Source organism: Aedes albopictus, chromosome 3 (genome assembly GCF_035046485.1).
Source record: "Aedes albopictus strain Foshan chromosome 3, AalbF5, whole genome shotgun sequence".
Taxonomy (NCBI): Eukaryota; Metazoa; Arthropoda; class Insecta; order Diptera; family Culicidae; genus Aedes; species Aedes albopictus.
In genome coordinates, this window is record NC_085138.1 from 56,032,864 (window position 1) to 56,104,952 (window position 72,089).

Here is a 72,089-nt window from a genome sequence, read left to right on the forward strand (position 1 = left end):
TTTTCGGAACACATTTTTTGCTCTCTTCAAAAACTTAAACAGTTTTTCTAACTTTTTATTCCTCTATGTTCTGCATCTCAGCTGTAGCTTGATGATAAATATTATTAAATTGCTTAAAATTTGATCGTAAGATACTGAGAGCGAAAAGTTCGTCGCAAAATGGGGCTGACAAAATCGGGTCCTATTATTATGTGGTAGTTAATCAAAACGGAGCAGAGTATAGATTAACATCTTGATTAATCTTGTCTGACACATCATGACGAGTGTATTAAATTCCATATTGAACCCAATATAGGGTAATTTTTAATAAACACAAACAAACTTTTGTGATTTTTAAGATACTATTTAAGCATGTTATTTAAGATAATCTTGTAAAATTGAAAACGGTTATTATAGCTGCTATGTCAGAACTCTCTTTTACCAATTTATGGCTTCGCAGGCATGGATGGAAATATGTACTTCTCTCTCACTCTCCAATGTCGTGTACTACCACATGATTCACATTTTCAGCTCCCTAACGCAATTACCTAAACTTATCCATAACAATCCATCCAAACTGTTCAAGTAATTTATAACAACATCACCACAAATTATCCCGTCCCAACCTAACCTAACTACGCCTCGGAAGCCGACAAAGTGGATCAGGAAATGTCACCGGAAATTCGCAACATACCTGCGCTGCACTTACACTCTGTCACACCTTGGTCCATTGTTGTCATGCAGGAAACGAATTGCAGACATAGTTTTTAAGTACTTTCCTGACATATGACTCAAGTTTCCCCGAGCAAGCTAGGGGAAACATCCCACAAAGTTTCCGTCTTCCCGGTTCCCTCCTCCCGCGAATCCCCCCAAAAAGCTTAAATTTAAACCGGAAAAGAAAAATGAAACACGCACGCACACACATTTACTTCGTTCTCGATGCATCCGGCTTGGTTCCATTCTCCCAAATATTGTAACCTGTGTAGGGAGAGCGCCCCAATGAGTGCAAGAACACGAGGCGAAACGAAAACTACAATTCGATTATCCAAGTTCTGTTTAAACTTTCACATTCCTCCAGCGTTCTTGCTTGCTTGCCACGCTTGTCTTACTGGGGACAGATGGTTTTTGCGACACATGAAAAAAATAAGAAATTGAAAGCACTCCGATTGGAGTTATTTATATAAGTTGTGGTGATCCTTCCAGGCCAGCAAGGAACAGAGTTAAAAGATTAAGTGACTTTGTTTTTATTTAATTTTTACTCAAGATATATAATAGATTATCTAATAAAATTGCAATCTCATAATGTCGAGGAACTTTTGATGCCTAAAGAATGGCTTGCTTATCTGTTTTTTTCTCTTTAATTATTTTTCACTTTCTGTGCTAGCACTAGTTATTATTACCAATTTGTGGTTTTTACATATTTTTAAATACATTAAATGTATTGTCCTTCTCGTTGAATGCGTTCTCGTTACCGTTTTCGTAAAAGTCTGGTCGGTCAGAAGAAAAGCATGTTTTTTTTTTTCAAACGCTCTAGAGATCTTTTCACCCAAAGTGCGCAAGGACTTTAGTGACTGGGTGCGTTTCCTCAGAACTTCAGCACTGGCAAGCGTTGTTACTACTTAGGATTGTGATTAAATTTTCATTTCCGTAAAAGGATTCCTAGAAACTCTTTCTGGAGGCGAGGCAATTTTGGCATACTCCACCTTTATCTAGCTTAGCGAACTCGAACTATTTGACTGGCCAACTGGGTTTGGTATACCGCGTGCAACGTTACAGGGCGAAAAGCAATTGAAATAACTTGCGTTTTGGCCGGATATATGAGTGCTTTGTGCCGATTAGCAAAGTGTAGCTTAAAGGGAGCACACCCAGGTTGGGATTCTTAGAGTGATCATGGTTGATGATAAGGGTTCTTTCAACCGAAGGAGTAAGCACGCGTTTATTCAACAATACCATGACGGGTTCGATTTCCAATCGGTCCAGGGACTTATGTAATGGAAGTTCCCTTATCTGTAAATTTTCTGTATCCCTCAATGAGTAAGGTAGGGCAAGAGTTTCTTTCGAAGTTATTGATCTCAATTCAAATTATTTCTTTCCGGTGTCAAGGATGTTCGATGCCTTTTTGAAAAAGAGTCTTTTACTCAAAAATCATGAAAATTTATTCATATTCATATTCATAGTTTTGGTTGGTTGTCTATACTGGTAAGTCCTCATAGGAATGACTTCAATATTACGCAAAATTAAGGATTATACCAGGGAAAATAGCCGAGGCGGTAAACGCACGGGTATTCAGCATGACCATGCTGAGGGTGACGGGTTCGATTCCCGGTTGGTCCAGGATCTTTTAGTAAAGGAAATTTCCTTGACTTCCTTGGGCATAGAGTATCTTCGTGCCTGCCACACGATATACACATGTAAAATGGTCATTGGTAGAGAAAGCTCTCAGTTAATAACTGTGGAGGTGCTCATAGAACACTAAGCTGAGAAGCAGGCTTTGTCCCAGTGAGGACGTTACGCCAAGAAGAAGAAGAAGAAGAACCAGGGAAAATACCCCATGAAGAAAACAATCACTATTTTTTTTGTTATTGTTGCGGAAAAGGTGCATTATTCAGGTATTCCTTCTTTGAGTTTTGCAAGATTTTTTCTAAAGATTCCTCCAATTTGTTTTTAGGGTTTTTTTTCTTCCCCTGTTCTGCTCAAGAATATTCTCCATGATTACCTCCAGGGACACTGCCTGAAATTCCTTTGAAGATTCGTTCAAGATTAATTCAAATATTCCGGTATTTTTTATAGGAGGAAGATTCTCGCAGGATTTCCTACAATGATTCAAGCAAGAATTCCTCCAAAAATTGCTTTGATATCCCTATAAAATGTATTTCTGCTAATGCATTTCTTTCAAAATTTCTCCAGTGATTCCTTCAGAGATTATTTCCGAAACTACACCCGGAAACTTCCTAGCATCAGCAGATTCTCAAGAAATTTCCAAAAAGATTCATCTTGAAACTAGTTCACGAGTTTCTTCTAAAATTTGTTCAGAAATTTCTCCTGAGATTCCTTTAGCGATTATTCAGGAAATACCACGAAGGATTTCTACGGAAGTTTCTTGATCCATTTCAGTGGCATTTTCCCTCTAAGAATATTATCAGAATTCTGCTAGAAGTTTCTCCAACGGTTTATCAAGGCAGAAATGCAGAAATGTTTTTCAGGAATTACTGTTGGAATTTCTACAGAGTTTCCTTCCCATTTTATTTCCTCTGGCATTTATTTAGAAATTTCTTTAGATAATTCTCAAGAGATTCTGAAAGTGCCACCAGAGGGATTGCTTAGAGTTTATTCAGACCTTACTTCAAGGATTCTTTCCTCAAGAAGATTCAAGAAATTCCTCAAGAAGATAATCGGAAATTTTTACAGGAGATTCTCGGAAATTCCTCTAGTAGGTCCTCGGGAATTCCTGCAGAAGTTTCTCAGGAATTCTCCAGGAGATCTCCAGGAATACCTCCTGGAGATCGTCGGGAGTTCTTCCAGGAGTTCCTTAGAAACTCCTCCAGAAATGCCCTTCAAATTCCTCAATAAGCTTCCCAAAAATTCCTCATGGAGCTCCTCAGGAATTTCTTCAGGAAATCCTAGAGGTATTCATAGGAATATCCAGTTGAACGTCTGATAAACTCCTCAAAGATCTCTTGGGAATATCGTGGAAGTATTCCCGAGAAATTCCCAAGGATCTCCAGCAGAAATTTCCAAGGATCTTTTTGGGGAATTCCCGAGAAACTCCTGGAGGTATACCCGCGAATCTCCGGGAAAGATTACCAAGGAACTCCTAGAAGAATCTCGAGGAAATCCTGGATAAATTCTCGAAGAACTCCTGGAAGAATTTCCGTAGATCTCCTGGAAGAATCTCCGCGGAACTCGTAGAGAAATTTCCGAGGAACTCATGGATGAATTTCATGCATTAATTTCGGCATAAATTACTCAAGGATCTATTGCTTGGTATTTAGAAAAAATGATCAAGAAATCCTTCTATGAATACCTTCAGAGGGTTCTCCTGTACTTCCAGATATTTTTTTAAATATTCTTTCAAAAAATCATTTTTTACGAAATTTATTCAAAAATTCTCTGAAAAAAAATGTCCAGATTTTTTTTTGTTTCTGCAGGATTTTTTTCGAGAATTTCTCCTTCAAGATTTCTTTCTCTGGGGGTTTTTATGTTACTATCCCTGAAAAAGTGATAAGAAATTATTCTGAGAAACCCTTCAGGAGTTTTTCTATGGATAGCTTCCGAAATTCCAAGGATCTCTCCAAAAGTTATTGATGTATTTATACAAGAATACCATCGGTACCTGTGTTTGCAGTTTCTGGAGAAATTTTGGCAGACAGTTTTAAAACATTCCTCCAGAGTCTTTCAGGAAGGATCTCATGTTTTTTTTCTTTTAATAATTAAACAGGTATCTTAAGGAGTTTCTGCAGGTGCTTTTGTTCAGGAATCGCTCCAGAATTATTTCAAGAATATCTTGTTGGAATCCCGAGTCATATAGAAATTTCTTCAGAATTTTCATCTGATTTCAATGCTCTAAATATCAGTAGAAATCCGGACGGAAATTTCGGAAAGTATCTCTGAAGGATTTTTTAAAATAAATCTGCAGTAAAATGTCTATAAAAATCTTGTTTACTGTATCTCAAGTGGTACGTTCAAAAATTTTGGAGAAATCCCAGCAGGAAGTACTGAAAAACTTTATAGAGAAAAACCTGGACAAAGTCTTCGGAACAGCCTAGTGCGGAATTCCTAGAAAAGTGCATTAAGCAATATTTAAGAAAATTCCTGAAGAAATTCTTTAATTAAATTCCCAATGGTGTATGTGGAAGATTTTCTATAGAAGTCTCTGATCAAATTATGTGCTTTTGATCTTCTGAAAGGATCGTTAAAAGAAAATTTGAAGGTATTTCTGAGGCAGTTTGTGGATATATTCCTGAAGGAATTCCTGTAGGAATATCAGAGAAAAAAAAATGCTTACAAAAGCTTCTGCAACGAGTCCCTGTAGAAGTACCTGGATACTTTTTGGCGGGAATTTTTAATGGAATTCTTAGAGCATTCCTTGATCAATTTTTGGTGGGCTTCCAGAAGAAATACCTGTACGAATTTCTGAATGAATCTCTGGACGATTTTTCGAAGAAACCACAAGATTTGTATATTAAATAATGTTTGGTATAATTTCTGAAGCACTGTTAAAATTTGTGAAGTAATTTCTGGCGTAGTCTTCGAAGGGTTTCCCAAACGAATTTCTAAAAAAAATCTGAAGTAATCCCATGCGGAGTTTCAGGATAAACTCATGGAAATCTACATAAAAGAAATCATAGATACATTTTCGATGAAATTCTCAAGGGAATTTCTGACGGAAAACTTCTGGAAAAATCCTAAAAAGCTCAATACATTGAATTCCAGCACCTTGCGGTGCACGACACCCTCCTTATCTGAAATTATAAATATTTATGCAGTTTCTGTCAGATACTCATCCAAAACCATCCACTCCGAGCAGAGATTTTGAGTTTATTCGCCTTATGCGTGACCAAGGAGGGAGAACGACAGCCTTGAACAGAGTATTGGGGTGTACTATTGTTGATTATGTGTTACTCTAATTGTGATATACGTAGTGTGAACGAATGTATGAACATAACTGTTAATAATTTCCAATAGAGGAATTAAACGAAAGTTATTTTTTTATAATTAATTCGGTATTCTTTTCTCATCAACAGAAATAGTATAATCCAAATGATGAATAAACAATGACTTAACATTAACATTATAAACACGACTAACTTGAACGAAAAACATCACCAAATACCTTTTTGTTGTTGAACGGGACGCAAGTGCATCGCTCACGAGTGAGCATATCATCGTGCTTTCTTTTCTGAAAAATATGTCTCAATCGGTCTTCAGAAACATTAAACATTACACATACTGTTGCTCTACGTATCTGAACTAAGCTATTTACTCAGCTGCGCGCCACACTATTTTATCGGGTCGTTGCATTTTGGAACACAATTATGCACCACCTTCAGTTGTATCTTGCGCATCCAGCTTGACGCGTCTCTTTTGTATTAAGATGTGGAAAATCGCTGTCATTTTATCACTGTTATCACTAGTTGCCAAGTGTCAGCAAGTCAATCAAACTTCTCCAACATCACAATCTGCCACACTGAGCTTCATCTCACAGAAAATGAATGCCACCAAGAAAGCACCAACCGCCGACGATAAAGAGAAAGTGACGATCCTCTGCAGTAATCGCAGCTCACCATCCTTTCAACCAGTTACTGTGAACGACAAACAAGTGATGGACAAGTTAGACTTCCAGAAACCTTTAACCCTAATAGTGCACGGATGGAATGGCAATATCAGCAAACCATTCATGCGAAATTTGACTCAAAACTATTTGTTGTACGTTGACAGCAACCTGTGTCTGGTGGAGTGGAGCAGCATGGCTGCTTGCGAATACAGCGTAGTCTTTGAGCAGGGTGTCAAAAAAGTCGTTAACCATTTGACCCGATTCGTTCGTTTTGTGCACCGCAGCGGGATGGCCTACGGCGACGTAACTTTAGTTGGACACAGCTTAGGGGCACACATTGCCGGCCTGGTCGGTAAGAACCTGGATGGGCAGATTGGAGCTATCTACGCACTGGATCCCGCCGGGGTGTTGTTCACATTTCCTCTGGATGTTGGCGAGGACAAACGTTTGGCTCCCACTGATGCCCAGTACGTTCAGGCGATCTACACCAGCAGCGGAACACTAGCGATGAGTGTCGCAGCTGGGCAGCAAAACTTTTGGGTCAATAAGGACGGAGCTCATCCGCAACCGGGATGCGAAGATGCCTCTACGGAGACGGACGAGTTTGAGAGAATGTATGGTATGGATGAGAGATTGATCATTTGATGGGATTCCGAAATTTTACAAATTGACTATATTTTGCAGAGGCAGTTGGATGCAGTCACCGAATGGCACTGGTATATTTCACTACAGCATTAAATCCAGAGGTAAATTTCACAATGAAACGCTGCTATGCTTACTTGATGTATCAATCCGGGCTGTGTGTTCTTGCTACCAAAGATAAATTGGGCATTCACGCAGAGAGGTATTTTTATTTAAGTTCTTTTGTTTAGTAGACTATTTATGCTGTTATATTTCAGAATCTCAGGAAACTTTTATGGCGCTGTCTTACCATGATATGGAAAATAAATAAAAATGAACGAAACCAATGATAAAACTCATGGCAGTTGACAATCAATTTGCAATATTTGAATCAATAAAACTGCATCATAAAGCTTCTTGGCTACCAATACTGGAGAAACATTTAGCGGGAATATAGCACAAAATAGCAGCATTGGCTGAGAAAAAGAAGCGCGTCTGATCAATTTACAAAAGAAATCCCTGACATCCGAGTGACCAAATTAGCGTTGAGCAATTTTGAATCGATGTTCGCCACATCGATGTTTTTGTTCCGATTAATCGATTTTTTGAATCGATGATGAAGCCCCACGAAATCGACCGAATCAATGTTTTACATCCGATTTTTTTTTTTCGATTCAAAAATATTAAATTTCTTTTTTTTTAGAATGTACTGTAGAATTTTATCAATAGAAAATTTACCTAAAATCGAGGTAAAATGTACATAAAATCAAAGTTCATAAAAACGAGGGTCTATAAAATCTAGGGTCCACTAAATCAAGCTTTACCTGTATATATCAGGTTTCTTGGGCAACCCCTCCCAGGAGTCGAAGTGAATCTTTCTCAGGATTCTGGGAAAACTCTTTTTATGGTTAAGAAAGTCCCTTTCAGGGTTCTAGCGCATCCTTCTCAGGATTCTATAGATTGTTTCATAAATTATAAACACACTTTGTTTATTAAATTAAATGAACTGTTCTAATGATTTTTACCAACTACTTTCAGAGTATAGCATATCGTACTCCATATTTTTATATTTCCTTTCAATAGTCTTGATATTTTAAAGAGTAGTCGAGTTCTCTAACAAATAATTTAATTTTTCAAATTTGCATTTGGTGTTTTTTAATGATTTCAGCATTATTTATCACTAAATGCCAAAAATTATATAAATTTTTATCACATTCGCTTTCTCAAGTTGTCTAAGGAATGCCTTGAACAAAATTTGGGAAAAATCGATAAAGGCATTTCCACAACATTTTTTCGGAGATCAAGTTTCTTATTTTTAAGGTTTTCTACTGAACATAAGAACTACCACACAGTTACTTAGCTTTCCTGAACGCATTTAATCTAAACAAACTTATTTTTTCAGCTCATTCGATCCTTCAGATGGCAAAGCTTGTCATACCATAAAAACGAATGCAGTAAGCAGTAATTTAGACATTCGTTTTCTTTTCGTTTGTTGCTACTGGTGTTGTTGAGAAATTTGAAACAAAAAAAATGTATTGAGAAGGTTCGTGATGGTGGTTTTTGATCAAATATTCCAGTAAAAATTACTCTTACCTATCGAGAAATATCTTTTATTATCAATTCAGAAATTTTTATTGCGTTTCGAAATTAAATAATTTATCTGTGAGATTTTTTTCTTTTCTACTGTGCTACATTTTTTGACCACTTTGTGCAACTTCAAATTTTAATCATCTTGTTTACAGAGCCCTATTTTAACTTTTAACTTTTACCAGATATATCAACAAAATTGGTATTATGTGCTTCGTTAGCATATTTACTATAAGAGCTAGAAGAAACTTTTTTAGATATTGTGCTCAAATTGAAATGGTAGTTAATCGTTAGTGTATTTCTAATTTCTGAAACAGTCTTTAGGTCAGCACATCTCTGGATTCCATTTTTCTTTTGAGAATCCCTCTCAGGATTCTAGTTGAATTCCCCTTATTAATGTGGAAGATCCCCTTTTAGGGTCAGAGTTCTGGAGCAATCTGATTCATGAATCTAATGGGATGTCTATCAATACTGCAGGAGAATTTCTCGCAGGGTGAAGCAATTTATCACAGGATTCAGGGAGAATCCACCTCGGGAAATCCCTCTGGATTCTGGAAGATTTCCTCTTAAATTCAGAGAGAATCCATCTCAGAAAACTGGGGTAATCTCTCCCGGGATTCTAGAGAAATCCTTAATAGAATTCAGGGAGAATTCCTGCTGGAAGAGTTTTCTTTTCTCTTTTCTGTGATAAGGTCTCTCGGGATGACGGTGTGATAATTTTCAGCATTTTGATAGAATCTCTCACAGAATTTTGAAGGAACCCTCAGAATTACGGAAAAGGCCCTTTAAAAATCCTGGAGGAATTTTACTCAGCAGTATTATAAAGGAATACCTATCAGAATTCTACGGAATCTTTGGATTCTAAGGAAGTTCATTTCAGGAACTTGGGGTATTCTCTACCAGGATTCCCTATCAAGGGTGAAATCCCTTTCAGGAATCTAAGAAATTTCTGGATGATCTGGGTAGATTCTTCTAAGGTTTCTGGAAAACCTTCTGTTATAGCCAGGGTGAGAGGCAGACTTACATCCAACAGATTCTATATGTCCATCGCCGCGAACACGGAGTAGCTTGGTGAGACGGTTAAATTACTGCTATTCGGAGTGGCTTTCTCATTCGTGGTATCATTACTGGTACTCACAAATGATAGTCCCAGATTTTTGCTTGTAGGTTTGATTGTGTTCTACGCACTAATGATGATCTGCCGATATCGTCGTCGAAGGTGGCACGAGGGGTGGTGCTACATTTAGGAAACTACATCAATGTTGTATCGCCGGTTGATTCCTATTTTGATCTATATCGGCTTATTGGTGTTGCAAACAACTTCACTTAGGATCCCACTCATAATTCTGAGGAAATGTTTCTCAGCATTCTCAAGAACTCCTCTCAGAGTTCTTGGACAATCATACTCAGCATTCTCAGAATTATGGCGAAATTTCCCTTAGAGTTCTGGCGGAATATCTCTTAGGATTCTGGGGGAATCCCATACACGATTCTGCGCAAGATCCTTTCCAAGATTCTCTGAAAATTCGGCTTTCTGGGGAAATGATTCTGGCGACCATGATTTTGGAAAAATCCTTGGGATTCCGGTGCTTCTTCTTCTTCTTCTTGGCGTAACGTCCTCACTGGGACAAAGCCTGCTTCTCAGCTTAGTGTTCTATGAGCACTTCCACAGTTATTAACTGAGAGCTTCCTCTGCCAATGACCATTTTTGCATGCGTATATCGTGTGGCAGGCACGAAGACACTCTATGCCCAAGGAATTCAAGGAAATTTCCTTCACGAAAAGATCCTGGACCGACCGGGAATCGAACCCGTCACCCTCAGCATGGTCATGCTGAATATCCGTGCGTTTACCGCCTCGGCTATATGGGCCCTGCTGATTCCGGTGCTATTTTTTTTTTCGAAATTCTAGTGCACTTTCTTTCAGAGTTATTAATGATTGAAGAATCTCTCACGAGATTGTGGACAGAATTTTCTAGAGAAATTTGGTTTTTGGAGAATCCCTCGCATAGATTTTGTGATTCCTCTTAGGGTTCGGAAAACGCATTCTATGAGAATCTCAGTAGAATTCGTTTTCTGGATTCTGGAGCAGTTGCTCGCAAAAATCCCTTTCAGAATTCAGGGAGAATCCCTTTTAGTAATCAGGGAAAATCCTTGATTGGATTATTGGAAGATTCTCTTGTGGTTCTGCTGTAAAATCTAGAGGAACCACTCTCAGAGTTCTGGGACAACCCTTTTCAGGAGCTCAGGGGAGTCCTTTCAAATATTATGGGGGAATGTCTTTCAGAAATCTGCGGTATTTTTTCAGTTTTATGTGGGAATACCTCTTAGAATTCTAGGGAATCCTTCTCAGGTTGCTGGGGAATATTTTGGGATAATCCCAAGGGAGAACTTCTCTTAGGATTCTGAGACAATCTATCACAGGATTCTGGGAGAGTTCCTCTCGGGACTCTGAGACAACCCGTCTCATAGATATGGAGTAATCTCTCTCAGGATTCTAGGAAAATCCTCAATGGAATTCAGAGAGAATTTCTACCAAGATACCGGAAGAGTCTTGCTTTTTTTTCTAGGTAAAGTAGCTCAGGATTCTGGTGCGATCATTTTCAACATTGTTAAAAAAAAATCTCTCATAATTCTAAAGGAACTCCTTTCACAATTCTGGAGGAGTCTCTTTAAAGATCGTAGAGGAGTTTTTCTCACAGTTTTGTATTACATTATAACATCGAATCGATGTGAAAACATCGATTCAAAGCATTCGATTTAATCGGTGAATCGATTCGGCTGATCCAATTCGAATCGATTAACAAAAATCGATGTCGCAGCCAGATTTGCCCAATGCTAGACCAAATACATGTGTCGTTCATGATCTTTCAGTGAGTGACCATGACCACACTTCTCCAAAAGATCATCCAGAAACCCTTGCCTCGGGCAAATGGGCCCACAGGGAGATAAGATTTTCCAAACCCAGTTACCGCCAGAACTCAGAATCTGATCGTCAGTGCATCGATTAGAGGTGCGATAAGCGGAAGGACCGGTCAGTTTGGAAAAAGGGAGACAACTGAAGGAATAGCAACAAACTATCAAGTTGGCGAAGCAGGAGGCGAAATTTCTGTCTGAGAAATTTGACCATGATGAACAGATAGTGGCTTACTGAATTAGGTACCAGAGATATACTGCTCATGATCGCATAATTGACGTAACCACCATTGGCAATGTAAACAATCACAAGCTAATATCTAACATATGTGCATAATTGTAAACAGTTTTATTTAATAGAGCACAAGATCAACAAAATAGATGTCAACGTGAAAAAAAATCTTAAATCGTTGCATTATTCATTGCTATAATTTCAAAAGTGTGTTGAAAACTGCAATGGCGTTTACGTCAACTATGGGAATATGGGCAGTATATGTGCTGTCACAAATGATGCTTCTCCTAAAGTAGTCAGGCAGTAGTTTACAAATACTCCAAGATCAAAGTTTGATGCACTTTTTTGATGCTTATGTAATACTTTTGTTTCAATTTTGCTGCTAATCTACATTTTATTTCAGCAGGATTCAGGTAAATTTATTGTATGATACAAATAATATTGTAATATATAAAAATGCAGTGGCATACGTGGGACCGCGCATAACTTGCGAACGGAAGATCCGATTTTGGTCGTCTTAGTTTTGTTCTGTTAGTTTTCACCCAAGGAAAGTTTATGAGGCAAAAAACAAGGAAAAATTGAGATTTTTTGAAAATTGATCTTCCATACACTTTGACCGGAGACTTGGTTTTGGCTAGAAACTTGAAACGTCAAAAAACGCAGTAGGCAAGACAAAGTTTGCCGGGTACAGCTAGTAATATTGTAAAAATATATAACTGTGGCGAGCGTATCACTAATATGTAGCTTATTCGACATCAATGTTGATATTATCTAATATTTCCAGATTCTCAACCGAAAAATCAAATAATTCAAAGAGATGCCATTAATATGACGAGGAAACCAGGACGTATTTGGCAGATAACTAATTCGAAGCAGTTCAATAATGGTGTGCCTGAACGTCGCTCAACCGCATCCTTTGGAGTACCCTTCCACTAAGAACCCCTGGAACAACACCCATATCCCCTTGACACCTAGGCCTGAGAGGTCGAAGAACTTTCTACATCTTTCTTAGGTGTCTAGCTAACCATCCTTTTATATTCCTCAATAGTCGCAAAGACGAGGCCAGGACAAATCTCGACTGTTGGAGGATTGCGTCAGTCTTGTCGAGAAGTCAGAGATAAGTCTCCAGTTATGGTATCCGACGGGAAGGAGGCAATCCTTGTAACTGTGGTCTAGGGCTGTACTACCTACGAAATTTGTGCGACTTGCTTAATGCTTATGTTTACTTTTTCAGTGGTAACCAGGTAAATGATTAAACCATGACCATTTCTCATTCGCTTTTTCGCCAAGGAAAGCATCCATATCCAACTTCCAACTCAAGATATCTATGAAGTAGGCCAAGTTCTTGGATATATTCTGAGTAGATATCTAATCAACATTTCCTCCCCATCCCCGCTGATCGTAAGGACCTGGCCAGGTGTCGAGAGTTCGTTGAATGAAAGGTTTGTCAAGTCCCAGGCAACTTTTCTGTCGCATTAAACGTCTCTATCGACAGCCACCCCAGGATGTGTACGGTCGGCTATGCTATGCTAACTGCGTTTTTCAGGACTCGGTAAACACTTATTAAGTGAATCCTGAATCTTCAGGATGATTTGTTGTTCTTAACCTTCCTTTTGCATCACGTTGGCAGCACCTCGCTAACGTAGTGTACGGTTTGGGTCAAAAATGACCCAATGCCAAAGGAGGGTTAATTCATTGTGGTAAAGAGCCGTAAGCTCTCTTTAGTCATTTTGCTTTATGCGTTATTACTGTGCTCTTTGAATCCATTGTTGTACGCCCTCTTCTAGAGTCAAGGATGGAAGAAAATCACTTCTACCTAACGATAAATGATACACGATACGAACAATCAAAGATAGCCATTGCTCTTGCAGTAGCATGATGCGACACCCTCGCACTGTTCTCGTATCACATGGTATCTCGTATGGTTGCATCGGAATGGCATGGCCAGATTAGTTGCCTCCACTAGTGCATCGCATTATGTTTGTCCAGAAGCACAAATAAATTAACGCGTGCTGAAGATTTGTAGCTACCTACGCATCTTCCATACCATACAAACATCACGACAATCATGTTCGTTTGTTGCGTTTGCCGCACAATGACACAGTATGACCGTGTCATTGGTCGGGTTTAACGATGCTCCTTCACAAACTTAGACCCTCTCCATATGTGTCTAGAGCACCATTAAGCCTGGAGGAGACTTTCCTACCATACACCAACCTCACAAACGTTTTCCACGCATAGTCATCAAGGAGCGTCGTCACAGTGCAGCCATGACGAGCCGACGACAATGATGAACCCGAAAACCGGAACAAGCAAACGACGACGAATTGAAATGGTCGTTCTGTCATACCACCGCTATTTGTGTAGGTAGCATATGCTGCGCCCTGGGGGATCTTTGGTGTTTTCTCGTCGTGGCTTCACAAGAGAGCATTAGAACACAACCGTTGTCATCGCTAGCTAGCTGCTCATGTAAAGTGACTAGCTCGGTATGGTTCCCATGTGGTGACAACGACTACGACGATGAAGGCCGTCAAGGACGACGATGGATAACGCGATGATTTTAATTTTCTTTCCCGGGAGGCCCATCCAGCCGTTCTTAATTATTGTACTTAGAGCTACACCTAACGCCGGAGGAAGCACTAGCTAGTAGGTGCCTAATGAGAATAATGATGCTGTCGTTTGTCGCGTTGGTTTGCAGTTGGATGGTTGGGTTGTAGAACAAGGATTTGGTCGTGCTTATGAGGATGAGGAAGAACATTTGTCATAGGATGGAGAGTTCCGAGAAAATTTAATTTGTTGCGGCATACACGGTTTGACGACAAGAAGTCGATGGTCAAAATGCCAAACGTTCATAGATGTGTCGATGTTTCCCTACATGTGTCAAAACCACTTGCTGAATTTAAGAATATCGGGAGAATACCTGATTCCTTCTCCACATTTCTCCACATTTTTTCCAGGGATTCTTTTAGAAAATCCTTCAGGTAATTCTTTAAAATTTCTTAGAGGAATTTTCAGAAAACTTTCAAAAAATACTTCAGAAATTTAGTCAGGAATTTCTTTGGAAGTTACTCCAAAGATATTTCACACCTCCCTGGACTTCATGGTCTCTTACAAAAACTTTTCTAAGGATTCGTTTGAAAATGTCCTTCAGGAATTGCTTAAGAAATTTCTTCAAGAATTTTACTGGGGATTCTTCAAGAATTTTCATAAAGAGTTTTTTTTTGGGTCTCCAGTTAGCCTATTGGTTAAGGCTATGGATCGCCAATCCGGAGACGGCGGGTTCGATTCCCGTTCCAGTCGGAAAATTTTCTCGATTCCCTGGACATAGTGTATCATTGTACTCGCCTCATAATATACAAATTCATGCAATGGCAGGCAAAGAAATAACTGTAGAAATGCTCAAAGAACACTAAGTTGAAGCGAGGCAGGCCAAGTCCCAGTACGGACGTAGTGCCACAAAGAAGAAGAAGAAGAAGAAGAATAAAGAGTAATTGTATACTATCTTGAAACTCGACCAGGGATTCTTTTATACATTTTTCTTGCCATATTTGTTCGGTTTTCTTAGCTGAGAGTCCTTTAGCAAATCTTTCGCAGATTCCTTCTGAATTTGTTCCAGTTATTAAAGAAATTTTCCAATTCCTTTATAAGCTTCTGCAGGAACTTTGTGAAAGGACTTTATCAAAAATTTCAAAACATAAGGTTAAACAAAATTTTCAAAAACAATGGTTTTTGGAAAAATGAAAATCATTTTCCCCCTTGAAAAAAAAATCAGGAGATACCTTAATCTTTCCTCTAAATGTGTATGTTAATGCGGAAAAGGGTAAAATTAGGCAATTACTGTGATGGAAATTTCGAGTAGGAACATTCAAATCTGACTTTGTCCAATAAGACCAAATTTGACCATTTTGTGAGGTCTTCGGGAGAAATCGGCTTTCCCGCGCTTTTGTATACTCCGGATGACTATAAAAACCCATCAGACACTCCAATTGAACGACATTAGTGTAAGAAATTCTGTAGTAGTTTGTCCAATACAAAAGATTTGACCAGAAGATAAGTGTTCCATGTATCTAGTTCTGTATAATAAACTGACCAATCTCAAGAAAGTGTTCCATTGTTGTGTCTGTTGAATAAAGCTATGAAGTGTGTTATATGGGAATTACATACCCATCAAAGATTCTCCCCGAAATTGACCAAACGTAGCACCGGCCCCAGACAGACGCTTGAATGTGCGTCAACATTTTTGGTCCTTCGAGCCGGATTTGTCGGTGCTGTGTCTTGAAGAACTGCATGTCGTCCATAGTGAATTTGTGCAATGAAGAATCCCATTGGACCATATTCTATGTGCGGTGATATGATGGCTGAACACAGAACAATTTGGAGCCCGCGTTTGACAGCCATCTGAATGCTGGCTCACAAAAGAAATTTCACTTGTGTATTCACTAAACGAAACATAATTGTGATCATAAATCCAAATTTTTGCTTGATGCAACTGTGTTGTGTAATCGTGAAAATGTAAACAACTTAATGAAAGCAGGAAGTACGGAGCAAGGAGACGAAGATCAGTGACGTTTAGTTGAGCTGGATTGGTGGTGATTCCGAGAAGTATTGATATGCATTGGAAACGAGCCACTCTGAAACAGTCTTGGGAATTCAATGAAAAGTGCTTTATCGCCAACGGTCATTTCAAATCGTGAAGTGAATTCGCTTTCCCACCCAACAATACGGAGCGTGTTCCAAGCGATTCGTTCTCCAATACAAATGAAAGAATCAGCAGTTCAATATGAAAGCGAAAGTGGATAGAAAACCGAAACCAAAACAAACGGAGACTATTGTTCGAGTCTTCGGTAGCTGATGTTGTGATTTATTCGTACCTACTGACCTACTTCGATAAACTGGGTCAACTGCATCATCAGATTTCCAATGCATCGCACAGTGGTCCAGAACAGGATGTTCGTCGTCGTAAGGAATATAGAAAGGCAATAGGAGAAGTTCGACACAGAAGTGTTCGGACATAATTGGACCGTCCTGATAGTCAAAGCATATCGCCGGTACTAACAAGTACCCACGGAGGCCACAGAGCCGGCCTCCGTTCCCAGGCAAGTCTTTGTATAATTTGTATTTTTGTGATAAAAAGTGGCCTCTCATTTCATCCAGAGTTTTGTCGGACGCAAATCAGCTTGTTTATCAATCAGGCTATCGCTAACGTTGTTCCGCAGAACAACAACTTTGTTAAGGCAGATCTATTCGCAACGATACATGCGCTACGGTTTTGGTTACATTCAATAGCTACGGACATACGGACCTACAGAATCCTGTTCATCGTTTTATTCTGTCAGGTAAATAAGAACATGTATATGTCCTGCCGGAGCCAGGACATTCAGAATCTGCGCATTGATAGTTTTTCCATTCGATTGAACAATTGCTTCTGATGTCAGTGCAACCGCACTTGACGTTGTTCAACATCTGCTGTTCATCATCCAGGATGGAACGGAACCCAGCCATCGGTATACAGTCCGATGCTGCCTCATGAGCTAGACAGCTAGCCAGCAGTTCAACGATCGAAGTCGCTGAAGCATGAGGAGAGGTAGACATCCGCTATTGACCACTCAGGGTTTAAAAGCATCCAAGTCATCGGTATAAAGCCCGATGGTGCCTCACGAGCTAGTCAGCTAGTCAGCAGTCCAGCGATCGTATTCGTTGGAGCGTGAGGGAAGAGAAATGTCTACCGTTGTTCATCCGGACCGAACAGTATCCGAGACATAGGTATCAAGTCCGATGGTGCCTCATGGGCCAGACAGTTGGCCATCAGTCCAGCGAATGACGTCGCTGGAACATGAGGATCAATATTGACACGATACGTTACGAGTTCACTCGGCAAGAGTGAAGTAACGAAGCACATTTACAGTAGTTTGTAGTTGTGCATACCTGTCAGCTTGCCACCGTAGCAAGCTCTCCATTTTCTGTGCGCTCGGAGGGAGGTCATCGATCACGTCATGAGATGTGTACGGAGGCCAACCGGCCTCCGTTTCCAGGCAAGTCATTTGTATGTACTGTTTTTCGGTTGTAAAAGCACACTCTCATATTTTCCAGAGGCTTCGTCGCAGCTTTGGGTATTTCTAGACACCTTTCGACTTCTTGCTAGCAACGCCCATGGAATCATCACACACAGAGTAACAATTGCACAGGTGGAAGTAACGGATCATCGTTCAGGCGTGCCGATCATCGAAAGGCACATCAAACTTCTAACCCCAGCGAATTTTTGAAGCAGTGAAAGGAAGGCGCAACGTACGAGATCATCGTCTGGTCATTTCGATAGGAAATGACTCATTTCGGTCCACTCACCCTGAGTGGACATGGCTTAACGGTGCGACAGGCACGGCAGTTAGGTCGTCAGTCGCTTGCTCGTCGGCAGCAAGCAAGGTCTCTTCTGGGCGCTCACAGAAGAGATTCGTTTCGAGTCTGCCCACCATGGGAGACAACCTTCACGGACTCGTGTGAAGGCAATACAGTAGGGAGCGCAATTCGATGATCGTCGGAAACTGCACCTTTTCCAACATTCAGTCGAGCGCTGGTCACCAGGAATCAGTGAAATTCATCTTTGCTTGAGGCATCTACGCAAGCTTGAAAGATTCCATCCAAGAAATATTCATGCTAACAATTTGATGTTAGCTGGCCTCCGAAGCAAGTTATCGGGTCTGCCCGTCAAGGGAGACAACTTCACAGCCGTCAGTCTTAACTAGCACCACCACATCAGTTAGATCAACAATGCTTTCGTTGAGCAACATCGTTCCGGTTCACTTGAGTTCATTGCAGTCGGTGAATCAAAGGATAGCCACGAAGTCATCGTTTCATCAACATCGCAGACATCGTCATCGCCAACGGGCATCCACCGGAGGCCTGTGGGCCTCCATCCAGGCAAGTCGTTTTATAGTTCTTTAATTCAGTTGAAAAAGCCGTCTCTCATCTCATTGATAGGAATCATCACCAAGGACGACCATGAATCGTCCCGATACATGTCTGCTCCACCAAGACCAAAGCAGTCGTTCGACTGTTGATAACGGATCTCAGTTCAGCCGAGGACTCAGCTAGCACGTCAACGTTGGAGGTTCGGCTAGTTTAAGAATTCAGCGCAGTACCTTGCAAGTTGAAGACGATCGTCAATGTCGCCAGAAGCAGTGAACAGTTACCGAGCCCGAAGCAGAAGGAATATCACTTCGCCAACCCAAAAGCATTAAGGATTAGCAGATCAGCCAAACAGGATCGTTGAAGTGGAAGTCGTCGTGCAGTGAAACTACCACAGCATTAAACAGCAAGGTCAGAAGCAGCAGTAGTATGGCGGTTCCAGCAGAAAGGCGTCGTTTGGTCCTCCCGGAGCTCATGCTCCGGGACTCAGTTAAGTATCTGCATTCCAATTACCATCATGCGTATTCTTAAAAAACCTGATCCAAGTTAACGACTTGCAGATACTGCCAAGGACGCAGACGAGCTGGGAACTTCCAACAACCAATGCATCGTACGTTTTATCGTACAGTTCATCTAGTATGGAGAAGAAATCGAACGCCAAGGACAGACGGATAGCGTGGCACCAACAGAATGTCAAGAAAGTGAGAATCCAGTAGCGATACGGCGTCGATAACTCTCGGAGCCATGTGAGGACGTCAAAAGGACAGGAACTGCTAATAGCTCCAATAGAGTATATCGTCATGTAAGAAGTGAACAATCACAGTAATATTTCGATTCAGTTTAGAAGAATTTTGTAGTCACTTAGTTGAAGACTTTGATAGGCAAGGCCTCTCAAGGGGGGCGGTATGTTAATGCGGAAAAGGGTAAAATTAGGCAATTACTGTGATGGAAATTTCGAGTAGGAACATTCAAATCTGACTTTGTCCAATAAGACCAAATTTGACCATTTTGTGAGGTCTTCGGGAGAAATCGGCTTTCCCGCGCTTTTGTATACTCCGGATGACTATAAAAACCCATCAGACACTCCAATTGAACGACATTAGTGTAAGAAATTCTGTAGTAGTTTGTCCAATACAAAAGATTTGACCAGAAGATAAGTGTTCCATGTATCTAGTTCTGTATAATAAACTGACCAATCTCAAGAAAGTGTTCCATTGTTGTGTCTGTTGAATAAAGCTATGAAGTGTGTTATATGGGAATTACATACCCATCAAAGATCGTCCCCGAAATTGACCAAACGTAGCACCGGCCCCAGACAGACGCTTGAATGTGCGTCAACAGTGTACGAAACCCGATTTTGAAAATATTGCGTCCTTATTTAATAAATAAAAACCAGAAACAATTAACGCAATTTTCTTTAAAAAAATATCTTTCCATGATTCTTTAGAAAAATTTCTTCAGAATTCACTTAATTTATTCTCCCAGAGATTTGTTTGGAAATTTACCAATGGACTCCTTCAGGCACTTTTCGATGGATTCTTCTAGGAAGTCTTTTGGATTGCTTAGTGATATTTAAGATTGCTTCAGAACCTTCACAAAGAGTTCTTTGTTTAAATTTTGCCCGGATTGGTCAAAATCCGTTATGATTTTTTTACTAATCATTTAAGAAATTCTTTTATAAATTTTTCCAAGGATTACTTCAGAAATTCTTCCATTTTTTCAGAAATTCCTCCTCTCAGGAATTCTTCCATAGATTGATTCAAACATTCCTCCAATGTTACATTTGGTTTGTTTTTTAGAGAGATTGCTTCAAAAATTCCGCGAATGTTTCCTTTAGAAATTTTTCAAGGGATTTCTCCAGAATTTTTCAAATATTTGACTACACCAAAACCTCCATTTAGGTTACGAGTTGGGACTGCCCAAATAGAATTTTTAACTTAATGGATTCAGTTCATCACCATAAATTGATTTGAATATTGCAAAGAAGTTGAAGAAAGGTGAATGACTTGGTAATTTGGGGGGAAGCATGCGGAGTTTCAGAGGGATTTCATGAGAGTATCAGGAGAGGGGGGAGGGGATTGTCAGAGAGAGGCGTTGCACTGGGGTGGTGGGGGGGTTGGGTTTCTTCAGGAGTATTTTCGGGGAATTACGAAGGGTCTCAGTTGTGTTACATGGGGTCCGAGGGGTTTTAGGGGGTTTTAGGAGGACTTCGAAAGCATTTCAGACAGCTTCAGATGATTTGTGGCGAGTTTCAGAGGCGTTACGTAGGCGTGTTAGGGGTTTATGAATGTCTAAGGTGCGTTACATGGGGTCCAAGGGAGTTTTAGGGGGATTTGAAAGGCATTTCAGAAAGCTTTAGATGATGTTTGACGAGATGCTACGAAGGCGTTTGTGGTGGTTTCTGAGAGTCTAAGGTGCGTTACATGGGATCCGAGGGGGGTATTAGGGGGATTTCGAAGGTATTTAAGACTACTTCAGATGATTTTTGGTGAATTTCAGAGGCGTTACTCAGAAGTTATGTAGGCATTTTCGATGGTTTCTGAGGGTCTCAGGTACGTTACATGGGGTCCGAGGGGGTTTAAGGGGGATTTCGAAGACATTTCAGAGAGTTTAAAAGTTTTTGGCGAGTTTCAGAGGCGTTACACAAGCGTTTTCGGGGGTTTCGGAGGGTCTCAGGGGTGTTACCGGGGATTTTGAGGGGGGTTAAGGGGCCTACAGTTTCTGAAATACATTTTGGATCACAGCCCTTAAGTAAGCTTCAGGGAGAAATCAGCGGCGTTTTAAAGCGTTTCCTAAACGTTTCAGGTGGTTTCAGAGGAGATTCAAGACGTTCCAGCCTGTTAACGATTCTAGATCCGATGACTTATACTCAAGGGAGCTCTTAGAGATTCTTGAGCAAACATTGAACGTGCCACTTGTCAGCAGAAAGTAGCATTAGGCTGTGCAAGCATGACTTTCATTCAATCATTTAAGCACACAAGTTATGCATGTAGATGCGATGACTTATGCTCAAAAACCAAGTCCCAAACCAATCTCATCCCCTCTAATAAAAGCGTTGTTCCTTCCGTTTATATGCGAAGAATTCCATAGCAAAGTTCTTGAAACATTTCTTCAGAAATTATCTGAAGATTTCTACAGATGTTTTCCAAGGATTTTTTTTTAAACCGTTCAATAAGCTCCATGCATTTCTTCAGAAATACCTCCTGGGATTATTTCGGAAAATTGAGCATTCCTTCAGAAAATTATTATAACAAAATAATGCCTTCCAAAATTTCGAAAAAAAAATCTGAAATTTTTCCAATGCGTCTTGAAGAAATTTTATTAATTAAACTAGGTTTTTTTTTAAAAATTTCTTCAGAAATTCACCAAAAAAACCTTGTGTTCTTCTTCTTTATAGTTAGAAATCTCATGAAGAGTAATTTGAGAAAACCTTGAGATTCGGTCAGACATTTTTCTAGATATTATTTCAAAATTTTGTGCAGAAAATCCTTTGGGCAATCCTTTGCAGATTCCTTCAGAGATTCTTTCAGTAATCCTTTCTGTTTTTTAGAAAAATTTCCAAATTTCAGAAATTTATTCAAACTATTCTTCAGCGATCCTTTCTTCAAAATCCTTCGTCGAATTTTTCACAAATTGTTCCGATGGTTTTTTAGATTTTTTTCAAAAATCCTTCAGAAACTCCTTCACGAGATCTTTCAAAAAATCTTCGCAGGTTTCATTCGAAAAACTTCTTCAGATTTCCCTTATAATTTCCACCATAGATTTCCTTTGGAATTTATCTATGGGCTCTTTCAGACACTTTTCGATGGGTTCTTTTGGGAAATTTTACACAGATTACTTCCAATGTTCGACCAAGGATTTCCTAAAATCTAACAATTTTTCAAATATTTCTTGAAAAATGCTGGCATGAATTCTTCCACATATTAATTCAAAAAAGGTTACAGGGATACATTAGAAATGTGTATTTTTTCCTATATAGGTTGCTTTAGAAATTCCTCACGTGTTCCTTTTAGAAATTTTAAAGGAACTTCTCTGTATTTTTTTTTTTTCAAAAAATTATCTGAAATTCTTCAAAAATTTCTACAGAGATCCTTTTTAAAAATCCTATGAGGATTTATTCATAAATCCTTCATGAAAGGCTTTCAGAAAGTATCCTTAAGATCTCTTATGAAAATTTGAACTCCTTACGAGTTTCCTCTAGAGATTTTATCAAGAAGTGTTCCAGAAATTTTCTTCAAGACTTATTTTTCAAAAAAAATATATGAGATTCATTCAGAAAATCAGCGATTTATTCAGAAATTCCTTCGGGAGTTCCTTCAAAAGCTCCTTCGGTACCGTCAGAAAATATTCGAGATATATTTTGGGAATTTCTCCAAACATTTCTTCAGAAATTCCTTCAGTGTTTTCTCCAACGATACATACAGATTGTTTTTTTCAAGGATTTCACTAGAAATCCTTTCATGAACTCCATGTATTTTTTTTTTCAGAAATACCTCCAGGGGTTATTTTGGAAAACTTGGCATAAATTCCTACAGTTTCCAAAAGTTCTCTTCGGAAATTCTTCCAGGGCTCAAATCTCACTAATTCTTTAAAATATTATTTTACAAATTTCTCAAAAAAATATTTTGAAACCCTTCAAAGAATCCTTGTAAAACGTATTCATGGATTTCTTTACTAATTTCTTTAGGTTTTCTTCCGGGAAATCTTCCACGGAGTCATCTACAAACTTCTCAAGAAATTACTTCATAAAATCTTTCAAAATTCAAAAATTCCTCCAGGGATTCCGTAGGAATTTCTCACAGAGGTTCTTTAAAACGTTCCTCTATGGATTGTTTATTTCAGATTTTCCTTTAAAAAAGTTCTTTAGAAAATGCTTGGTGGATTTTTTTTAGAAAATCTTGGAAAATCTTCACGCGATTTCTTGAAAAAATTTTCTAAGGATTTATTCAGAGTTCTTTCCAAGAATTCCATAGGAAATTCTTCTTTCTTCATTCTTCAGAAATTTTTCAGAATTTCGCCTCGAGAGATTCCTGCGGAAAATCATCAACATAATATTTTAGTAGCTCCGTCCGGTATTCCTGCATGTTTTTTTAAAGAAATTCCTGCATGATGTCGTCTAAGGATATTCCCGGGAATTTCTCCTCGGACTCCTCCTTGAATTTCTTTAGAAAATCGTGCGAGAATTCCATAAAGGGATATTCTTTCAAAACTATGTCTGAAAGGCCAACGGGGGTGTCCCAATGAATTTCTCTAGTTATTCCCACAGGAATTTCCTTCTTTCAGTTATTCTCCCATTTGATTTCTTCGATTTATTCAGCTGTTTTTCCAACAATTCTTTTTTTTTTTTTTGTCTTTATTAAAGAGATTTTCAGCCCTGGGCTGGTTCATCTCTGAACAATTCTTTCAAGATTTTGTTCAAAAATTTCACTGGAGATATCTCCAGAAATTCTTTCAGGAATGCATTCCGAAAATGCTTCAGAAATTTATTTAGAAACTCCACTAGTGATAATAATAATAATTCTGATTTTTCTGCTTGACATAATGACACAACTTGGTAAAAACCTGTTTGTCAGATTCGAAATGTTCCACGTGTACACTCACGGAAAGTATGGATATTCTCTAGGTCTAGGCCCAAGTTTGTTTGATTACAAAAATCTGGCCCGAGAGGGATTCTAACCCGTCACCTGTGGCATGGATGTGCTGAACACCCAAGCGTTTACCGCTTCGGCTATATGGGCCTTAACACACTATTCTAAATATACCTTGAGAATGAACTGGTGGACATTAATCTACTCTCAAAGAGAATCTACATTTTTCATCGCACAAGTATGATGACTGACCAAAATAGGTGTGTCCGGTTCCTGCCATTTCAATTGCGTTCGTCACCGGTCACGGCTTCTCAGTTTTAATTCCTCATCGCAGTGGAACGGCCGTCTATAACGATGGCGATCGGTGCCCATCCTGGGAAAGGTATTTGGCAAGCTGTGGCTCCTTGTGAGGTGGTGTGCAAATGTTTGGGCTTAATTCCGTTGTTTGTGGACAGTGAATTACCACTCTGGAAGCGATGGATGAATGGCGGACATTTTCTGGTAACGATGGCACTTATAATTCGCGGCACTTGGCACTGCTTACCCACGGACCTGGGCATTAACCCTGGACCATTAGTGGTCAGACAAAGTGGAACGCTTATGCTTAGTGTGTTTTACAGTCAACCATTTTGTGGCGTTGTTACAAGTCGTTTGGTTGGCAGGAAAATTTGTCGAATATACAGGAACATTGAAATGGTGCAGAATAGGGTAATTCGAAGATGGAAGAAATGTCGTTTATAAATAATAATAATGAGTTTCATTAGTTAAAATCGTTAGGGTACCAGTTGTGCTACCGAAGAGAGAGAAATATCGTGGTTTCCTCAACTCTATGTACCGTCTTTGGATCTTTCTATATATTGGTGATGTACATAGTATATCATTTATTTGTCGACGCAGAGTACTCCATTGAAGCAATCTTTTTCACTCTGCATTGCTCGATGACCTGCCTTTACGCTTCGTGTGTATCATATCTTATTTTCGGACAATTTGTACTTCTTAATAAGTCAATAAGGTAACTACTAGATGGATCAACTATCAAAGGGTTTGTTTTATGTTCCTTATACAATTATGTTTCTTCCAGTAAATCTTTTCCGCCAACCACCCAACTCGACGAAGATGATTCAGCTGCAGATTCCGATAATAACAAGATTCAGTTAGCAAATTTGAAAGAAATCAAAATTATCGTGGATAAGCTCTATGAAACAATTGATTTAGTAAATCAGTCTTTGTCTTTGCAGGTTAGTAGGTTAATCACAACTAAGATGTGTAATAAGATGTAATGAACAGCAATGGTTCACGCATGAGTTCGCCCGAAAGCTTTGATCACATCACGTTGCAGTGCATACACAGTACACACTCTGTTGTCAGCATGTCTTTATTCAAGATTCAAAGTTTGCGGATCCATAGCGAACCTATAAATTCTACTTCCTCCTCGTAAAGTATGTTTGTTTTTGGACGAAGCGATGAAATTAAACTCGACTATCATAAATTCAAGCTTCGCTTTACCGGCCGCCTAATGTTTATTATAATGGGCGTGTCGATTTCCTACCATCCGCAACATTTCTACGAGCCAATATTCGGGAAGCGTTTCAGTTGCAATTCCCCACTCTTCCAAGACGCATCGTTTGCGATGCTTGGCATTGAGGCTCCTCAAACCGTTCAACAAGTGCTAGTGCCATGCCGGACAGTGTGCAAGTGCTTGGGACTGGTTCCGGTGTTCGTGGAGAAGGATTTGCCCAAGTGGAAAAAATGGTTAAATGCTGGGCACTTATTGCTCTTTATGATGCTTATAGCAAGAGGTACCTGGAACTGTTTGCGTCGAGAATTGACACTAGCGCATGATTCCGGATCAATGGTGGTTAGGCATAGTAATGTTTTGACAATTTTTACTTACTATGTGCAACCTTTGTTGGGCATTATCACTAGTCGTGCTGTGGCGGGAAAAACATATGGTTTAATCAGCAATATTGAAACAATCGACGGAATGGTAATATAGTTGAGGTCTTTGTGTGTTCGGCAAATAATGTTTCAAAATCAGTTTATGTCGTTAGGTACTCAAACGTCCTACACTAAGGAAAGAAATTTCGTTGTGATGGTAATAGTCAGTGCCGTCGTTGGATCTATCATTTCATTTTCGGTTTACTTTCTATACGACGATGAAATGGACTGGGAGTATTTCTTCGAGACAGTCCACTTCAATCTTCTTTTCACTATGACCTGCATCTATGGCGTGTCAGTATCCTATCTAATACATCGACGTTTATACCTGACAAATGAAACAATAAGGTACTTTCTGAAATCGCATTGCAAAAACTCATTGCATTGCAAATGATACGCATGAACTGTTTCAGCAAGCACTTTCCATCCACCATTCCGTTGGATGTGGCCAAATTACCCGAGAAAGTCAGCAGCGTTACTAGTAGTGAAGATCAACGGGAAGCACTTATCAAAATAAAATTCATCGTGGACCAGCTTAAGGACACAATATCTTTGGTGAATCAGTGTTTTTCGCTGCAGGTGAGATTTATCAGTCTGTGAAATAAATGTGAATATATAGAGCGCATTTATTTCACCACTGGACTATCGCACGAGTTTTCAAGAGTGCAAAAATGTAAATAAAAGTGCGCAATTGCAACAAATCAACTCGGTGTGTTCAGAGCACTTATTCAGCATAAATCAAAGCAATAGTGCGCCGAAGATATCAACTGCATTTGATGCATTCAGGGTTCCTGATTTCGACTTTTCATCTCCTTCTACATTGGAAGACAGTCAGCAGCGAACGGTTGTCGCTTTAGTTTGTGTGTTTGCTTGTCAGCGACGACAGCAAACTCCGGCGAACGGGGGGAAGCCACACTTGGAAATTACTCATTCTTTCACATTCGCATCGCAAGTGATCGAGCGATGGTGCGATTCGTGAGTGATACGAGTGATATTGTGCATACGATTTTTAGTTGTTTTCAAAAAATGTTTACACCTAAACCTCGTTTTACGTCAACTATTGGCTTAGCGAAATAAAATTCTAATGCCAAAATAATAATTAAAATAGACATTTTTATATTTTTGTACACTTCTCCTAATCACGGAGATGTTTTAAAAAATATAAAAATGTTGAGTTTGCTCATTGTCTTGGCGGTAGAATTATTTGTCGCTTAGCCATGCATGGACGTAAAAAAAGGACGAGGTGTATTATTTTCTTGTCTAACCTAGCATTCCAACAACAATACACTCAAAATGAATGCATTACATGTAGAAATTCTCTTCTAGTTATGATAATAGCTGCTTCAATCGCTCACCAGCGTTACCATTCGCCATTCATTCATTCGCTTGCGATCCAAACTGCGACGAACGGCAACGAATATCCATGTCAAACAACTTGCGCATCGCTTCTCACTGGTGATGGGGTTGAGTGTTTGATCACGACAATCCGTTTGCTGCGTCTTTCTCGATTCGCTTCAGCTAAGAGGAGTGAATATGTATGGAATGAGGCGAATATACCGATCCTTGGATGCATTCGCACTTTTTTTAACGTTTTCGCACTTATGAAGACACAATGCGCAGTTCAGTGGCGAACTAAATGCGGTATACTGTCTTTAATACAATAGTTACAACGTTTCTTCTTTATATGGAAAAACATATGAATATTTATATTTGATGCTTAAACTTGCACGTTGAACCACAGACAAACAGGCGTAACACTGTACACATTCCCATCAACCACGTTTTTAACTTGTACCAAGACACCTACCATCGGTAGAAATCTGGCGCCTCTGCCAATCAGGCCATCACAGCACTTGAAGAGGGCGGTGATCAAAGCTCTACTGGTTCTACGTATTGACAGTTTCGTCATTCCAATCTTTGTTTGTCAGACGTACACGAGCGGGGTGGTATGACGTCACATTGAGCTTGTTGACATATAATAGACTTGATTTGTCGTTAGTGATTTTGTTTTAATCGATCACAATTACATAGTATATCATATATAGATATGATAACAACTGCAGATATAATTTAGTTATATTCAACATTTTATTTTATTTTAGGCAATGAAATGGAATCTATCACATAAGGGGTCATCCATTTACAATTTTAGCGCGACGTACTTAATGGATGCTCCCTTAGGTTGAAGCCAAATAGGTAGAATAAACAAATTTCACAATCTAATTGAGCAGAATTAGTAGAATTGTTGGCAATTTCTAATGATATGATTGTTTAGTTCCACTTTTGCTTTCTCCACGTTCAATATCATTCATAACTTGGTATACTATTTTGACGAAATTAGAGCAGCAGTACTGTTTTGGTATTTTCTGTAATCGGTCTTATGTTTTCGCGTGTAAATATTCGTTATTTGTGTAAAATACAACTCAAAAGTAATAGAAGGCATATGAAACATAGTTCCATGTAACGGAAAAATTGATCATCTGGTCGCAAATTGCAGCACCCGTCGTTTCAGATAGGATGACTTTGGGTATTATCGGCAGCTTTGTTGTCTTCGTCTTAAAGATTTTGCAGGCCAAATTATGCCTGAAACTTGCTCACGCTCAAAAATAACCCGACTTTAAAATAATAAAACGCATGGTTGATTTTCGAACTGAGAATTTACTTATTCCAAAGTTATATTTCTTCGTTCTTACTTAGTTTATCGATAAAAACAACCAATTACTATCATTCCATGAAACGTTGGAAACTTAATTTGTTTCTACAAAATGAAGTTCACAATCTTCCTATAACTTTCAAACTGTTCGTCCAATCAAGTGATTGTCAAAGAGTAAGTTGTTGGGACAGACAAATGTGTTGGAATTAACATATGGATTGCGAGGGTTCGACTGAATGAGATAGTTCTCCTACGGAAACAGCTAAGCAGTCTCGAGGAAATCAAACGATACTATTTGATTTTACCCAACGTTTCGACCACTTTTTTAGTCTTCTTCAGGGGTTAATCGGTATTATCGTTTTTCGTCAAATTTTCTGCATAGAACTGTCGGGGTCTGGTTAACTATTTTGTACATCGAGGTGGTGAATTAGTGATTCGTAGCTAATTTTTTTTTAATCAAACTTTTTCTCGTAAATACAAAAAATCTAATAAATTTTGAAATTATTTTGTTACAAAAAAATATATCAAATATTATGATAAATGTGTAACGAAATTATGTTATAGACAATTAATTTTAATATGCATAATGTAACAAATGCTGTTATGTATCTGTTTGAATGAATAAAACAAGTTTTGTTATAGTTTTGTTTTTAAAATAATAACAAGTTCTGTTACAATTATGTTATGATTATACACCTGTAACAGTCCTTACAACAAAATTGTATCAAATTCTGTAATTTCCAACAACGGTTGTTGTAATTTTGTTATTATCTTGTTAGGAGCTTCTAGTCGGGCTGCCAATCTGCACATCGTTTAAATTAAAAATTGTTCAATGGTCATTCTGCTAAAGGAACGGGTGAAACGGAACGCATAATCAAAACAAAACATCAAACAAGGTTGCCAGTAGCGTGTTTCCAAGCGTCCACATGGTTGCCAGAAGTTCAAATTTAAAATGAACTCCGTTGGTTTGCATGAGGTGTCGTTAAAACCAACGGGGTAATTGCTTCGTTCTTCTTTGGCACACGAATACGGTAGCTAATTATTCCGAGGCCTTTTCTTGCACTCTGCGGCGAAGATACACAGTAAACAATGCAGGTTAAAAAAATCGCTTGGCTTCTGGCAAGCAGTGTCTGGTAGTGAATGAAGAAAAATCAAATTTTTTATCTGTAACAACGAGATTTTTAGCCCTAGGCTAGTTCATCTCGGGACCCACGCTTTACTTCCCTTCCGAAAAAAGAACTCACATTTTGCGAGTTTATCGGGAGTGGGATTCGATTCCAGGTCCTCGGCGTAATAGTCATGTGTTCTAACCATCACACCAGGTCCGCTCCACAAAACGCAATAATTGATTTTTTTTTCATGCTTGCCCTATAGAAATTCCTAGAGCTATAGATGAGCTTTTGTAGAAATCCCTGTAGAAATGCCTACAGGTTAATCCATAGAGAATACTCCTCTTCAGAGAAAAAAAAAACTTTTGAATAAATCCCTAAAGAGTTTTTATAAGCTTTCAGGAAATCCAAGGGTCTTTCTGCGCAAATTTTCGCAACATACATTTGTTTAGTGAATAAACATCTAAACAGCCCTTATGCTGAATTACATGCTACCCTATTTGTATATAGTTAGCGGGTTGCTGAACTTTTTATGTAGAGTAAAATGAGACACATTCTATCTGCAAATGACTGAGATCGACTTGACTTTCTATTGATCAACGCGTTTATTTCAAAAAGCTCAGTCGTCAGAGAGCTTTACGGAGCCATGCATATAACTCACGAATTGACGAGGGGTCTATGGGAAAGCATCTCTTTCAGAGTTGTGAAAATTCAGGATGGTTAATGTCAAATGACACTCGCTTTTACCATCACTTAAAAAGACAAACGCAGTCCATCAAAACAGAAACGACTCACGCCAAAGCTACTCAAAGCAAACCCTTGTTCGAAACAGATTTGGCTACATCCAACAGCAGCGATCGTCCCATCGGCATGAACCAAACGATTAAACACGAAGCACCGATTGGATGAATTTTTGCTCTACGTCTTCACCTTACATTCATATTCTTATGGCGTGCTTTGTTTGTGTATGTGCGCCATGCAATACTTCTTAATCAATTGACTTTCATTCTGGCCCTACCAGAAGACAGTCATCCAGCAGTGGGATTTCGAAAAATAAATGACGGGTGGGAGCCGCTCAGGAATTTTTACTGGGTGTCTTCATACAATTTTTGCTGGGCATCCTCCAAGAACTCCTGGGGGACTCCTTTCAGCAGTCCTGGAGAAATCTTAGCAGGAATTCGTGCAAATTTCTGGAGAAATTCTTGAAAAAATCCCTGGTGGAGTCATAGGAGTAATTTATTAGAAAAACTCCTGAATAAATGTTTTGAGGAATCACAGCAGCCGTTCAGGAAGAGTTCAAAGAGGAATTCTAGGAAGAATGTGGATTCTAGCAAGAACTTCTGGAAGAGTTGCAGGATAAGGAATTCATGAAGAAATCTATGCAAAAATCCCTGAATGATTCATATGAGAGATTTTTGAAGAAATCCTATCAAGCCAGAAAGTACTTGAATATGATTTCCCGGAAAACTCTAGGACGGAATTCTGGAGTAATTGTGACAAACATTCTTGGAGCGATTCCAAGAGGAGTTCATACTGATATCTATGGAGAAATCCTCCACTAATTCCTGTTGGGATTCCCCCTGGGATGATTTGTTCATGCATTCCTCCAGCAATGACTTCTATAGATACTTTCACACATTTCTACATTAATTGCATCAGGAATCTTCACTATCATTTCTCCTGGTATTCTTTTTAAGTATTAAGCATTTCCAGCTGGAATTTATCGAGCATTTCCTTTTGGACGTTCTCCAGTTGGAACTTCTCAGTTCTAATCTCCTAAGCAAAGAATCCTCAATCTTGGTAAACAATCCTGGGGTATCCCGCCAGAAATTTTCGGAGGAATCCTAGCAGTTTTGCGAGATAAATTCTAGGAGAAATCTCTGGAGGAATCACAGGAAGAGTTTAAGGAGATTCTTGGAGAAATCTAAAATAACACGAAAGGAATTCGTGGAGGATTCCATTGAGAAACTTCTTGAGTTGTCACAAGAAAAAAAAAATAAAGCACTCTCAGTTGGCATTCTAAGAGAAACTTAGAGCAGAATCCCTGAAGGAATTATTGGATGCACAGGAAGTACAGCCCTGGAGACATTCTTAAAGAAATTCCTGAAGAAATCCTTCATGAGATATTTGAGACAGGGTTTCGCCTCAAATTTCTCATGAAGAAATAGGAATTTTGTATTCCACAGAAATTCATACTGGGATTATTCAAAAAAAAAAAGTTCTTGGATTCCTCCAGAGAAATTTCCGAGGATTTATCCAGGAGTTCCTCTTGAGATTCCTCCTAAGATTCCTAAGAAAAATGCTTCTGTGATTTCTTTATGGATTTCTCCAAGGATTTTCCAGTAATCACAAAAAATCTCTTGAGTTATTGCTGAAGAAATAATCACAGCTGGAATCGCTGGAGAAGTTTTGGTAGACATTACTAGCATGAATTTCTGGATGAATTTATAGGGGGATGGTAAGAAAATCTCTGGAGGAATTACAGGAGCAATCGGATGTAACCCTGCAGAAACTCCTAGGGAGTCCCAGAAGTATATCATGGATACATTCTAGAAGCCATCCCAACAAGAATTTTGAGAGGAATCTCTGCATAATTCCTAGAGGAATAACTTCACGAAATTTTTAAGTAATCTTTGGAGAAACAGCGGGAATTTATGGAGGATTCCCCTCAGAGTTCCTCCAGAAACTCCTACAGTGGATCCTCCAAGAGTATTGCCAAACATTCTTCCGAAAAAAAATCTTTTAGTTGAGAAGACAGCTAAGATGTAGAAAGACGAATTTGAGTGTATAGAACAGATTCTTTTGAGATACTATATCGCCAAGTCCATATTTGAGGCCCTAACAACTGGCTTACGGATGTGAGCCCTAGAATACAGTATGTAGCAAGTTCCTTCGGCGATTATGTCTGGTGATTTCCTAATGGTCCAAACATGCTTAACAACGGTGTTCGATGTTGAAGATAGAAGCATACATCAAAAAGAGTATTTTTTGTTGTGAATCATAAAGAAAGACAAGCTAAGTCCTCTTCGCCGAGGAAACGATGGTTCTCTAAATAGTCGCTGAACAGCTTCCAAGAACACTTTAAAATCATAAAATTTGATATATCGCAAAATAGTTCCGGAAACTATAGCTATTGTCCTTTTCCTTGGAGGAATTAGGTTCCCGAAACACCCCTGGAAGTGACCGTGAATATTCTGTTTGGTACAGGTGCAACTACAAGTATCGATAACGCTTTCATGTGAGTTTGATTTTGGAACTTTGATGGACATTGATCAAGATTCCTAGCCATGCTAAACAAATATTTAAGAATCATGATAGTGTTATAACCTCGGCTCTAACTAGTATCTGAGATAGAACATCATACTCTCCTTAGAAGGTCTATGTTTTTACCAGGTATTGTAGACTTATTTCAAGATTAGAATTCGTTTTGTTTCGTTGAGAATCTTTTGAAAGTAGAAATAATTGAAACAAGTTTGTTTACAAAAAAAGCACTCAGGCCCTTTCTACATGTTATGCTCGAAATATTGTATTGTTATTCTGTGGCCAATAAACATTTATATTCAAATTATTACATTTCATTGGCGCTAACTTAAATGGAGATTTATCAATATAAGCAGCGTATATGGGCGTCATTAGGCCCATGAATTTGACCAGCACTTTATTCAGCCACACTACACAAATGATCAAAATTCCAACTGATTGATTTGTTTCAAATAATGAATGCGTTAAAACTGCCTCCAGATATTAATTTTTTTCAGTGTTGCCAGTTTCATAAAAATTAGTTACAACAGAGCCTTTTTCTTCCACTTGAATATTTACGTTCAATTCTACCGAATCAGCCTCCCATGTTATGACTTTAATGACTTGTCGCAAGAATTGATTAATTACTTTTTGTCAACATGCCCAGTCCACAAAAATCAAGCATTACATTTTGGGTGTGTCTTTCCTATACCACCATCCATCGGATTTAGTTCTGCCTTAACTCTCTTCTAGACCAGGTCATATAAAATGTGTTGTTTCCCACCCTCCGAAAATGTGTTCCAAACAATTGCTCCTTGTGAAGCTGCCTGCAAGCTGTTTGGATTGATTCCGATCTTATCTGGCGTAGAACTACCAATTTGGAAGAAATTCGCAAACTTCGTGCATTTCTTGGTGACCATAACGCTGCTCGTCAGAGCCATTTGGTACTGTTTACCGTCGGAATTGAATCAGGACAACGGGTCATCAGTGGCGCAAAAAAGTGGCGAATTCATCACCATCGTGTACTACTTGCAACCGATTTGCGCTGCCATTACCAGCAGATTGGTGTCTGAAACGACTTATCAATTATTCAAATCTTTGGAAGCGGTGGATAATAAGGTGATTGGATTTTGTCGAGTGTGTTGTCATCGGATGATTAATCGATTCTCTCAATCAGTTCCAAACGATTGGATTTCCATATCCACACAACAGAGAGCGAATGGTGGTTGTGGTGTCTACGGTGGGTGCCCTTTCGGGGTCCAACGCAGTTTTGTTGACGCTTCTGTCGAATCCGAATGCAATGGACGTGGAATTCTCACTTTACAACATCTATTTCGTAATACACTTTTCCTTGGCTAGTGCGTATGCTATTAGTACAGCATATTTAATTCTCAAAAGGCTCTGCGCAATAAACGACATAATTAGGTATTAATTTTGAATTGTATTACGTTATTCAACAGTAAATATCGTAGAGCTCAATTTTTTAGAACATATTTCCCATACATCCCACCAACAGTACACGATGTTCAGATCGCAAGAAGACACGAGAAGATGTGTGAAGAACAGCAGAACATCTTGAAGCAGTTGAAATTAATTATGGACAAGCTAGATTCAACGGTTCAACTCACAAACCGAAGCGTCTCAATTCAGGTGAGATGATTTTCAATCACATGGATGGACCCATATGGCCGGTGCGGGAAGCGCGCGGGTATTCAGTATGACCATGCTGAAAGTGATGGGTTTGATTCCCGGTCGGTACAGGAACTTTTAGAAACGGAAATTTTCTTGACTTCTTTTTGCATAGCGTAGCTTCGTACTTGCCGTTAGACGAATACAAAATTAACATTATCAGAGGAGACTCTCAGTTAAATACTATGGAAGTGCTCATAGAACACTAACTGGAGATGCAGACTTTGTTCCAGTATGCCTTATCATCTAGATTAACTAAGAAACTTTATGGAGATATAACTATTATACCCAGACAACCAGAATTCGCATAAGGATCTACGCTGTACATCGTATAAAGTACTATTTTAACTCACTATCGCATGTATATATATTAGTATGGGACAAACATCAAATTCTCGCTCCAGTCGACTTTTTTGAATCCATTTAGGTCCCATATGAACTGTGCAAAATTTCAGCACAATCGGTGAAACTATAATTTAGCGCAAGCGGTTCAAAGTTTTCATAGGATTTACTATGGGAAAAGTTACACTTTCAGATAAAAAATCCCAGAGGGCACCCCTTGTCTCTTTAATTCAAATCAATTAACGCTTCTTGTAGAAAAATCATTTATGAAACTTTCCTTCGAAGACCGCAAAACGATTGGATGCTTGTGGAAAAAAGTTATTGATTTATTACCGATCAGTGATCCAACGAACGGCTTTTTGTTTTGTTTTATCAGCAGCACTGTAGCTGCTGCCTTGGCTGCTGCTGTTTCTGGGGGTGGTGATGCCTCCCGCCACCCCATGCAACAGCTGCAGCAGCAGTGCTGCTGATAAAACAAAACAAAAAGCCGTTCGTTGGATCACTAATTAGTAATAAATCAATAACTTTTCCAACAAGCATCCAATCGTTTTGCGGTCTTCGAAGGAAAGTTTCATGAATGATTTTTCTGCAAGAAGCATTCATCGATTTGAATTAAGGAGACAAGGGGCGACCTCTGGGATTTTTTATTTGAAAGTGTAACTTTTCCCATACTAAATCCTATGAAAACTTTGAACCGCTTGCGCAAAATTATAGTTAAACCGATTGCGCTGAAATTTTGCACAGTTCTTATGGGACCTAAATGGAATTAAAAAAGTCGACTGGAGCGAGGATTTACTTTTTCCATACAAGTGTGTCCCATACTAATATATATACTCCTGAGGGATATATTTTCATCGTATATCATGTTATTTTTTTGAACTTATTGCGATGTATCTGGTAAAATCGTATAAGAGTGCAAATTAACTTTTATAATGAATGTGGCCTATGAGCATTTTGTATGGACGAATAAAAAATTTTGTATGGACAAATGATCACGCGGGGGGGGGGGGGGTTTGAGAAGTCCCAAAAAAATGACCACGTGGTTTATGGACAGCCCCTTACCTGAGATTTAGGACACTATGGTCTAGCAATCATTATGTGAACGATGCGAGATGCACAACCATTTAGTTATTTAGCTCAGAAGAGTATACACCTATTTTGTATAATGCATTATGCGAATTCAAATTATAAAACTCCACAATATATATCTGATTTTACATATCAAAACCTTGGTTTGAAGGTTGATGGTGAAAAACAGGCATGTTTGCGGGAAAATTATTTAAAAATAGGTTAATATATACGCAAGTTACTTACTTGTCTCCATTAAAGGTTATCCAAACAAAAGAGGTTTCCATAAAGGTTCAAGAGTGAAGTGAAATTCATTCAATAGTACACGCTGATAAGTATATTCAATTCATGTTTATTTAACCATCAACATGCCATAATGTGCTAGCTTACATTGAGTTCAATCTGGAATATATTTTTAATGAGATTTGTCCAAGACCATAGAAGATTTTATTTCCCTGGTGCTCTAGAGCAATTACGAACTCTTCTTCTATGCCCAAGACCACAGATCGTGTACCATTTTCAGGTGGCAAAATTTTTGTCACTTTCTAATATTTTGTGTTTAAGTTTTTGTTCAAACGAGTGATCATTACTAAAATTTTGTCCGCACCACTTTTCTCCAAGCTTGGGAAACTTGGAACAGACAAAATTACGCGCCTCAATGGAGGAATTGGAGAATAAGGCATCACAGAGAAGTCTGTTGCTCCACTGCTTTGAATCTCGGCCAAAATGGTCTTCATCCAAGAAAGACTTTCTTCATTGCAGGCGCAGAACCACCCCAGGCCTTGGGTGTGGCCTGAATTGAAGAAAGCAGGGTTAAAGTCCCCGTCACATTGCTGCTGTTTTTCAAAAATATGACCACACAGGTTTCGAAAATACACTTCATCGACGTCAGCGTTTTTTCGTTTGATAACAGTTTTCAGGCGATTCCGCAGTGTTATACGCTGCCGCTTGTCCTCGTTGGTACTCGGAGATTCCGCCGGGCGTTTATTCCTGTCAACGCCAGTTGTCACACCGGCATCCACAGCAGCAGCTTTAACAATGGCGTCATGCTCCGGCGAGGCGAGCAGGGCACGTTCAATTTCCATGTCATGGTCCTATTAAAATTGTAGAATATAAATAAAATGCACTAGCCGTTGTGAAATTTCACTTACCAAATTGGTCTTCAAAAAATTGTTGTCCATTTTTGCGTTTCAAAGAAGAAAAAAAAAATCACCTCTGAATAAGCTAGCTGAATGCAAGGAACTGTTTGCACGAAATGATATTGGTTGGTCAGCATCACCAATAGAAACGAGCTTCTCATGGTAGGACTAGCTATTCAAGTGTTCAAATAATGGATTGCATTTGGTGTATGTGACCATGAAGGGTAGTACGGACATCCACTATCACATTGATTGTATTATAATATGTTCGACCCGAGTAAAAATAAAAGATTAAATTTCCCAAAGGAAAACCACAGCAAAGAAATGTACACCACAGCACCCCTACTAAGAGAGAAGCATCCCAAGTAACCACAAGCATTATAACATTGCACGAATTAGACTGAATATTAACCTTTGCAATGCGAAATGCAGTAATTCCACACTTGTCATGCAATAATCCTTTAGATTGGCATTATCAGTGTGACGATGCATTGCATTTTTCTTTACATTCGGGTTTATTAAAAGGTGATATAAGATAATTCAATAATTCAACACTGCAAAAACTGAATAAATGCAATGTACAAACTAGTAAAGTTTGCTCTAACAATACAATTATAAAAGCTTGACTCTAATGGTAAACAAATGAAATCAAGAAGATTGAACAACTTTACGGTCAACTCTAGCGGTCTTCAACATTTCTGGTTTGACTACCGACCAACTGATTCCCCGTTTGAGCCACCGATCGACGACAGCAAAACCTATTTAGAGATGAACTTTTCTCTTTTCTGTAGGCTGCTATCACATGCCAATAACGATGGAAATCACAATTAGCATATGAGCAGTGTGCGAAGGGTGTTTTAATCGAGGTTTTAATTTTCTTATGTTGACTAAATATCTTCTAAAATGTATTATGTATTTATCAGTAATTTATCGGAATGAGATAACTTACTGTATTCTAATACATATGACATAGTCGTTTTACCCTCTACTACAATGATTGGGACAGAAGAACAGGTTCCTTTTAGTGAATCAAATATCTGTTGTTATCATTGCAGCAGAAACGGTCCAAGGCGCCAGCGCGAATGGAACTCATCTAGCGGTCTTCAACACTTCTGGTTTGACTCCCGACCCGACGACAAAAAAATAATGGTTAAAACATTCATGTGTGGGGGCATCAGTACCGTCGATAACGAAACGGTGCTAAAAATAGATTTTTGTAATTACGTTGTGAAAAGTTGAACATTTCAGTTGGCTGAAGTATGCTGAAATGTCCAACTTTTCACCCCTAATACAAGTGTGCCGAAAAGTACTACTTTTCGGCACTCTTAAGAGTGCTGAAAAGTAGCACTTTTCGGCACTTTTGCTCGCACGCACTTTTCACTTACCACCATGCCTTCCGTAGATTCAGCCTCTACCTCTACATCTACTGAGCAGCTCGAATGCGAATCAGGACGATTTTCATTCGGATTTGAACTACAAATCAAGTGTAGAGGCAGCTGCTGAATCTGCTTTTTGCTTTTGCCTGCGCACAACTGTTTGACAACGGGAGCTCGATCATTGGTGACGCCTACTACACCAGAGCCTACCTGATCAAACGAAAAACTACGCCGACAAGCATGAGCGCGCGCACGTGGTTCCTTCTGATACATGTTTGTGTAGCTAGCAAGTAGCTAGAAAAGTTCGCACTAAAAGGGTGTTTTTCGTAATTACAAAAAACTTTGTATGCAACTCGTTGCAAAACTCGATTTTTTCAGCACTCGTCGTATTTATCCAACTCGGCAAGCTTCGTTGGATAAATGTACGACTTGTGCTGAAAAAATCATCATTTTGCAACTTGTTGCATAAATAACTATTTTTGTTTTGGTTTTTCGTGTTGCACGTACCAAGCATGTGGAATGCAAATGTACAGCACATGCATTTATATTACTTTAGCAATGGCTGTCAGCGTGCTGCAATATGTGGCACTAATTTGATTTTAGTGGGGCCCTTTTCGACTTTAATATTGCTTCAATGAGGTGTATAAAGTAATGCAGCATTATATTCATAATTTTAATTATCAATATATAGAAAAATTGATGCACTTATATACGGCTTCGTGGTTACTTGGGATGTGACAATAATGCACCTGGTCAAGGCAATCAGTGACAACGTGAGACTGTACACCATCGCGTCGTTATGTGCATAATTGTCCCCAGTGGCGTAGCCAGAAATTGTCTTTGGGAGGGGTTTTCAACGGTCAATGATACCTTTTTTGATTAGACACTTCATTTTGTAAACAGTAATGAGCAATTGTGTTCGAAGTTTGTAAATAGCGGCGCAGCCGAAAAAATTTTTCGTCGCAAAGCGCTTTATACTGAAAATTTGTTCCACAAATTTTGGCTCTGGGGGGGGTTTTAACCCTAAAACCCCCCCCGTGGCTACGCCAGTGATTGTCCCACATGCAATAGGATTCCCTATGCACATGAGAACGTTATGGGCAGATCAACAGTGTCTGTGAAGACACGCATTATGTGCCGTCATCTTGAGCATATACGCACTAGTATGGGACACGCTTGTATGGAAAAAATAGATCCTCGCTCCAGTCGACTTTTTAGATCCCATTTAGGTCCCATATGAACTGTACAAAATTTCAGCGCAATCGGCGAAACTATAATTTAGCGCAAGCGGTTCAAAGTTTACATAGGATTTACTATGGGGAAAGTTACACTTTCAAACAAAAAATCCCAGAGGTCGCCCCTTGTCTCCTTAATACAAATCGATCAACGTTTCTTGTAGAAAAACCATTTATGAAACTTTCCTTCGAAGACCGAAAAACAATTGGATGCTTGTTGAAAAAGTTATTGATTTATTACCGATTAGTGATCCAACGAACGGCTTTTTGTTTTGTTTTATCAGCAGCACTGCTGCTGCCGTTGTTGCATGGGGTGGCGGGAGGCATCACCACCCCCAGAAACAGCAGCAGCAAAGGCAGCAGCTACAGTGCTGCTGATAAAACAAAACAAAAAGCCGTTCGTTGGATCACTAATCGGTAATAAATCAATAACTTTTTCCACAAGCATCCAATTGTTTTGCGGTCTTCGAAGGAAAGTTTCATAAATGATTTTTCTACCAGAAGCGTTGATCGATCTCAATTAAGGAGACAAGGGGCGACATCTGGGATTTTTTGTTTGAAATTGTAACTTTTCCCATAGTAAATCCTATGTAAACTTTGAACCGCTTGCGCTAAATTACAGTTTCACCGATTGCGCTGAAATTTTGTACGGTTCATATGGGACCTAAATGGGATCGAAAAAGTCGACTGGAGCGAAAATTTGATGTTTGTCCCATACTAATACGCACCCAATCACCGTAGTAATCACCGAGAACACTTCCCTGCAGTATCATATCCTCAACGAAATTTCACTTTTTGTTCGGGTAATCAAATCTGTATATTAGGCTTGTTTGATAACAATTGTCTTCCAACACTTTTGTATATGACCATTAGGTAGAAACTCTGTAGTTAACGAAGTCAACGCATACAAATGAAGTTCTGACATAGACGAATGCTAACATTTGATTACGACAAATGACAAAGGTTTCGAGCAGTTTTTTGTGTTATAGTATGAGCTACTTCAGTATTCGAGTACTTTTTTTTATTGTAGTGCATAATAGATGCAAGTAATTGAATTATGCAGTAAAACTGAACTCAACAAATTATTTTGACAGAAGGTTATTTCAGTAGAATAAATATGCTTAATCGTAATTGCCACTTGGTGATCAAATCGACGTAAAAATGTGCATTACATGCAAATGGAAATGGTACTTATCTGTATTCGATATTCGATATTCATTTCGACCACTCACTATTCTGTTATTCTCACCTCTACTAGAGAACTAGTACATGAATTAAAGCTAAGATGCTTGGTATTATTTTTACAAATTAACATGTTTATTGTAAATATACTGATAAATTTTTATCGCACTTGGTGTAAGGAACCATAATGGTAAAACAATACTAAGAATTACAATTTTATACATATAGTTACACAAAAATAGTTAGAAAATAACGTTGAGCATTGGCTCCACAACCACTAGACGGGTTCACTCACCTATACTCCCACTAACTGGTTATGCGATGTGACACGTGATAACAATAAAAGAGGTGCTGTTGGAGTGAAAAAAAATACAAGAAAGTTAACAGTCATAATTATGGTTACAAAACAAGTTATACAAAACAAGGGAAGGGGGGGTTTGCTTCGGCAAAACTGAGCGTCTGTTCTCCAGGAGGAGCGGCTCACAACAGCGTCTGATCCCCATGTTAGGGGCGGCTGATCTACGTCTGAGTGCCAGGGAAGGACTCTAAGTTCAACTGTGCACTATGTTCCTCCGGAAAGTAGGGGGTTAGTGTCAGGCCAGGCCCTACGAGCCAGCCCTTAAAAACCATTGTAACGGAAAATCAGCAACATAATAATACGAACCGAGACCAATGGCAACGACCCCAGCGAACAAAAAGGACTTGCGACTGGAAACTCGGTACGTGGAACTGCCGATCTCTCAACTTCATTGACAGCACCCGCATACTCGCCGGTCTACAGAAGGACCACGGGTTCGACATCGTAGCGCTGCAGGAGGTGTGTTGGACAGGATCCATGGTGCGAACGTGTAGAGGTAATCAAACCATCTACAAGAGCTGTGGCAACACACGCGAGCTGGGAACAGCTTTCATCGTGATGGGTGATATGCAGAGGTGCGTGATCGGTTGGTGGCCGATCGATGAAAGAATGTGCCGGTTGAGGATCAAGAGCCGATTCTTCAACTTCAGCATAATAAACGTGCACAGCCTACACTCCGGAAGTACTGATGATGACAAGGGCGCATTTTACGCGCAGCTTGAACGCGAGTACGATCGCTGCCCAAGCCACGACGTCAAGATCATCATAGGAGATTTGAACGCTCAGGTAGACCAGGAGGAGAAATTCCGACCGACGATTGGTAAGTTCAGCGCCCACCAGCAGACGAACGAAAACGGCCTACGACTCATTGATTTCGCCGCCTCCAAAAATATGGCCATACGTAGCACCTTTTTCCAACACAGCCTCCCTTATCGTTACATCTGGAGATCACCACAGCAGACGGAATCTCAAATCGACCACGTTCTGATTGACGGACGGCACTTCTACGACATTATCGATGTCAGGACCTATCGTGGCGCCAACATCGACTCCGACCACTTTCTGGTGATGGTCAAACTGCGCCCAAAACTCTATGTCATCAACAATGTACGGTACCGGCGACCGCCACGGTACAACCAAGAGCGACTGAAACAACCGGATGTCGCCTCAGCATACGCGCAGAATCTCGAGGCCGCGTTGCCAAACGAGAGCGAGCTCAATGAGGCCCCTCTAGAGGACTGCTGGAGTACAGTGAAAGCAGCCATCAACGACGCAGCCGAGAGCACCATCGGGTACGTGGAACGTAATCAACGGAACGAATGATTCGACGAAGAGTGCAGAACGGTTTTTGAGGAGAAGAACGCAGCGAGGGCGGTAATGCTGCAGCAAGGGACTCGACAGAACGTGGAACGTTACAAACAGCAGCGGAAACAGCAGACCCGCCTCTTTCGGGAGAAAAAGCGCCACCTGTAAGAAGCGGAGTGTGAAGAAATGGAACTGCTGTGCCGTTCCCAAGAAACACGGAAGTTCTATCAGAAGCTCAACGCTTCCCGCAACGGCTTCGTACCGCGAGCCGAAATATGCAGGGATAAAGACGGAGGCCTCTTGACGGACGGACGTGAGGTGATCGAAAGGTGGAAGCAGCACTTCGATCAGCACCTGAACGGCGTGGAAAACGTAGGCACGGGAGCCCACGGCAATCTTGCATGTTGCAAGAATGCCGGACAACAACACTGCAAAGCCGGTGTTTGCAACTGATCCGGTTGGCACAAGAAGGCGTGGAGCACAGAGAGCACGATGGGCGGACCAGGTGGAGCGTAACCTGGCGAGCATTGGGCGCGACCGAGGATGGAGAGCGGCAACCACAAACCGAGTATTGTGGCGTACTATTGTTGATTTATGTGTTATCTTGATGATGTTGCATAAATAAATGTATGTATGTATGATGTGACAATTCTCTAGATTGGACGATGGGGAAGTTTTGCTTTGCAGTCTCAGATCTCTAGAACAACCGTTCAGGATACTTCCCTACGTTTCAGTAATTGTTTGTGCTTTCTCATTGAAAAAAAAAAAAATCATGAGGTCGAAGCAAATCCGAGCTCCCTTCAATCGTTGTTCCTTCTGAATCCAAAATTTTTGGATTTGTTTTCGAGAAAATACGAGTCATGTATTGCAAAGTGAACGCAGTCGACGTACACCCTTGACAGATTTTAGTGCGTTTGTGATGGTTTCAAGGGGTTTCACAGGTATTCCAGAAGATTTAAGGAGGATTTCAAGGGGTGTTCGGGTATCAATGCAAGATTTATTTTACAGGTATTGGGTACCAATCGTGCATGTAGTTGCATTAATTTCTCCATTTTAGGTTTTGTACTGCGTTGGAGTTAGTTTTGTCATTGGAATCGTCTGTTCATTCTACTTATTTCGAGCGGTCATATATCGCAACGATCAGCTCGTCATGGGAGTCGTAAACTTCGTATGGTATATGTACTACATATCGTTTGTACTGTTCTTCATTGCCATTGGGAGTCGAATATCGCATGAGGTATTATGAAATCGAGCATATGTGGTCGAATGCATTCAATTATATCTCAAACTTTTATTTTGAAGGGTCAGCGCATTGGAATAACCGTTCACAAAGCTATAAACTTCTGCAATACTTCCAGAACAGTTATCAACGAGGTAAGTTATTAAACTGCTCGGTCCCATTTTCAGAATGTACATAATTGCTGTCAGCTACATACTTCTCACCAACTTCATTTACTCTAGAGACGTTGAGTTGAAAAGTCAAACTGATTCCATCTCCTCCCTTCTTTTTTCGCAGTTGATCATTTTCTCCCAGCAATTATTGCATCACATACCGGTAATTACGTGCGGATTGTTTGTCTACGATTGGTCACTTTTATACACGGTTGGTGAAGGATTTAGTGCCCCACTCGCTAGCGGAGCATTACTAATTGCAATATAACTTCTTTTCTCCCAACAGATGCTTGGAGCTACCGCCACCTACCTCATCATCCTGATTCAGTTCGACGTTTCCTTCCCTAGCTTGGATGCCATTGGCAATCTTACTTCGCAGGAGTAGAGAAAAAGTTTTGTGGCTCGATAGCTCATAAATTGTTCGTTCTACACCGATGTTGAAAGTTATAAATGTGAAATTTATTGGAAATCTTTGAAGGGTCAATGAAAACTCATTTTGTGTTCGTTAAATTATTCGTACCTAGAAAAATGTATCACAAACTCCACTTCAATGTAAATGATGACTACATCTTTCGGTCCTTGAATATCAAACCTCACACAGTGTTACATCCTTGGCTCGAAACAACCCTTAAAATTATCCCGAATAATCTAACCAGTAGTGCCGGCTACTCCATCTTCCGTAAACCCCCACCGGGACATGAAAATGGAGCATTAGAATTCAATCAATTATTCATCGAATCGAACCCGACAAGCTGATGTAAGTCGCTGCAACTGACTGGCTTTATTGTTCCCAGCTGGAAAATTAGATAATGTTCAGTGACGTGTCAAACCACTTGCCGAAGAGAAACAGGGGCAGAGAGTTTTCCATTGATGACATTGGCGAAGAAGCAGGAAACAGAAGGTAGCCACTACCACTAAATGCATATCGCCGTCTGGTTTTCCTTTCCCGAAGAAACGGATCATATGGTGTGGTTCACAGACAAACAGACGTAACTGAACTAAACATATTACTGTTATTAATATCCCATTAATACTCCCAATGTTAATTGCTCTTGGCGTAACTTCCTGATTAATTTATTTTTGACTTAGTATACTATGAGCAACTTAGTGTTCAATACTAGCAACTTATCAGCAACTGTTGTAATAGTATATCGTTTGGTAAGTGCATACTCATACTGATATATTTAATGTCCAGGGGAGACAAGGAAAAAAACTTCTGTTATTAACTGATCCTTAACCGAACGGGAATTGAACCCAGACAACCATAGTCCTTTGCATGATCTTGCTAAATACTTGCATGTTAACCGCTTTGGCTAGATGGACATAAACTGTATGCATCGTGAAAAACTTAACAGTTGCATCTGTTCGTCTGTAGTAACCGGATCGGTACTACAAGCTCACCCCTATGGTTGCGATTGGATTATTCATTAGATTGATCGGCGAGAAGCGGAACATTTCTTGGCACGAAATGCAAGAATCATGTTACAGCTATAAAACGGCACTGCTTACTAGGCGTTCCGATAATGTGGTTTCCCCATTACGGTTAGCGTAGCTTGAGAGAGTATTAAGGCTCTATGTAAGAATAAGTGACAATATGGCCTTTCAAGGATAACAATTTACAGTTGAATTAATTTCAATTGTGAATATTTTTTCATGTAGGGGGATTAGGGGCATAATGGACACCCGGGGCGAAATGGACACCCCTGTTTTTGCTGAAACCGTTGACTTTTATGTGAAACTTTTAATGCTTAAGTGTAAAGGAACAAGTCAAGGCGCTGATTTTCAAAAGTACCATTGATATTCCTCCAAAATAACCAAAATATCTTTGAAATTAAAATATGTTTTTCATATGGTGAAATTCTTATAATTTCGAAGCAGCATCAAATAAGGTATCACGAGTGTTGGAGTGTGTCAATCATAAAACAAGTGAATTGTTTTTTTATCTACATGTATACGAAGATTTAGCAATGGATGAAATATTTTATTTTTGATCAGAATTTACCTAAAATAGCAATTTTAATGTTGTAGTCGATTCGGGGCGAAATGAACACTGGCAATTATCAATGGATGTACGCATATTGCATACTGTTAGGCGTTTTAGAGAGTTTGGAAAAAGTTAATTCGATTATTTTAGTCTAAAGTTTATTTAATTAACTTTGATGTTATGTAAACTCGTCTAAGATGGAGTATTATATCTGTGGTATTGATCTCCGTAGGCAAATTACTTAACTGATCGATGTAACCAAAGAATTAGCATAAAATACGCAGGGGTGTCCATTATGCCCCGATGGGTGTCCATTTCGCCCCGTACCTTTCCTGTCAGCCCTAAAAACACACGATTTACAATTCATTATTTCTTCACAAAAAAGACATTCTACCTGTTGTAAATCATTGAAAGACGCAGGAAACAAGTTAAAGTTGTAAGTCAACTGATAATATGTTAACTCTTATTATGTTATACAGGCCTAACGTACTCATTTGCTTAGGGTGTCCATTATGCCCCTAATCCCCCTATTGCAAAGTAATGAAGCGTATGCAAGAACGGGTGCAATATTTAATCTTGATATTCAATGTTAATTGTGTCTATTGGACAAGACGCGTGGTATTATCTTGACCACTGAATAAAGAAGAGTAATCCCGTAATTAACACACTCTATAGTGTGTCCTATTCATATTAAGGTCATCCGACAAGCTAGTGGCTGATTCTTTTTGCAACTCGGCACATTAATTTTTTTTAATGCAATTCAGTATCATAATTTCTATTTTATTTATCTCATTTTGGTATCATAACAGCCAATTTTTCCGAACTGATTCAGTATGCAACTGAAATGAATTGCATTACGAAAAATAGTTGTATAATGTACATAATGCAACTCATTTAGGTTGCATTATGAAAATAATGCAACTCAAACGAGTTGTAGGGTAATTTTCCAATTATTGCACAGCTAATAACTCGCCTATTGTTGCACACTTCATGTTAGAGTGTTCAACAATTGGCGAATTTATAGCCGTGCAACAATTGGCGATTTACCCTACTCGTTGCAAAACTCGATCTTTTCAGCACTCTTCGTTATAATTCAACTCGGCAAGCCTCGTTGCATAAATGTACGACTCGTGCTGAAAAAATCAACTTTTTGCAACTCGTTACATAATAGTAGTTTACGCAACAAGCTGCAGAATGAAGATTTTTACAGTACGAGTCGTACATTTATCCAACGAGGCTTGCCGAGTTGGATAATAAGGACGAGTGCTGTAAAAATCGAGTTCTGCACCGAGTTGCGTACAACGTTTTTAGCAATTTCATAAATTACCGCTTAAGGGTAGTTTTTAACAAAACTTATTCATCAAACGGCACACTGATGTTCATAGTCATGTTTAAGAAAGTCTGATCATAGCAGGTTGTACTGTGCAGTTGTCACAATTTTTCAAAAATGCGTCCAGAAAAGATCACTAAATTTATCCGAACATATAACAGTGCTGTAAGGGTTCATTACGCAACGCAAATCAGTTCTGTAATGAACCATTACAGCACTGCTAATTTGGTGTGGGAAAGTAGGCATTTTCCTGACGGATTTGCGTGAGGTAAAACAGCCTATTACGATGGGAAATTGCAAAAATAACTTTTATACTTGTCGTTTTGGTATCTTACCGGCTCACTATTCAAATGAGTTGCATTATGATTCATAATGCAACTCATTTGGGTTGCATTATGAACCATAATGAAATTGTTTGAATTAAGATTTGGAAAAACTGTGACGGTTATAGCACGGCTTGCTTGATTCAAATTTTGTTTCTAGCATGATGGAACACGTTGGTGTTCCCATTGAATCAAAATCATCTCCATATCGGCGAGATACATCGACAAGAGAGAAAATCGGCTGTTCATCACGTTGCAAAATGATGAGGAGTTGGAGATTCATGCAGCTGATATTCCAGAAGCTGGTACCGTATTAGAACAATGCGTTATCAAGAACGCCTTTATCGCTACCGGAGCGAATAATTTGCATGAGAGAAAACACTGCGAATCGAAGCGATACACTTTCTACCACCTGCCATCTTTATTTACATTCATGCCCGAAACAGTCATTACCAAATCAACAGCTTTTCACTTTGGATTGTATTGCTTTGTACATTAGTGCAAATCGAAGTGATTTTCATTTGATTTCTCCAGTGGGATTGCTTTGGTTCTCAAATCAACACTGACAGCATTGCGATATCCAGGCTTGTTATTTGCTCTCACTTTGTGCACCGAGAGCAAAATATGACGATAAAAAAATGAGTGATACGACGACACTCGCAAGTGCAGATTACGCGCACAAAGTGAAATGTCAAAACAAAAATGAGAAAGAGCGGCTCTCAAAATAGTTGACCGCTTCTCTCCGGGAGTCACTTTTTTGTGCCACTTTTTTGAGAATTTTTTTTCGTCTCCACACAGTGTGGAACAGAAAGTCGTGCGTGACGCCAAAGTATCTTGTCCGAGTCTCCTGTTGTGGCAAACTGCGGTGAAAAATGGCGAGCCAAAAGCGAAAAGCGGAAACCGAATTCATGAATTGTTTTAAAAAAATGATAATTCGAAGCGGCACGGACAACACGGAGCGCGTAATTACTATGTGTTTGTTGTGCAATTCCGAAAAAACGTTCAAATGTGACAGTAAATTTAATCTGAGGCGGCACATTGTTAAACAACACAGATCCAAAGCTGAAGAATTGGGATTACTCGATTACGCTCAAGAACTTGACGAAATCCCCGGTGATGTGCCAAAAAAGAAAATAAAAATAGTGATTTATTTGGATCGTAATGTGTATATCACAAACATAGTGCAATGGCTGACGGAATGCAATATTCCGATGGATTTTTTTTCCCATCAATGCGTGCAAGCCATCCTACACCCCCTGGAAGATGGACTTAAGCTGGGACATATTAACCGACACAATATTCTACGATATCTGGAAATTATCCACAGCAAGTTGGCAGAGTTCATCTCTACCAGGCTGCATGGAAAACTGTTTTGCATCAAAGCGGACACGGCCTCGAGGAAAAAGCGAAATGTGTTGGGCATTAACGCACAGTACATTAACCAAGGTGAAGTTGTAGTGCACAACCTCGCTATGCTGGAAACTGTTGAGCGCAATACCGCCGAACGAATCATGGAGGATAGAGGTGTGCGCCGCCGCGCCACGCCGGCGCCGCCGCCGATTTTCGGTTCACGCCGCCGCCGCCGATTATTTTTCGGCGCACCGCCGCTTACGCCGCCGAACTCCAATTTTCCACGCCGATCTCAAAAACGCATTGATACATTAAATTATTTCATTGCAATATTTTAAGCAATTGGAGTCATCTGAATACATAGCAGTTTTCTGTGGTGGTTTATTTTGTTGTTCCAAATTTATAACAGTTCTTAAAATTTGGAACGCTAAAATAGTTCAAATTACGCTTAGTTCCACTGGTAGTTGTTTTAAATTCTGGACTTCGAATATCGCGTCAACAATGTTTTGAAAGTTAAAGACCTTTGAATTAAATCGAGTTCAAGAAGATACCGGGGGTTCCTGAAGATAACCGATGGCTGAAGAAAGAATCTAGGGATTCCAAAGATTGAAGAAAATGCTAGAGATTCTAAAGAAAATGTTTTGTCGTGTTCATCTCCAGAAGAGATGAAATTTCTCCAGCAACTCTCTTCAGGATTCTACCAGCAGTTTTACCAAGAATTCCGCTAGGAGTTCCTCCGGGAACTCTAGAAGGTCCTTTGGGAATTCTGAGGGTTTCCTCCGAAACATCCTCTAGGAGTTTCTCCGGGCATTGCTACAGAAGTATTTCTGGGACTTTTTGTAGTATGTACTTCTTCTAGAAAATCTGTTATGAGATGCTCCGGGAAATTCTGTAGAAGCTCATCCTGGGAATTCCTTTAGGAGCTCGTCCGGCAATTCCTCTAGGAGCCCTTCCGCGATTCCTCCACGAGTTCTTCAACGAGTTCATCCAGGAATTCCTTAACGAATTTTCACGGGAATTCCTTCTAGAGTTCATAGAAATTGCACTGGAAATACCAAAAGTTTCCTCCAATAATTCCGCTAGGAGCTTCTCCTGTAATTCGCCTAAAAGTTGTTCCGGGAATTCTTCTGGGAGTTCTCCGGCAATTTCTGTAGCAGTTCCTCCTGGATTTCTTCCAGGAGCTTCTTTAAAAGTTCTTCCGGGAATTCTTCCGGAAATTTCTCCGAACATTCCTCTAGACGCACTTGTGAGAATTTCTCTAGGATTTTCTCCAAGAATTCTCCTGGAAATTCTTCTACGAGTTCTTTCGGGGATTCCTTACCTATTTTTTCGGGAATTATACTAAGAATTTCTTCGTGACTTTCTCTGAAAGTTTTTCCGGAAATTTCTCTAGGAGTATTTCCGGGAATTCAAATATCTTCAAGAACACCTTCTTGAGTTTTACCAGAAATAAGTTGTCCAGGCAATTTCACTACGAGTTGCTCTATACGTTTTTTTTCTAGAAGTTGCACTGGGTATTCCAGGAGTTTCCTCCGAGAATTCCTTTAAGAATTCCCCTGAAAGTTTCTCTAGAAGTTCTTCCAGAAATTCATCTAAAGTTCCGGGAGTACATCCAGGAGTTTTCCCGAACGTTCCTCTAGGAGTTCTCCCAGGAATTTCTCTAGAAGTATCTGAGTTCATCAGGGAATTCCTCTACGAATTCTTCCGGGAATTTCTTCACGAATTTCTTGAGAATTCTTCTAGAAGTTCCATCGAGAATTGATCTAGACCTTCTCTCAGGAATTTATGTGGGAGTTTATCCGGGAATTTCTTTGGGAGTACCTCCGGGATTCATTTAAAAGTTCATCTGGGAATACCTCTGGTGATTGCTCTGCGAGTTCCTCCTTGAATTCCTTTCCGAATTTCTTCGGCAATTTCTCAAGGAGTTCCTCCGGAAATCCCTCCGAAAGCTCCTCCGGAAATTGCTTTACTAGTTGCTTTAAAAATATTTCTGGGAGTTGCACAAAGAATGGCCGGAGTTTCCTCCGAAAATTCTTCTAAGAGTTTCTCCGTGAATTCACTGAGAGTTCCTTTGGCAATTTCTTCTAAGATTTGTTTCCGGAATTCTTCTAGGAGTTTCTCCAAACGTTCTTCTAAGAGTTCATCAGGGAATTCTTTTAGACGATCTTTTGGAAATTCGTTTAGGAGTTCATCCGGGAATTCCTCTAGGTGTACCTACGGGAATGCTTCTACGAGTTCCTCCGGGAATTCCTTTAAGAGTTTATTGGCAAATTGCTCTTGGAGTTTCGCCGGGAATTCCTCTAGAATTTCTTTCGGGAATTCCTTTTTACGATGTCATTCTTGATATTTTTTTTGGGCAGCTGATTGATGATTTACAATAACAATTATTTCAATAAATTTGCAAAAACATGTGAAAATTAGAAAATTACAAAACCGCAACTATATACATGTCATTGTATCTTCAACATCACGGGTTCCCAACCGGTGGTCCGCGCCCCCCTGGGGGGCCGTGAAGCCAGTCCAGGGGGGCCGCGATATTATCAAAAAAATGTTAAATTTTTATTCTATTTTGTGCAAATTATACCAACTTTTGATTTTGTACACCGCCATCCCATAATTTGAGGAGCAAATTTTAAGTATGAAACGCCTGTAGAGAAAAAAATTTTTGGCTGCGCCGCTATGTTTCAGCTACGACTCAAATTGAATGTACATGACATCATTGTTAACGAAATGTGAGTGTCTAATAAAAAAAAACGTATCATTGATCGTCGAAAACCCCTTCCACAGTAAATTTATGAATACGCCACTGCAACCAAAAAACTCGGTTTCGTTCATTAAGTTCATATTTTTTTCTAAAAATTTTAATTGGGCCCCAGATGTTTTGACAATTCTTAAAGGGGGTCGCCACCTCAAAAGGGTTGGGAACCCCTGTTCAACATGATGAGCTACTAAAAAAACACTGATATTGATTAACCGATTCAACAAAAATTTAAAAATAATGACCACGCCGTTTCACGCCGCCGCCGCCGCCGCCGCCGAAATTTCATTCGGCGTCACGCCGATTACGCCGCCGCCGCCGGCCAAAAAAATGCAAAACGCCGCCGCCGACTGATTTTGAATCGGCGCACACCTCTAGGAGGAAATACTGAATGTACTCGGCCGATTCAGGGTCGATATCAAGCAAATCTACGCCGTGACGACTGACAACGGAAGTAACTTTTTAAAAGCGACAAGACTCCTGCGGCTAAATCAGATCCAACAAGCTTCATGTGACGACACCGCGGATCTCAACGATTTGAGTATGTTTGACAACGAAGATTCCGATGTAGAAGACGCCGTGGATGACTTGGACCGTATTGTGGACGATGGACCAATTGTGTGAGTACGGTTTAGGGACAAAAAGTCGAAGAACAAAACGTCGAAAACGTTCATATAATTCGATCATGTGTCTTTCGTCTTTCTGTTATTTCTAGCTTTTGTATTTAAACATTGTGTCTAAGGTTCTGTAAGTATTCACTTAACTTAACCTATCATATCTTGTTTTACTAATAGGTCGGATTTGGAACATGATGAAGCCGAGGAACTATGGGATGATCCCTCTTCCTTGGAAGACATGCAAGAAGACTTGCCAGTTATCGAGGAGACCCATCTAACTGGGGTAAGGTGTGCCGCGCACACCGTGCAGCTCTCTGTATACGATGTCCTTAAATCCAAGACAATAGCAGCCTTTTTGACAAAAACCAGAAGCCTCGTTAAAACGTTGCAACGCCAGCCTTACATAAGCTCGTTCAAGTTGGTCAAAGACGCAAAAATTCCCGTTCTGGATGGAGACACCCGTTGGGGATCGTCCTACGTTATGGTGAAGTACCTACATGATCAAAAAGATTTCATCATAAATCTTTTACCAGCTGAGCTAAAAAAAACTTTCAACCATATGTACTGGCGTCGCGTCGAAGATTTTTTGATTACCTCGAAACCAGTTTACATTCTGACCAAACGAGTTCAAGAAGAATCCCTACTGTGTGGAACCTTCTATCTCTATTGGCAAGAATGTTGCCTTGAGCTCGCGGAATCGAAAAGTGCAATTGCAAAGCAATTGCACATTGCACTGCAAGATCGTATGCATATTAGGCCGTGTCGATTTTTGCAAAATTGCGAATACACAATCCCGAATAGTCACAAATGGTTGCAAATGGACCCAAATGAAGCCCAGCAAAATTTAAAAATTCTAAAAAATCGGTAAGCTAGTCCGCAATCGACTTGAAGTTTTATATGGGAATTTTAATTTTTCAGTATGGGGAAATCCAACTTTTCAAACATGTGAAGAAAAAGGCACATTAAAGGAACTCTAAAAATCCGCTCCCCCCTGAAGATTTAGTGCATATATTAGGGAACATTTGGTTAGAAGACAACTTTTTAATTGCACTTAAGATAAGGGCGTTATTAAATTTCGAAACAATGGACATTTTATTCGCATGATTTCTAACTTCTTTAATTGGCATCACTGCACGTTTGCGTGTTGAAGAGGGTGGTAACAGCCATCTGCGGCGTCACCACCCGTCGCTGGATGGAGACGCAAGTACCTGATAAAAATGGGATAGTTAGAATTGTAAATATTCTTGCGATATTGCTTTATAAAAACTTGGTATCTTCGGCAAAGTTGTTGGCATGGTCAAGAGCTGTCCAGTGGTGAACTAAATCATTGGCAAATCCATCGCTGGGCGGCGCTAGTGTGCATACAAACTGCATGCAAAAGTATTAACGTATATGCGTGTATCTCAATAACGTGACAATTTAACTGTGTGGTGTCTTCGACAAAGTTGTTGGGTGGGCCACGGGCTATCCAGTGACGAACGCAATACAGTCTAGACTCCTACTACACGGTTAGTTCGGGGGTGTAGTAGGAATCCGTGTTGTAGGAATCCCAGAGCTTATGGGATTTTGCCTAATTGAGGGGGTGAGCGAATATATCAGGAATATTATTGAGCATCTCAAAATTCATTAGACTATTGTGCAAATAATTTTTGCACAGTGATTATTTGCACACCTCACTGATCACCTGCATTTCCTCACGGTTACCCCGACAACAATTTGTTTCCTCATGGTTAGGATTTTTTCACTCATCGTTTGATGCGTTCAATTGTTTTGAGTACCGTGGTACGTGGTACCGTCGCATCCGTCCGTCGAAGAAATGCGAAATTGAGCTCATGTATTCAGGAACAGGGGGTTCTTGGAGGAAATCGACGTGAATCTGAAGTTATGCAAAGTTTTGGTGAGCCAGCTATATGAATCTGGGGAATCTAGAAACAATGTACATAGGGTTCCATAAGCCGGAATCAGTTTGTAGAAAGTTGTGGGAGGGATGGATTTCAGATCGGAAGCAAATAAATGCATGGAGAAGCTGGGGATTGATTCAGTCCGTAGAGTTATGAAAGGATACGTCGGGCAGTAATTATAATTGTAGTTCTGAAGGAAGGTTCGTAGATTCATCAGGGGTATGATAGTTGGTACAAAAATCGGCACCTCATTAGCTGCTTCACACAGCTCGGTCGTGCCAGCGCATATCACCAGGGGAAAACTACTATTTGACCCTTGTTTCACACCTCATTCCACCCGGTTTAACTGCACCGTTCCCGATTGAGACACGAAATATTTCCCAAAAACAAGTTTCACTAAAGGTCGTCGTCTGTGAGTTCATCTCTCCAGTATTGGTAAAATGGTAATATTAGTGAGTGTGCAAATTGTATCTCACTAAAACGAAATTGCACTAGAGTCTAATAATTCATGCAATCGTCAATACAAGATGGCACCATACTTTCTTTGGCAAAGTTGTAGTACTAGAATAGATCTACCACACAATGCGAACTAACATCCAATTAGTTGGCAATTTGGCCGATAGAGGCGCTATGTAGAAGTAATTGCTACTGTTCACTTGCCAGTAGAAGCACTCATAAGTTATCGCTTGCGATATCTCAAGATCTACTTGATTTGGAACAATGCTGTCTTCGGCAAAGTTGTTCAGTAGGTCAAGAACAATCTGATGGTTAACCAATTAGTTTGTGATTTCGGCGCTAGGTGGTGTTAGTTGTTAGTTGTTAGTTAGTGACAACTAGCGTCACCTAGCGGCGAAATTACAAACTAAATGTTAAGTCATTAGATAGCTTTCGACTTCCTGAAGAACTTTGCCGAAGACGATACTTTTCGATCTGCTTTGGATCCCGAGATAGCGGAGTTTGAAACTTTACTTGACATCTAGTGCCACCTAGTGGCGAAATCACCTACTAATTGTTACATCACAAGATTGTTCTTGACTTCCTGAAGAACTTTGCCGAAGACGACTCTCTTCTATCTGCTCTGGTTCGCGAGCTAAAGAAGTTTAAAATTTTACTTAACAACTAGCGCCACCTAGCAAGGAAATCACCAACTAAATATTGAATCACCAGATGGGTTTTTACTTCCCGAAAAACTCTGACGAAGACGGCACTTTTCTATCTGATCTGGATCGCGAGCTAGAGAAGTTTGAAACATTACTTGACAACTAGCGTCACCTAGCAGCGAAATTACAAACAAAATGTTAAGTCATAAGATAGCTCTTGACTTCCTGAAGAACTTAGCCGAAGGCGATACTTTTCTATTTGCTCTGGAAATCACCAACTAAATGTTGGTTTCTATTTCCTGAAAAACTCTGACGAAGACGGCACTTTTCTATCTGATCTGGATTGCGAGCTAGAGAAGTTTGAAACTTTACTTGACAACTAGCACCACCTAGCGGCGGAATCACAAACTTATAGTTGAATCACTAGATAGCTCTTGACTTCTAGAAGAACTTTGTCGAAGACGACCCTCTTCTGTCTGCTCTGGATCGCGAGCTAGAGAAGTTTGAAATTTTACTTGATAATGGTGCTCTTCTAGCGGCGAAATCACCAACTTAATGTTGAATCACAAGATTGTTCTTGACTTCCTGGAGAACTTTGCCGAAGACGACCCTCTTCTATCTGCTATGGATCCCGAAAAAAAGAAGTTTGAAACTTGACTTGACAACTAGCACCACCTAGCGCCGAAATCACAAACTAATTGGTTAACCACCAGATTGTTCTTGACCTACTGAACAACTTTGCCGAAGACAGCATTGTTCCAAATCAAGTAGATCTTGAGATATCGCAAGCGATAACTTATGAGTGCTTCTACTGGCGAGTGAACAGTAGCAATTACTTCTACATAGCGCCTCTATCGGCCAAATTGCCAACTAATTGGATGTTAGTTCGCATTGTGTGGTAGATCTATTCTAGTACTACAACTTTGCCAAAGAAAGTATGGTGCCATCTTGTAATACTCCTGATATATTCGCTCACACCCCCAATTAGGCAAAATCCCATAAGCTCTGGGATTCCTACAACACGGATTCCTACTACACCCCCGAATTAACCGTGTAGTAGGAGTCTAGACTGTATTGCGTTCGTCACTGGATAGCTCGTGGTCCATCCAACAAATTTGTCGAAGACACCACCTACTTAAATTATCACGTTATTGAGATACACACATATACGTTTGTGCTTTTGCATCCAGTTTCTTTGCACACTAATGCCGCCTATCGGTTGAATTCATACTTACTTGTTTCGTCACTGGATAGCCCGTGGCCCACCCAACAACTTTGTCGAAGACACCACACAGTTAAATTGTCACGTTATTGAGATACACGCATATACGTTAATACTTTTGCATGCAGTTTGTATGCACACTAGCGCCGCCCAGCGATGGATTTGCCAATGATTTAGTTCACCACTGGACAGCTCTTGACCATGCCAACAACTTTGCCGAAGATACCAAGTTTTTATAAAGCAATATCGCAAGAATATTTACAATTCTAACTATCTCATTTTTATCAGGTACTTGCGTCTCCATCCAGCGACGGGTGGTGACGCCGCAGATGGCTGTTACCACCCTCTTCAACACGCAAACGTGCAGTGATGCCAATTAAAGAAGTTAGAAATCATGCGAATAAAATGTCCATTGTTTCGAAATTTAATAACGCCCTTATCTTAAGTGCAATTAAAAAGTTGTCTTCTAACCAAATGTTCCCTAATATATGCACTAAATCTTCAGGGGGGAGCGGATTTTTAGAGTTCCTTTAATGTGCCTTTTTCTTCACATGTTTGAAAAGTTGGATTTCCCCATACTGAAAAATTAAAATTCCCATATAAAACTTCAAGTCGATTGCGGACTAGCTTACCGATTTTTTAGAATTTTTAAATTTTGCAGGGCTTCATTTGGGTCCATTTGCAACCATTTGTGACTATTCGGGATTGTGTATTCGCAATTTTGCAAAAATCGACACGGCCTAATGCATATGTGGTTCGACAATCCTGCGTTTCTGGCGGCTTTGTTCGTTGACCCTAGACTAAATGATTTCAACCCACCAGTGTTGACGAGCGAACAACAGGAGATTGCTATTGTAAGTTTATTCGCCTAATCATTTATTCAAAAGTTTGTAGTAGATAAAAAACCAATTTTTGACATTTGTAGCACCATCTTTTGACTACATGGAAAGCTCTTCAATCCTTGCACAAACCACAAAATGACTCAACAGAAGCAGACCAAACTCCGTCATCATCCTCGTCATCCGTCAGTAGCTTAAGCCGCGTTCAGAAGCTGCTAAACGCCAGCAAAGGCTCATCTTCATGTAGCAACATCGATATTGAAAAAAGGATTCGTCGGATTCATCTTGAAATGTCTCTGCCGTTAGATGCCGATGTGATTGACTGGTGGCAAAAACAATCTAAAAATGATAAGGACTTGTCACTTCTAGCATTGACGGTACTACAACTCCCGTGTACGCAAGTCACGGTTGAGCGGAATTTTAATGGACTTGGTCAAATATTGACCAGGTTCAGAGCAAAGATCAGTTCGAAATCATTGGAGCAATTACTATTTGTGAAGGCCAACAAAGATTTACTCAAATCGATGTACTTGGATTACAATGTTTGAAGTGCAATAAGTGCAATAAGTCAAAATGATTACTTGAAATATTTGTCACTGTAATATTATCCACTACTCACTTTGTTATTTGACCAACATTATCATTAGTATTATTGTTTGAAAGTTGTTGGCTCTAAAGTATAATTAATCATTGGTAAACTTGATGACTAATTATATAGTATTAAAATAGTTTAAGTACCACAAAAAGAGATGGTCGAAAAAAGATAGTTTCCATATATTTGTCACGGTGGCTAATCTCAATTGAGATGATTTGCATCTCTAAACTTCGTGGTGTGAACTGTCATTAGGGCCTAACTCATATGAAAAATGCTTGTTCTCAGAATCATTGCAGACAATCTGTTCAATTCATGAAGAAAGATAGTTGGCTGATGCAATCATGCTAAATAAAATAATCCCAATGAAAAGTCCTGTTTTACTTGTTCTGGGTTTAGCTAGCTCATATGTATTCAGTTCATTGAAAATATAATAATAGTCTATGTCAGTGCTGAATTTATATAATCTTACTGGGCATTTCAATTACTGTCACCAAACATTCAAAGGTTGCATGGATATCCAATGAAGAGTGAAATACGTAATTAAAGCAACTTGAATCGTGCATTACATGCGATGTGTTATGAGATGTGGTAACATTTGCGCAGTGCGGTCACATATTGGGTACTTTGTGATATAACTCATTCGGTATGACTTATAATTCAGCGAAAGGTGCCCAAAATAGGGATACTGTCCAAATGGTCCTGCACCCTTCGTGGAAGGGCAATAGTAGCTTAATTACCACTTCATTGATGCACTAAATCGATGAACCCTAGTCCCGTTATTGCTACTCATAATAAATCCAGGTGTCATTGCTTTACTGAAACGATCAATTGATAGGCGTGAGGCGATAAAGATCAGTTGGGCAGCTATGAATACTTCTTCTCAAGAGTTTTATTTTGATCCTTGATCCTTGTTGATTTACATTGAATGGAGTTGATCTGTTGGCATTTGGCATCGTAACATCTTCCACTGGTATTGATCCGCATTTTCCGTAAACTGCTTCTTTTTTATGGCGTAACATATCTACGTAGGCAAATCCTACTTGTCAGCTTCACAGTGTTCGATGAATACTTTTGCAGTTAACTTAGATTGAAGATCATTTTGGAACACCAACAACCTCAGCATGGTCGTGCTGAAAAAACCGCGTCTTTGCTGGTTCATCTACATGGGCCGACAAGTCTGTTCACATACTTCGTAGCGCAATCTAGCATGCAAGGCTCTAACACCATATGACTCCGAATATTCGTTGAGTTGGCTCGGTAAGATTTGTATATACCATTGCATCGCATCACATACATGGTTTTCCTCTTGAATACAGTTGAGCGACCAGCATTCTGCAGATGAAATTTGATCTGAAATTGTGAGCAGAATAAATTGAAATACATATTCTAAAATTAAGGTGAGAGTGAGTGGAATATAGGATGCTATCCATAAACTGATTCTTTCATGGTCATTTGAGGGACCATTGAATTTGACTACATCAACTTCATGTCAATTCAACCAGTCTACACTGCTCCCAATTGCATAGAAGTCTCATATGAATAGAAAATCGAGCAGATATGGGACTGTTATGCGAGTGGGGGCAGTACAATTAGCATCTACTTAGCGCCCATCGTAATTAACCTTTCAGGACGCGCGCCATCAAGCAATTGAAACTGCACCGCGCTCGCGCTTTATACGACGAGCGAGGTTTTTTGGTGGTGTTGTTTTTTTTTACAACAGCGCGCGTACTGAAGGGTTAACAACAAGTACAAAGTGTCTTATGAACGACTTTACTTTATGCAGTTTATGGATAGGCCTACTTGATTTCTTTTTTCACTCCCAAAAACGAACAAAACTCAAGACCTATATTTAGGGATAAATATATTAATTACCTTTTAAATATCAGCACTGATGAGCAAAAGTTGGGGTTCACTCGATATGATAACTTCGCTAATCCATCCTCGGCAAAATCACCCAAGACAAGTGGGACATCGTGCCCGATCCACCACGATCCGGAGGAGGCCGAGAAGGAACAGGCCGCCTTGGAGTCTGCCTCGGTTGCCAAGGACTATCCGGAGGAATCGATCGTGCTCGATGATACCAACTGAACTGGGCCGGCGCAGATTGTGCTCTGCCGGCTTCTGCTGCTGCTCCAGCTGATGCAGGCCGATGAGTGGAACGAAGATGAGATCCAGACCGTGGGGAGACGGCGGTATATTCTAAGAAGTTTCGGAACATCTTGTGGTATCACACTGCGGATTAGAAAGAACACTACGTCACGGTGGGTCGGAACGAGAATGGATATGAAAATAGATAAAAGTTCCTGTCAAAGCGTTTGGCAATTTTTATAGTCTACTGTGATGTGAAAAAAGAGCATTATTACATACCTGGGTTTTCGCGGTCTGATTCAACCGATTCAACATTCCGATAAATATTTGGCAACGAGTGTACCTACTACGTAATTGTACTCTGCAACCGTCTTTGTCGTCCGGAAAGTACACACTGCGATCCAATTTTACTATCGCTTCCGGAACAGAAACCACTTGCCAAGCCTTGACGCTTTGTCCGACCGTGGCGATATGTAGGGTATTTTAACCAATAGTGGACCCCTTAGTAGCTGAAAATTGCTCTGATCGTTAAAACAGTATGATATTCCAATTAAATTGCCCCTGTCAACGTTTGCACAGCAAGTTGTATGTCTTTCCTGCACATTGCACACAAAAACCTTACCAAACCACCCTATATTTCCCATAAAATAATCATTTAAAATCTGGCTCAAATTATCCTATAGTGGTCCCCCCGGGGTCCACTATAGGATTGTTGGGGTCCACTATAGGATAAATCGTATTCTCTTACCATGTTAAAACGGAGACAATAGTGGACCCCCTTGGATTTAACCAATAGTGGTCCCCCAGATTTGTTTACATTTACAAATTTGTTCAAAAAATCAAATTATTGCTTTCCAGCGTAGCTCCACCACTTGTAACTACTGGCTAGGAACATGATCCATCGTCTCCCGGTGGAAGTTCACCGGTAAAAACAGATTTAAGCAGGAAAATTAGGAAAAATATAAGGGGGTCCACTATAGGTAAGGGGTCCACTATTGGCTAAAATACCCTATTTTAGTTTTCGCTGGTGATTGCTGCTTGCAAGCCAAAATGCTAACAATTTCACTGCTGCAACCGCTCCCACCAAACACTGTTTTGTTTTGTTTACAAAAAAAAAGAGCAACTTTTTTTCTTCTCTTTCATGTGTCACACCAATGCTCATAGGCTCTAAACTGGGAGCAACGGCTGACGGAGTGACGAATCAAAACATAAAAGAGAAGAACAAACCAGACAAGTTAAAAGAGCGGAGAGCGTTATTATTCTTCTCATGTTTTGCTCTGAGGTGCATTCCATCCCTGGCGATATCAAAGGAAAAGTATTTCAGATCATGTTGATTGGGATGCTGAATAGTTAAGGGATTTTTCCCTTACAACGAGCGTGCAGAGCTTTAACCGTGTAGGAATATTTGTGCAGAACGAAACGTTTCCAGCCCCTAACCTCCAAGAGATTGAGGAGGAGGTTGGCCGGTTGAAAAACAACAAAGCCGCTGGAGCAGATCAACTACCAAGCGAGCTTCTGAAATACGGTGGAGAAGCATTGCCCAAGTAACACAGAAAACATCTTTAGATATATTAATTTCAAAAGATGTTTTTTAAGTATATTATAAGCGATTCATAATACATCTTGTGTTGGAATCTAGCTCTATATATGTTAGGCGATAACAAGCAGCACCGAAAAATATCATTTGGGGTACAACGCATAAAATACTTTTGTATAACAATTAAACAACAAAATAATCAGACAAACGAAGTAATTCTATCATGTCGCAACGCTGTAAAGTAAAACAAGAAGATGCTATCTGTAATTGATAAGGGAACTTTTAGGAGCTTATCCTGATAACTTCTCCGTTTCACAGGCGCATACACGGTGAGTGGTTCAATGCAGCTTGTTTCAAGAACCAGTAAAGTTTTCAAGAATAATCACACATATGCCGTGTTTTTTTTTGCGACCAGTGATTGCGTCTTAGTCCGGCTACCATCGAAGATCCGTTTATCGTATATCCTAATCCTACGATATGGGCTCCGTCGCACAAACAATGAAAATATTGTAATACCTGGTCAATTTACGCAAAACTACAGCAGCTGTCTGAGTTTATTTGGCCCCTCCAGTCATATCAACCTGCCTAAAATAAACTATAAGTTGTCCTGTAGCAAGATTTTGTTGTTCCCGTTTTCTAGGACTAATCGAAGAGAATCAATTTCACATTTCCGGCAGTGCCGGTATGGATAGCAGCTGCTGTTGATGATTACACACATTCGACCTCCAGCTGGTATGAAATCCTCCGGGAACCCGTCTCAGCGATCTGATATACGGCTTCATAATCATGGACTATCCGGAGTCCTCTGTTAACTATAACTATTATATCCCCCGACGGACCACCGCAACCAACAAGCAACGAAAATGAGGTTACTGTTGACAATGTTTTGATATTTTGACAGTTGTTGTGTTGTAAAGAATGTAGTTCTATATAAGTTATTTTGACGTTGTAAAGATCTTCACAAAACAAAAATATTGCTAATGTGTAGTTCGGTTGAAAACATGTATTTTTGATGTATTATCAAGGCTGTTAAAACTGTCTTCCACAAGCTGTTGTGTAGTTGCTAGGAAAATGCAATTTTAACGTAATCTCGACTTATTTCTAAACCCAAACACTGGAAATGTTGAGAAATGTTTTGTGTATTTTGTTAAATTACAGTACCGGTCAAAAATATGTATACACAAATAAAAATATGTAACACATTGGAACATTTCTCTTGATTTTTTCTATGAACTAAAGAAAACTATTTTTGTTATGACTACATATTTTTCAATCTTTCTTGAATCATAGCTAGTCGTGAGCTGGTGGGTTAAGATCAATTTAAATTTATGTCTTGGTTAGAAATTAGAATTGATCTTAGTTTATTTGAACGACACTGTTAGCCTCATTGAAGAGCTGCCATATTGCTTTTCGCAAGGATTGAGAAAAAGATTTCATCAAACCGTACCATTTAATTGGTTCAACCGATAATTCTTAATTAAATGCAATGGCGGTTGAATTTTGGGTGAGTAAAAACCACTGTTTCACAATAAATCTCAAACCGCAAGAGAAATGTCTCTATTGCTATTGAGTGTTAACAATGTAATTTCATGAATTTAATAAAAATTGGTAACAAAATGTCATGCTTGGCCATTCCCATTTATCACTTCATTTGTTTTTCCAAATTTGCAAGAGTATGTTTTCACCTTTGTTTTGCCAATTGCTGCTAAGTGTACGCATTTCATATATTTTCTATTAATATTGGTTGTAAAATAAATGATACCCGTAGGTTGTGTTAACTACATATAGCCTAAGTACAACCTATGCATATGACATGTTATATAAAAGTTGTGCATCCGTTATATAACGTTGAAGTAACATAATTACAGCCAATGAATATAATTGTATTATTAGAGTATTTTACAAGCTTTTTATTGACACATTTAACTTAATTTGAGCTAATCAATACATGAAAGCTGGATGGAACGCATTTATTAGCACTACAAGTGAATTGGGATACATCTTATATAACCTGAAAGATGTTTTATAAGCCGCCATTTTTTGCGCTGTTTTGAATATATAAGTGTTCAATATAACGTAAATAATGCAAGAAAAATACAACAGCACTAGTATGAAACGTGTATTTTAAACTATTATAGAGCCAGCTGTGTTACTTGGGTGGTGAGAGCACTACACTGGGTCATTACCAAGACTTGGGAGGAGGAAGTATTACCGGAGGAGTGGATGGAAGGTATTGTGTGTCCCATCTACAAAAAGGGCGACAAATTGGATTACGGGAACTACCGCGCGATCACACTACTGAGCGCTTTCTACAAGGTACTCTCTCAAATTTTATGCCGCCGACTATCACCGACTGCAAGAGAGTTCGTGGGGCAATATCAGGCTGGATTTATAGGTGAACGCGCTACAACGGAACAGATGTTCGCCATCCGCCAGGTGTTGCAAAAATGCCGCGAATACAACGTGCCCACACTTCACTTGTTCATTGCCCGTGTAGCTGCCGGCTTAGAATAGCACTACGGACCCCCTGTTCCGGGGGTAAAAGTCCACCAAACAGGGAACCCCAATCCAAGGTGTCAGGCGACCCGTGCTGATGGATGAATGATTGAGGGGGTTTCAAAGATGCTCGATCGTTAACGGAGCCCGTAACGTGGGGAGATCACCTTTTTGTGTTGCGTTACGGAGTAAAATCTACCGAAACCTAGTGTCGTCCTATTTTCCAATTTTGGAATATGCGTTCTGGCAATTCAAGGAATCATAGTATGTAGTCCTTGTCACTGGTATCGTGGTGGCTTACGGTCTCTGAATAAAACTAAGTTAACCAACTTTACTTTGCAGATAGTTAAAAACCTCGCCATCCGAGGCTAAACTTGATGCAAAGGACATCAAATCGGGTTAGGGATCCATTCCATGTATGTACTAACTCTTCAAAGACTGGTAAGTGCTGGTATGCAAGGAACATACTAGAATCCTTATTACTGAACATATGTTCCATTATTGGAATGGTATTGCTGCTAATGTTAAAACCCGGGTTCCAAACTTCTTACTGGGGAGAATTTAGCAGTAAAACAAGGGTGATGCTAGGTTTCCGATGCATGGCCAATATCAGTACTCTTGTTTTGTTTTCTAAGAAAACAAAACAAAAACTGTATCAAAATCGATACTTTATTGCCCCTCAATGGCAATTGAGTAATGCGACATGCACTACACTAAGGATACGGGTAATGTCACAATAGATCTAAAAAGTTGGAGGGGTTGAATACTAGACACGACCGCAAGTCTGACGTTGAATAACGTCCGGTTATGCATTAGTTTCAATTATTGAATGCTGTAATTAACATTGCTAAAGACTGTGATGCGACATTTTGATTTAATTTAGTTGTATTGTAGACGGCGATTGATAGTGCACCGCATAGCATCTCTAGGTTCCATACCTCACATTTCGAGTAAAAGTCAAATCCTCAAATAATCCTCTTTGAGTTGTTGCTTGAGCAGTGTTTGACGCCAGATTGATGCAGATTTCAGAAACTCTCCCACAATATCAATGCTTTTGCTGGTTTTTGAAATTTTGAATGGACGCTACAAGACTTGACCTGCGAAGTAGTTGGTTTTAACATATTTCCATAAACGAATTTGTCAAAACTATTTAATAATCTTTACCTATAACAGAATTGTCTTTGTAACCGTTCATTTTATAAGAATTTAAACTGATGCAATCCAACAGATCATTCAAAATGCAAATCATCAAGCATTTGCTAATTGGTGAACTGGATTTACCAATAGTTAATTAAATAACTAAGAATTTTCAGATATCGTACAGTTTTCTTCTAGATTGTGTGGCAAAAATGGGCATAGAAGATTTTTGCGGAGACAACACACATTGAAATTTGGCTGGGAAATATCAAGAATGCTACAAGAATCTAATATATTTCCACTACTCCGTTTGCAAAGTTTATGCTATGGTTTTAAGACTTAGCCGGTTTTGACATATTTGTGACCTGGCGCGTCGTTTAGGAAAATTATTCGGTTCATTCTTGTGGGGAACATTTTTGAAGCCCTTAGAATGGCTGTTTAATTTTATTTGTTGTAGAATAATCGTTCAATTATTGCATGGGGTGAAAATCGGTAGTTATGCCAACCAAATCCAGAACGGCATCGGTGACGTTGACTTCGATCGGGGTTTTGCGATAGCGATGCTGCGCAAACTCGGGGCAAAAGCAAGCCCTCGTTGTTGCCGCGCACCAGTTTGAACTGAACTGGCTGATTGCTCCACTGGCGCCGTGTACAACGATGCGTAGGAAAGCGTAACAGCCGACAACCACCGCGCTCGGCTTGCCAAAGCATATTATGTTTCCAGTTCAAAACCGAATTAGCGACATTTTTTCTTTGACTTCCGCTGCTTTTGCCTTGCGTTAAACACAATGTCGGAAGTGGGGCGCTGTATTGTACACCTGGTGCTCTATACAGCGCCCCACTTCCGACATGGTGTTTAACGCAAGGCAAACGCAGCGGAAGTCAAAGAAAAAATGTCGCTAATTCGGTTTTGAACTGGAAACATAATACTGATAGAAAACGCAAACGGAGAAACTGGCTAGCTCTCCTTCGATGCGATCCCCACGAGGGGTCAAGAAAGAATGATGGAAGATGAGTGTGTGTATTTGATTTTTAGAGGGACTTTAACCTTTCGGTCATTCGTCCCTATGGAAGATGAGAAGAAGCAGTTTGCTTTTATACGGCACAATGGCCTGGCTTCCCCTCTCGAACGTGATTGGTTAGATGTGAGGGGAGTAAAATTCAACGATGCCATACAAATTTATCTGCATTAATTTATTATAGCGGAGTATTAAAATATACTAAAATGATTATTATTAGCCATTGCCAAATCAGTAGGTAGGCTTAGGATTAACCAATATTATAATTTTAAGTAAGGATACTGTCATTCCATGTATCATACAAAAGTCATGTATTTTCGACCAAAATGTCTAAAGATTACAGATATTTGAAATTCTTATTAAAATCTGGCAACGCTGGTTAACAGTTTTCATTTTTCAGCAAACCTGCCATTTTTCAAAGTTGTAGAAATTTCAAGCAGATTTATGATGCGCGCATAAGTTTATGCTTTTGGTACCGTATCTTGAATTTAGAATAGATTCTACATCAAGCGGTTAAAATATTCCCAGTTGTTGCCACGCCCATCCGCTACCGCACTGGGAAAATGCGAATGAGCCATCGCCGCGGCTGCTTCTAGATGGTTGCTGGCGGTGCTCTCGAAGTAGGTTTCAAAATGTTTGCAGGAATTCGAATCAACTCTTACGTGGAATTTAGAATTATAGCCCTAATAAGGGCTATTTAATTTTGATTTCACAAAACCAAACCGCGTTGCTGCCGTGTCGTCGGCGCCCATCCGCTTCCGTACTAGGGAAATGATAAATTATTCCCCCACCGCCGCTGCTGCACGGTTGTCGTCGGTGCGTCCATCCGTCCACCACGGTCAACAGCGTGAGAATGTGCTGTGAGAAGAGAATGCTGAGCGAAAATGCAAATCGAGCTGTGCTCCTCCGTCTCTGATCCGGTAAACGAGCTGGCTGCCGCGCGCGGAGAGGCACCGACCACCGCGCCAGTGTTGCCACATTTAAATCTGTATTTTGCCTTCCAAAAATCTTTATAATCTGTATCACCATGTTTTGCCAAAAATCTGTATGAAATCTGTAAGATTTCGCGGAAAATCTGTTTGAAATTCTGTAAGTTTCAGAAAAATCTGTATAATCTGTATGATTTCCAAAAATCTGTAATTATTGGTATACAGAATTCTGTATGAAAAGCTGCGAGAAAATCTGCATGGTTACAGAAAAATCTGTATATGTGGCATCCCTGCACCGCGCTCGGCTTGCCAAAGAACACTGAAATGAAAACGCAAACGGAGCAAACTGCACAGCTCTCTGCCGATGCGTTCCCCTCGAGGTGTTGATGAAGAATGAAGGAAGAGGGGAAGAAGAAATAGCTTTTATTCGCCTTGACGGAGGCTCTCTGAGAGAATTGCGCTGTGCGTGAAAACAAATTTTTTTAACATGGGAAAGGATAGGAGCTGCATTTTCAAATGCTTCTAAAATATTTTAGGGACCTCAGATTGAACATGCAGCGCGAATGTGGAGGGATCGACTCGGCTTACAACGGCCTAGTGTGCAAACTTCGGAGCCGAACCACACGCACACACCTACAACAAACGACCGACCCCGAAAACGATCAACACGAAACAGCAGAACACAACACATAGCACCGAAAGGGGGGTTAGTATTGCAACCACACTGGTGGTGATCGATTCATGCATAAAATGTGGGTATCAAAGAAAATTGTGAATGTGAAAAATGTTTGTAAAAGTACTAATTAAACCGCAATAAAATTTTTACAGATCTGATGATGGCTGAAGTTGAGTATGTATAATCGAGTTTTAGTGTGTGTTTTCACCGAAAATAATCAACAATCGTAATATATAATAACTTGCATTATTTTTGTATAAAAGTAGGTTGAAAATATAAAAATAATATTATTTTTTAATAAAAACAACAAAAATCTCATAATAAATAAGTCGGCATCATGTTTATTTGTTTTGGAATATAGTTTTAGTGCTCTATGTTGCAAAAACAGATTGGATAATATGTTAGTCTACATAGTTTTTTTTTTTTTTGATAAAGCATGTAGAATAGTATAAAAATGCGAGTTAACAAGGCAAAATTGGTATACACTTTTAATTAAGCGAGGGTTACATTCTATTCATCATGTCCTCTTGTCACACAGCGAAAATAACAATGACGATACCTCATACTACATATAGGTGGAACAAAAGTCGACAATACAAGCTCACAACAAGGACAAACAGACATCTGATGCTACTCACTTCCCATTGATCTTCTTATTAACAGTTAATTCAAATAATCGGTAGTTCGTAAATTGTACGCTCATGGCTCTCGCATATGTTTTGCTACTGTTTGACGTTTGTTCACTACCACCACCTAGTTATGAGATTGCGAAACATTGGCATTGATTGCCGGTTTGATTGGCATTGAGCTATTATGTTCTCGTGACCATTATTTAAATCGCAACTTGTTCGAAGTGATACGTCTGTTTGTCTGTGCGTTGTTCTGTGGTCACCATTTCAGTGGCTTTTTTGAGTTAATCATTATAGAAATTAATGTCGCCGAATTTCGGAGAACGTATTTTAGCAACTGTTACCTTGGATGATTAGTTGATAAATAATACATATGCATATGTAAGGTACATTCGTTTTTGAATGTACAAGAAATCCGTTACTTCATTATACTTATTAAATGGTAAACTACATATAGTTACTATAGTTACCTACTCCGATATAATCGATAAAAATGCGGTCTATCACAAAACCATTCAATAACTGCTCTGTTGTATTTGCTCAAAAAGGCACTTGTTGAATACAGTACCAACGTAATGACAGATTAAAGACCCTCCCTAGTACATTCTGCATAACTGATAACGCAACATATCAATCTACTACAATGACTTTTATATTCTGGACGGGAATTTTAAAAGATATTTTATAAGTTTACGTTTGAAAACAAAATTCATAGATTTTCGACTGTTCTGCAACCATGCGTCTCCATTACAACTTTTTTTCAAAAAAGTAAATTTTTCGTTCTTAGCGCAGTTTTACGCAGACAGTGACATATATCCCCAAAAACTAGACAAGATTTGTGGTTAGATGCAACACACCTGATCGTTCCGAACTGTTTGATTAAAAAGTACTAGATCAATGTAGCCTGAATTTATAATCAAAAAAATCAGTAAAAGTTACATTTTTTGAATGCTCTTAAAATACAACAAATGTAAGCTAAGCTTAAGGTTGAATGTTGTAATGCTAAGCCCAAGTAACACAGACAACATCTTTGGAAATGGAATTTGAAAAAGATGTCATAGTACAGTATTATAATCGTATCTGTACACATCTTTTGTTCAAATCATGGTTTATCTATGTTTGACAAAAACAAGCTACCGGGAATGATTATACCTCACTACAAGTTATAGTAAAGTAAATTTTACGTTGATTACACAACGTTTTAGTACCATGGTCTTCTTTCAATTGAAGATGATATGTAAAACATCAGCAGCACATAGTTATAACCATTGTGATAAAATATGTTGCGTATACGTTATTTTTACGTATTAAATACGTTAATGTTTGAGATTGTCGCGTCGCTGTCTATTCTCACTCACTTAAGCGATATTTATTAAACACCTCTAGAAGCAAGGCAACTATGATAGCAACTAAAATTGCATCCAACACCTATGTTTTATAATTTGTGGTTACTTACCTCGCTACGAGGTTGTAAAAAGACGAACACAAGGGAGTAAACATAAACGCAAACAAGATTGGCCACTGTTGAAGTCACTATAGGCATACATGTCTCACAAGTTGGAAGCCATCGTTGAGTGTCACTTAAAAGTCAGCCTCCCGTCACCTTATAACCACTTTAGATACTTACATGGCAGCTAAATCTCACTCACAATAAAGTTTTCACACTATTTTTTTATCCCACGCAATTTTTGAAATAATAATTCAGTCATATTCACTCCAAGTACTGGTCTCTAACTTTGTTATTGTTGTACTAATGTTCAAAACATGTATCCAAAACCTCATCGTTGTATGCTATTTGGAAATAGATGTTTGAAATATGTTACTATGATGTTTTTTCTACGTAATCCAATCGATTCAAGTGATAATCAACAAACATGGTATTGAGATGTATAACAGATGTAATTTGAACGTATTAATAATGTTTTGAAGTATTCTCAAACAGGCCAGACAAATTACAGTGCCGGCTAAAAAGTTTCATATCAAAACTTTTATATATAGCCGTTTGTTAATCTACAGTTTTTTCTCCCAATAATTATTCATCTGGAAAAATGTTTAAAATTATAAAATGAAATAATTCCCTTACTAATAACAATTTTTACACTCTAAAAGCACAGCATAAATACATCATAATTGAAAATAACATTCCGAAACATCCTGACGGTACTGTGTTCAGAAGCCACCATGTTGCATGTCTGAAAATTTGTACCAAGATCACACAAAAATCAGAGAAATCAAAGAATACCTCTCTCTTGTTTCAAATCCGATGGAAAGCGAATCAATTTATGAGAAGTGAATGTATTTGTTTCACAATAAATTTTTAATGGCGTATGAAATTAAGTCATAGTGACCAAACATCGTGATGGAAATTTACAAATAAATATATCTGACTGGAATTTTATTCTGAGCCATAACGAAATATCAAAATCGATGTCACATTAATTTGCACAGTGTGCGTTGGATAAATTTTGATTTGTTTACTAGAAAAAAAAAAACAACGTTCTTACGATGTTTCTGGGAGCACATTCAATACATAATTATATGTTATAAGAATATACTGAAAAACATTTTTAGTAGCATCAAAGATGTTTTATAAGCCGCCATTTTTTGCGCTTTTTCGGTTATATAAGTGTACCAAAATACGTTTCCCATATATGAAACAAAACATGGACGTTTGTTTGAAACGTGTAACATATACACTAATGTAACAAGTTGTGTTACTTGGGAGGATAAATGTATCCCAAAATAATAACAAAAGTCAGGGATTTCAATATCAGCTATATGTTACACGCTGCGACATTGAAACTATGGTTTGAAATTATGATAATAAAAACAAATTATTCAGTACATAATTGTTCAACTTTGAAAAATTCCCCTGGACTCAACTTTGATTCAATTGACTTGAAATTTTGGATTTTTCTTAGTTGAAGTATTTATAATAAAAGAATATATCAAAGCAATGAAATTTTGAGGTTTTGTCCGGCCTCCGGCCACTGTGCGATATGGTAAATCGTGAAATACAGTACAAACGCTAGTACAACTGCTGCTCACGCGTCGACATCAAAATTATCATAGGAGATCAAAACGCTCAGATAGGACCGGAGGTGCATTGACTCTGGTCACTACTTGGTGATGGTCAAACTTCACCCAGTTTGCTTGTAGATCAAAAGTTCTACTCTCGAGAAAATTTGTTCCGAAATGGATGGATGGCGCGTTTGAGCACTGTCCTTTGCAACTATGGTTTCTGTGGTGAGTAATAATTAGATTATTGTTTGTGGGGGAAGTTGAGATAATGTTAAGGAATTCGGATTAGTTCGGTTCTGTTCTAAAAAGTATAATCTATTAGTGTCTTTGTTTGATTATTTCAAGCTTTAAAATCCAAACTAAATTTTAATAGCTGAAATAGTTTTTTTTTGTTCAACAAACTTTTTGCTGTG

The 72,089-nt window shown here is 39.3% G+C and overlaps 2 protein-coding genes across 3 annotated transcripts; both read left to right on the plus strand.

The window, feature by feature from the left end:
* Nucleotides 1-6,073: 6,073 nt before the first annotated feature.
* On the plus strand, nucleotides 6,074-7,189 carry LOC109411349 (lipase member H-like). The gene is made up of 3 exons (XM_062856377.1): nucleotides 6,074-6,872; nucleotides 6,938-7,097; nucleotides 7,153-7,189. Exons 1-3 carry the CDS (start codon nucleotides 6,074-6,076, stop codon nucleotides 7,187-7,189), a joined length of 996 nt encoding a protein of 331 aa, XP_062712361.1.
* Nucleotides 7,190-25,508: 18,319 nt separating this feature from the next.
* LOC109427063 (putative gustatory receptor 2a) lies at nucleotides 25,509-44,617 on the plus strand. Of its 2 annotated transcripts, XM_062859335.1 has the most exons (7): nucleotides 25,509-26,086; nucleotides 26,138-26,385; nucleotides 26,451-26,616; nucleotides 43,791-43,970; nucleotides 44,036-44,107; nucleotides 44,250-44,336; nucleotides 44,412-44,617. In XM_062859335.1, exons 1-7 carry the CDS (start codon nucleotides 25,541-25,543, stop codon nucleotides 44,508-44,510), a joined length of 1,398 nt encoding a protein of 465 aa, XP_062715319.1. In that variant the 5' UTR covers nucleotides 25,509-25,540; the 3' UTR covers nucleotides 44,511-44,617. The 2 variants fall into 2 exon arrangements, with proteins under 2 accessions (XP_062715319.1, XP_029726658.2); XM_029870798.2 differs by having other exon boundaries at nucleotides 25,509-26,385.
* The last annotated feature ends 27,472 nt before the right edge of the window (nucleotides 44,618-72,089 follow it).

Coding starts and splice junctions, on each gene's coding strand:
- LOC109411349 (XM_062856377.1), top strand. CDS start 6,074: ATGTGGAAAATCGCTGTCATTTTATCACTGTTATCACTAGTTGCCAAG. Junction 6,873..6,937: donor CGAGTTTGAGAGAATGTATG/GTATGGATGAGA, acceptor TATATTTTGCAG/AGGCAGTTGGATGCAGTCAC. Junction 7,098..7,152: donor TTGGGCATTCACGCAGAGAG/GTATTTTTATTT, acceptor GTTATATTTCAG/AATCTCAGGAAACTTTTATG.
- LOC109427063 (XM_062859335.1), top strand. CDS start 25,541: ATGTTTGTTTTTGGACGAAGCGATGAAATTAAACTCGACTATCATAAA. Junction 26,087..26,137: donor TTGAAACAATCGACGGAATG/GTAATATAGTTG, acceptor TTTCAAAATCAG/TTTATGTCGTTAGGTACTCA. Junction 26,617..43,790: donor ATCAGTGTTTTTCGCTGCAG/GTGAGATTTATC, acceptor TCTCCATTTTAG/GTTTTGTACTGCGTTGGAGT.